Source organism: Leuciscus leuciscus, assembly GCF_965113295.1.
Source record: "Leuciscus leuciscus genome assembly, chromosome: 2".
In the NCBI taxonomy this organism is placed as follows: domain Eukaryota; kingdom Metazoa; phylum Chordata; class Actinopteri; order Cypriniformes; family Leuciscidae; genus Leuciscus; species Leuciscus leuciscus.
Genome location: NC_138726.1, coordinates 15,602,958 through 15,675,046, shown reverse-complemented (window position 1 = coordinate 15,675,046; position 72,089 = coordinate 15,602,958).

Here is a 72,089-nt window from a genome sequence, read left to right as displayed (position 1 = left end):
TGTGTGTGTGTGTGTGTGTGTGTGTGTGTGTGTGTGTGTGTGTGTGTGTGTGCGTGCGTTGGAATGTCATGAGGCTGTAAAGTCACAGGGAGTCCATGCTGAAATGGGGGTTTTAGAGGGGATTCTCCAAAACAGGGTTCCCTATGTGACTCAAATGTCCCTCTGGGGAGCCACAAAGAGGCCATTTTGACCGTTCAAGCAGACTTAGAGGCGCCATGAACAAACTCGTTGTCTAAGGAGACAACGAAGGATATGTTTGGAGATCAGGATTTACTAATTTGAACAGCATGTCACCGCATGTCATAGTCATTGTCGTTACATTATTATTATTATTTAGCTAACCATATTCCTTACCCATAACCTTCTAAAACAAAATTGTTTTTAGATCATTTGAAATGACTTAAAAAAAAATATTTCATAATTCCATGTAATTCCAGTAAACATGTTTACAAGCACATTTCTTATCTAAATGGGGAATTTTTAAACTAAATTTTTAGATGCAGCTAGATATAAATACAGAAACAGAAAACCTTCTGCATTTTTACAATTTAAAAATAACTGAATTTTACTTTATTTTTATGCTGTTTTATAAACGTCCCTAAAATGAGATTTTGGAAATTTTTGTTAGGTTTAGCTCTCTTCTGTGGACAAACTTGTCCCCAAAATATAGCAAGTTACACACACACACACACACACACACACACACACACACACACACACACACACACACACACACACACAAGACACATATTATTCTAAATGCACAGCTCTGGCTCATTGGCTGTGGTATCCACTTATCTGCTGTTTATTTCAGACAGGAATATTGAAGGAAGAGAAATAATGTGTACAGATGATAAATATTGAAAAAGTGGGGTTTTCAGGACAAAAGCACACGTACACCTTTTCACCTGTTCACTGAGCTGGTGCGTGACCTGTAAAACGTTTCTTAACTCTGCTGATAACCAAGAAATGGGCTCCTCACAAACTATAAATACGATGAGAGAGAGAGAGAGAGAGAGAGAGAGAGAGAGAGAGAGAGAGGGGACTTTTACGTGCTTTTCCCTAATCACTGAAGTGACCTCGACGTGCAGGTTAGCAGTAGCATTAGCCATCAGGCAAGTGTTATTTAAATAAACTCCTGATGTACTTACAAACTTTCCAATGCCTCGTTTTATGAGTACAGAACCTATTTGTACTACTGTAGAAGTTTGGTACCATTCCGGGCATTATTAGTGGGGTGATTTACGAGATACAGACTAGGATCCATTAGCGCCTGCACTAAGCCAAACGGCTGATATCTCTAAATAAGCTCTAACTTTAATAATGTTCGACCAAGGGGAAAAAGGCTTCTGGGAGGGTGTTTGGCTCGAGGTCATGGTGAAAAGAGGACCCTAGGTTGATTTTACTCCGAACCATCCCTTTAAGGTGGATGATGACGCAATTTTCTTCTAGAAACAAACTACCTCCTACTTTCAAAACCCCTTCTAGAAGAATTTGATCTAGTTTGTAGATAGAACTACTCTTTTTAACTGGAGCTTTATTGTTTTATAAAGTTGCAATTTCATCTGCATACTTTTCTTTTTGAGTGAAACGAATGAGCTCCATCTCAGCTCTCTCTAATTCATCCACAGTAAGAGTATTACTCCACCATGCTTCTTTGTGTTTTTACATCTTTTGTTTGAGAAGAATGTTGCGTTTATCAGGGTTACTTTCACTTTGTTGTATTGCATCCTTTAATTCCTTTCTCTTTTTTTTGCTTGCATAGCAGTAACTCTTTTAACCGCATAAACCAGGCTACTGAGTAATTGTTGATAAGCACGTTCACAGCATCAACACTCTTATCCACAGCTGTGACATTAACTGAAGTAGGTTTCTTGACCTCAGCATCATCATTAACAACCTTTCCAATGTCATTTGGTCTTTTTGGCCATTCATTTTCATCCTCCAACAAGTAATTTGGTCCTTGTATCCAATTCTCGCATCTGATTAATGCTTCTGTTCTCATGCCCCTGGAAGCATTATCTGCTGGATTCAGTGTTGTGTTGACGTGCCTCCATTGGTTTTCTGTAGTTGATTCTTGAATGACTGCTAGACGATTAGATACAAAGGTCTTAAACCGAGTATTCTGATTCTCAATGTACTTCAACACAGTCATGCTATCTGTCCAAAAGACTGATTCTTCAAGATTCAACCATAACTCGTCTCATCATTTTGTCAACTCTGACGGCAACAACAGCAGCAGTCAATTCCATTCTGGGTATTATGATCTGTTTTAAAGGTGCCACCCTTGATTTGGCCATTAGAAAAGAACAGTGTTTGTCACCCATTTCATTCTTCAGCAACATATAAGTCACAGTTCCTTATCCATTTTCAGTGGCATCAGCAAAGTGATGCATTTGAGCCAGTTTTGTGGATCGAACATTTTCTGATTTGACACATCTGTGCACTGCAAACTTAGAAAGTTGTTTTAAGTCTAAGCACCATTGTTGTTCTTGATCATCTTGTATCTTTTCATCCCAACTTTCATCCTTACATAGGTTCCTCAGTAGTTGTTTAGCTGGTAAGATGACAGGTGCCAGAAACCCAAGAAGGTTGTATATTGAGTTGACCACAGATATAATTCCTTGTCTGGCTGATTGTTTTGCTTGTCTCTTCACTTTAACCCCCTGAGGTCTACGGTATCGCCGGCGATACCAGCTCGCTTTTTTTTTATTAGTGTAAAAGAAACTCATAAATACTCTGTTGACTTTGATTTTCCATAGGAGTTTCATACATCAATCGATTCTGTTAAATGTGTATTATTTTTGTGTATACTCACAATAAAAACAAAGTGTTGTGCTTTTTGCCAAATAAAGAAAAATAAACACGAAGCGAGTTCTGCCTTCTCTCTGCCAGTGTAGTCCATTCTGAAACGCGTCCGAAAATTTACAATAACTCAGCGAATACTCAGTCAAACAGACATACAGACACACAGGCATGAAGATTGAATTCTCTTCTTTTAACCTGTTAACCCTCACCAGTGCGTCGGCGCACTGAAGCGTTTTTTTATTTATTTAGTTCAAAGTTACTATCAGATTAAATGTTATACTTTGACAAACTATACATCATTAAAAAGATATAAGACTCAAGTTTCAGTATTTGACCACTATTGTATACTGAGAAACTTATAGTGACAGTTATGTCTTAATTTGTGTCAGGAGTTATGAAATGAAAAAATGCATCGATTCCTTTAATATGAATTATGAGCGTCAGCTGGTCCATTCAGAAAAAAAAACTCTGTGCTGTTGTCATGACAGTGCTATACAAAACAACGTCCCTCAGGACTTTTAGCTCAAAAATTTGCAGACTTGGAGAAATATTGATATATTCTCATAGATTCACATCATATTTCTATAGACAGGAATAATATTTATTGAATTTATACCCAAATGCGTCGATGTAATCATTATGAGCGCTTCTTACTGAGATGTGCTGTGTTTTCAATTCATACCAATAGCCTGAGGGCGCTATATGCACAAAAATACTCCATATATGGAACATGAAGAAGAGCCATAATCATGTGACCTTCAACTTCAAGGACGTCACTGATAGCAGCTACACACAAAGCTAACACCGAGATCGCTGTAATATGCAGATACAGACGTTTTGAAGACAATAGAAATTATTGCAATGATATTTGATTTGCCTGTGTTCTTCAAGCAATGCCAGGTATTTTTATAATAATAGATTATATTTATAATGTATTGCTAATCGATATAGACTTTATCATTGTACATAATTCTATAAAAATATTTTCTGTCTGATTTTTTTTTATCTGAAGCCAAATTAGATCACAGAAGATTATTTAAAACACTCGAATTGCGTTATAAAGTACGTTTGTAGCACAAACATGGTTTTAATCTCATAAATGGTCGTGTATTGATGGTGTGCTAAGCTAACATGCTAGCTAGGCCCAAAATAAAGTAATTTGACATGATCTTGAAAAACATTTAACTAAATACAGAGTTTTAGACTTATCATTTTCAGATTTTAAATATAACATGGTCACACATATGGCTTTGGCTGCAGTGCATTTCTAGATTGCTACAGTGCCCACTTCAATTTTATTTTCATGAATATGTTTAATAAAAATACATTTCTAATAACTTTACAAAACTTTGAAGCTATTTAAAAAATGTTTTTTCATTATGACAATAATTAATTCTACATTTACAATAAACTACCAGGTGTCAGCTTTCAAATGAGATCATACTTGTGCTTTTAGTGCAAAGGGTTCATGAACTGTATCTGTTTCAGTTTGGGTATGTCATTTCTGGGGATTTTTCAAAAGTGGCGTTGCAGCTTAACAGGTTAAATGAAGTAATTTATATAAAAAAACAATTATTCTCATCTTGTGAAATCTGTATTAAAAGAGAGCGATTCCAGTCGAGCTCATCTCATCTCATTACGTTATAATCGGCCCCGCCCACGGAGAGCGCGCGCTATTCAAACGCAAATGGCTGAGGCAATCCTGTGAACGCCCCCATCAGCTCGAGAAAACACACAAGTTTATTTAGATCATTGTTTACACCGTCTTGCAGCGCTGTGAGGAATAATACTAATGGAAAATGTCCCTCAGAAGTGCGGGTATATCGAGGAGCGAGCTGAGGAATACAAGTAGGCCTAAGTTTTTTTCCTTCTCACGTGAATTTCTTCACGTGGGTTTCTGTTTATGAATGAATAAACGGCATGAATGCGCGCTGTTTACCACAGCTGGCAAAGACAGTTTAAATTTAAATCGCGTGTGTGAATGAATGATGATGTTTTAGCAAACTGTATTGCTATACTGAGATAAGTAAACATCGACTGAATGTTGAAATAAAATGTAGGCTATTTGTATAAGCAACGTATTAAACTGCAAATTAACAATATGCCCTAATATTTCATGAAAACAACGTTACAGTCAGACGAAATATGAAAGACAACATTTTGTTGACCAGATTTGGGTACAGTTTTTACTGTAGAATATACTGCCACATCAAATAAGCTTTTGTTTAGCCATTTCTATATATAAAATACAATTTTTGTCAAAAATAAAGTCATCAACTAAGATGTTAGCTGTTCCAATGTTGGTTATATTCAAACTAATGAATACATAGATAAAATGTAGGGCCTATAATCATTTTTTTTTACAAAGAAAGAGTACACTTGAAATATTGTTGAAATTGTAATTATTGTTGTAATTGTAACCGTTTTAATAAAATAGCAAAACATATTTACAAGATAGATGTAAGCAAAATCTTAAATGGTCAATATAAGTCTTCTTCTAAATATATCTTTTGTCCTTGCATTGTGGCTCAGTCAGTGTCACACCTGAGTGAATGGCTAATTATGCAGAGTGGGTGTATTCTAAGGTGTAAACCACTCCTCGTTCACGCCCCCTCGCATATTGGCTTTCCAAGCAAAACCTGTTTTACATCAATTTAAATCAATGTATGGTTTTATGTGAACGATAAAGCAAGACTATTTTCACATAATTTTGAAGAAAAAACTATAGGCGACGACATCCATAAGTCAAAAGTCTTATTGCCACATATTTAGTATGTGTTTTGTGGCCTTATTTCAAAAATTTTAATTTTTAGTTTTTTCGATAACCACGCATAAACATTATTCTCTCAAAAATGAAAACATGTACATACATGTGGCTCACATATTATTGTAGTCCTGTTTGTGCTATATAGAGTGAATTTACACCTTTGCCATTAATATGTTTATAAGCAACTGAAAAAAGCACAAATGTCAGAGCATGTCAGAACACCCCCAGGGCCCAAAAAAACGCTCAGACTCCAGAGGGTTAAATGTGAACATGTCCTTTTCAGTGGACCACTGGACTCCTAGAGCTCTTTCCATAGGTAAGACACTTTCATCCTTACATAGGTTCCTCAGTAGTTGTTTAGCTGGTAAGATGACAGGTGCCAGAAACCCAAGAGGGTCGTATATTGAGTTGACCACAGATAGAATTCCTCGTCTGGTTGATTGTTTTGCTTGTCTCTGCACTTTAAATGTGAACATGTCCTTTTCAGTGGACCACTGGACTCCTAGAGCTCTTTCCATAGGTAAGACATTGTGACTCAAGTCTAGGTCTTTGACTTCTTTAGCTCTGTCTTCTAAGGGAATGGAAGACAAGACTGCTCTGCTGTTACTAATCCACTTGGTCAAGCGGAATCCACCTTTGCTAAGACAATAGCATGGCTCTCTGTTGACACAGAATTCAGATAATCATCAACATTAAAGTTCTACAATACTGTGTCCACTACTTCCTGAGGTACTTTATTTCTAGCATATTCCGCCGTTCTCTTAAGAGCATAGGACGCACAACTTGGGGAAGATGTGGCCCCGAACAAATGCACCACCATTCTGTATTCCCAAGGGGTTTGTGTCAAATCACCCTCTGGCCACCATAAGAAACGTAGCAGATCTGCGTCTTTGTCTGAAACTTTTACTCTATAAAACATAGACTCTATGTCTTCCATTAGGGCCACTGGTTCTTGTCTGAACCTAATCAAAACTCCTACCAGAGAGTTAGTGAGATCAGGTCCCTGGAGCAGTTGTTTGTTTAATGAGGTTCCTTGAAAAGCTGCATTGCAATCAAAGACTACATGAATCTTGTGTTTTTTTAGGATGGTATACTCCATGGTGGGGAATATACCACACTCTGCCATCTTCTCGGTTTAGTTGCTCTTTTGGAACTTGGACTGCATAACCTTTTGTTATGATATAATTCATGAAGGTCTTGTAATCCTCATGCAAGTCTGGGTTCACACTCAGCCTTCTTTTCAAACTGTTAGCACGTTGTTCTGCAACACTGTGTTTATTTGGCATTTTCACAGTTTCATTTTTCATTGGTAAGCCAACGCAGTAGCGTCCCTCTACTAATTGTTTTGACTTCAACCTCATGAACTGCTGGTCCTCCTGTGACATCTCAGGCTTGTCTTCACTGCAGCGTTCTGCAAACTCTGTATTGTACTGCTGTACTAACAGATGTTCAATAATCTCTACAGAAATTCGGTTGACAGCAATAACTGGCTGCATTTCCTTTTCTACACAACAGCTATCAGTTTCTTCGCTGAGTCCATTTACTACCCAACCCAAGGCAGTGTTTAATGCATAGGGACCATTTCCTTTGCCATTAATGACCTGCCAAAGTTCCAGTGCTTTAGAAATGTTGGTTCCTATCAACAAGCCAATTTCTGCATTAATAGTGGGAAGGCACACTTTACTCAAGTAAGGCCACTTCTCTATGTGTCATTGTGAGGAAATGTTTTCTCTTCTTACTGGAATAATTTTCTCTGTGTAAACTCTTGGAAGATCTATATACTCTTTCTCCCAGTCTACATACTTCCAGATCAGACACAATATAACTATCCACTGGCCTTTCTTGTCCCATCTTTCGAAGCAGTATTTTTGTTTTCCTTCCTTTAACATTCAACTGTTTCATCAATGTCTCAGTGCAAAACGTAGCTGAGCTACCTGGATCCATAAAGGCATACATCTCCAAAGTTTTCTCACTCTTTATGGACTTGACTTTTACTGCCACAATTGCAAGTTTGGACTCACCTTCTCCGGCCCCAGTATCAGCGCATTATTCTTTTTCAAGTGCGACCAGAGCTGAGGATACACTTTTTTCCTCTGTGCTGACTTCTTTCTTTTGCTTGTGTAATTGATCATCCTTCTTATCACTGTGAAGTATGCTAGGATGTCTCTGTGAACATTGTTGACATATCATTCTTTTTCTATAGTCCTTACTAAGATGACCCAATGTCAGACATCCGAAGCATTTTGACTTCAAAAAGTCAATTATTTCTTTGGAAGAGCACTCTATAAATTTACCACAAGTCTCCAGTGTGTGGTTCTTCTGACAGAACAAACAGGGTTTCTCAAATGCACTGGCAGTTACTACTGAGGTTCTTTTTGCAGTAGAGTCAGATGCTTCCTTTTCAAAAGGATTAATGGCTGTGACAAAGCTGCTACCTTTTTGTGGAATTTTCTTTGGAACTTTAATATTGACAGATGTGGCCTTTCCTTTTCCTTCACTGCGTACAGAAAAGCTTTGAATTTCCCCATAAAATGGATCAGTGACTACCTTAGCTTCTCTGTCTATAAAGCCCACAAGGTCTGCAAATCTTGCTCTCCTTCCACATTGTTCTTGAATTTCAAAGGCACTACCTCTCCATTTCTCTTTCAATTTGAATGGAAGCTTTGAGATGACAATTCTGATATTTGTGGGATTGTCCATTTCATCCATATACTCAAGATCTTCCATTACATTTCGACATCCAATGAGAAAAAGTTCATAAGTTTTCAATGCCTTTCCAGCTCGTCGCCAAACCCCTTGTGCAAAAGGTCCCACATTTTTTTGTAGCCTTTGTCAGGTTCCATATGAACACAACTACGGACAAGATATTTGGCTTCTCCCCCAGTGTACTGTTCCAAATAGTACAATTTGTCTCTTGCACTCTCTGTTTTGGTGTCGATGGCATGTTCAAAAACTCTGACAAAGGTTCTGTATTCCATCAAATTTCCTGTGAATATTGGAATGTCTCTTTGTGGCAAATGAGACAAAATTTGCTGTTTAACAAACATCTCAGTGATCTCATTCTGTCATTGCATCACTTTATATAAATTACCTTAAAGTTCTCCAGAACTGCTATCTTTAACAAGTTATTTTCTAAATCTTGTACTGTGGGTTCTCTGAGAAGGTGGTAGTGTCACGTCTCTTTTACTATACTGTTCCACAAGGAAAGAGTTTTTCAGTTCCTTTTTACAATGTATATCTGCATGTTTTGATTGACATTAACTCTTATCGTCAAACAGGAGGTCATTGTCTTTAAATACTTTGAGTTTGGCAAAGGAAGCTGTAATTTCTGTGTCAAACTCCAACTGCTCTTGTTCTGCCTTCAATTTCGCCATCTCTTGCTCAATGGATTGCTTCTTTTTCAAAGATGCAGAACACACTAATAATGCTGTATGTTCTGCTTCTTGTTTAAGCGGAGCTGCAGAAATGAAAGCTTTAGCATAAGTTCTGCTGGGAAGACTCAATTATTACGTCACTTATTGCTTCACTTCTATCCAATCATATTATTATGCTTATTGTATAAAAGCACGGTACTTACACATGTTTGAGTTTGCAGATACTGAAGCGACGATTACCCCCATCCTCCCCACCACCACCAGGATGGTCCCGTCCATACCTCCCAGGAGGGGGGTCGGCTGCGCCCCTGCCTTCATCTTTAGGCAGGAATTGCAGATCCGATACTCTCGGACTATGCACTACGGACGGGGCCTACGCCAAATGACTTTGTAGATTATCAGCTTGCTGAGCTGTCAATAAATGTATGGTTTATTGAAATAACTCTCCCGAGTCTTTCTGGTAGAACTTGAACTGCGACTGGATACATTTGACATTCGTCCAGCAACGGACCCATTATTCTTTTTGTGTCTTTGTGATGAAGCAACGGAAATACTGTCTTCAGGTCCAATGTGAGCTTCTATCTTATCTCTGGTTGTAAGAATCCAAGTTTGAGTCTGTTTTACAAACTCCTCAATATATGCAGCTTTATGCTGTAACCAGTTCTCATGATCTGCCTTTCTTTCTTCCTCAGACAGAAGCACTCCTAATTCAGTATTGAGGCAATTGAAATCTTTATTCAACCCTGAAAAGTCATTTTGAAGCTTTTCCACAATATTTTTTAGATTCCTCTCATCATCTTTAAGACTATAAATTTTGTTAATTAACTTGGTAATTTTGCCATGTTTTGATCTTCTGTCCTTTATGAGATTGTGCAGCTTTAATTCTAATGCCTTTTCAGTTAAATGAAGTGTCCTTTTTGATCTGACGTCGGAAGCTTATTCCATTTGTAATGCAGTTGCTGCCACCTCATGGCAAAAATCAGTATTGCAATGTGTTGAAGTACGATGTGCAATCGTAATCCATTTTGCAGAATCAGTGCAAAAACAACTATATGAAACAGTCATCAAGCCTCTTAAAAATTAATAAGCACCGCAAATTGTTCAAATAGTACCTGTTCATGAACAATGTCCCTCAAACAGGATATCCCAACAGACTGAACCATGCGCATAAACTTTTAAATGTCTTGTGTGCTCCACACGCGTAGTTCCATAATGGACGTGCATCCACCAAGCGCATCCATACGATCACTTAATCCTTTGATGTTGACGATCATCAAGTAGTCCTTGTTAGTAAAAACAGTAGTCCCAAAAGTCTATAATCCGTTAAGCGATCGTCCTTCAAAAGCAAAGTTTTAGCGATCGTCCTTTGAGAGCTAGGTTTTTGACTAGATGTAACGCCACTCCTTCTAGAATATGTACCATTCGTCTGATGCGACAAACTCATCCAGGTCATTATATATTCCTTTTTCATTCTTGTTTATTTTGTACTTAAAAGCAAGAACAACCTTTTAACTTTATATAACAACACAATATGGAACGATGGTCAAAAACTGTATCGCTCCGTCACTTGCTACTGCCCACCACACGGATATGACGTCTTAATCTCCTCATCAGTTAGCAAGGACATAACAAAATCATAAATAATTATAGTATAAACATTATTAATCTTTATAAAAAATACAAGTACAATAAGTCATAATCTAACAACACTTCAATTTTATCAAATTTGCACAACGTATATAATGGCTTTAACAAACAGTCTACTAATACTCAAAGGTCCGGTTTCACAGATAGGGTTTAGTGAAAACAAGGCAGGTGTGAATACACCCTTAAGTAGCTTTCATAAACGTACCTTAGAAAAAAAAAAAAAAAAAAAAAAACCGTCTCGGTTACATATGGTAACCCTCGTTCCCTGAGGGAGGGAACGGAGACGTACGTCGTGGTGAACGACGAATAGGAATCTCGCTAGAGAGGCCAATCTACTTCGAGTGAAACTAAAACAAGCCAATACACATTGGCGTGCAATCATTTGCATCAGCTGCGCAGCCTCGCAGCGCGGGTATTTAACGAGCAGCTGGTGTGATTGCACTTCAGTTTTTTGCTGAGGAGCCCAGCCTGAAAAGCTGGTCGCCCCGGCGGGTAGCAGCAGATGTGGCGACGGGACGTACGTCTCCGTTCCCTCCCTCAGGGAACGAGGGTTACCATATGTAACCGAGACGTTCCCTATCGTCCGGTCACTACGACGTACGTCGTGGTGAACGACGAATAGGAATCCCTACCAAAGCGCCACAGCTGCTGCACCCCATCCAGCGCCCTGTGTAAGCCTCCACACCTTCTTGCCCGGAAGGACGATAGGAGAGGGCTTACACCGAGAGTATCCGTCACTGTTGTTCCGTGATAACCCATACAGTGAGATATTGGATAACACTGGGAAAGCGTGCCCGAACTGAGGGAGTGGAACGCTGCGGGAGCCACATTCTTAAGGAGATTTATGTGGGAATGGACATATGGACTAACCCGAGGGTTGTACTGCATATGAGTAATGGGTGACTTAGCCCAAGGGAAAGACACGGGCTTCCATTTAGGAGCAGCCGTGGAGAATATACACATATGGGATCCCCGTAGGGTCACACACATGGGACCCAGCCTAGACCCGGTTCTCAAGGATTCAGCGGACAAGGCCTGGCACCGGACACTCCGCCATGTCCGGGCCGAGGGTGTTTGGAGGACTCAACAGGTTTTGACTCTGGAGTAACGAGGGGGATTTAATCGTCTCGCCCCCCTAAGGAACCTGACGACCAGGTCGTGCTTTCCTACTGTTTTGCCATCTATGTGGTCATGATATGCTGAAATAGCAGCAGCATGTACTTTAAGGGTGGAGGGAGACAGCCTTCGCTCCAACCCTTGCTGCAAGAAGGAAAGCACTGACCCTATCGAACATCTTCGGGGGTCCTCTCTACGGGAGGAACACCAATCGACGAACAGGTTCCACTTCAAGGCGTACACACGTCTCGTAGACGGCGCTCGCGCAGAAGCGATGGTGTTAAGTACCTCTGGGGGTAAGTCACCTAGAACCTCCGCGTCCCGTCCAGGGACCAGACATGGAGTTTCCAGAGGTCCGGACGCGGGTGCCATAGGGTGCCCCGTCTCTGAGTCAGAAGATCCTTCCTCAGAGGAATGGGCCAGGGAGGGACTGTAACGAGGAGCATGAGTTCTGGGAACCAAGTCCGGGTGGGCCAATAGGGAGCCACCAGAAGGACCTGCTCCTCGTCCTCCCTGACTTTGCACAGGGTCTGTGCAAGTAGGCTCACTGGGGGAAATGCATATTTGCGGAGGCCCCGGGGCCAGCTGTGTGCCAGTGCATCCGTGCCGAGTGTTCCCTCGGTCAGGGAGTAAAACAACTGGCAGAGGGAGGTCTCTGAGGAGGAAAACAGGTCTACCTGAGCCTCTCCGAACTCTCTCCAGATCAGCTGAACCGCCTGGGGGTGGAGTCGCCATTCTCCCGGGAGCACAGCTCGTGATAGCTCGTCGGCCACACGGTTGAGCACACCGGGGACATACATGGCTCGAAGCGACCTCAGATGCTTCTGACTCCAAAGGAGGAGATGGCGGGCGAGTTGCGACATGCGACGGGAGCGCAGACCACCTTGACGGTTGATGTATGCAACGGTCACAGTGTTGTCTGTACGGACCAGCACGTCTCTGCCCTGAAACGGCCTTTTTAAGCAGCTCAGAGCGAGACGTACTGCAAGCAACTCGAGGCAGTTGATGTGCCAATGCAGTTGGGGGCCGGTCCACACCCCTGATACTGCATGCCCGTTGTACGTGGCACCCCAGCCGGTGGCAGAGGCATCTGTGAACACCACAGCATGCCTGGACACCTGTTCCAAGGGGACTCCTGCCCGAAGGAACGAGGGGTCTGACCACGGACTGAAGGTCTGGCGGCACTCCGGTGTGATCGCCACCCGGTGAGTGCCGTGATGCCACGCCCATCTCGGGACTCGGCCGTGAAGCCAGTGCTGAAGCGGTCTCATATGAAGCAGCCCGAGCGGAGTTACCGCTGCTGCCGCTGCCATATGCCCCAGGAGCCTCTGAAAGAATTTCAGTGGGACCGCCGTCCTGCCTTTGAACGTGTTCAAGCAGTTCAGCACCGACTGAGCGCGTTGCTCTGTGAGGCGCGCTGTCTGTGCGACCGAATCCAACTCCATACCGAGAAAAGAGATCCTCTGCACGGGGGCGAGTTTGCTCTTTTCCCAGTTGACCTGGAGGCCCAGCTGGCTGAGGTGCCTGAGCACGAGGTCCCTGTGTTCGCATAACTGATCTCGAGAGTGTGCTAGTATGAGCCAGTCGTCGAGATAGTTGAGAATGCGAACGCCCTGTTCTCTCATGGGAACAAGGGCCCCCTCCGTGACTTTCGTGAAGACACGGGGAGACAGGGCCAGCCCGAAGGGCAGGACCTTGTACTGATATGCTCGACCCTCGAACGCAAAGCGCAGAAACGGCCTGAGTCGAGGAAGAATCGAGATATGAAAGTACGCGTCCTTCAGGTCGATCGCTGCAAACCAATCTTGGGGACGGATGCATTCGAAAATGCGTTTCTGCGTGAACATTTTGAACGGTAGCTTGTGAAGGCTCTGATTCAAAACTCGCAGGTCCAAGATCGGTCGTAACCCACCACCTTTCTTGGGTACAATGAAGTAGGGACTGTAGTGCCCTGATCTCATATCGGCTGGAGGGACCGGCTCTATCGCGTCCTTCGCCAGTAGGACTGCGATCTCCGCGCGCAAGACATGGGCATCGGCTGCTCTCACTGTAGTGGAGTGGATGGCCCGAAACTTGGGGGGACGCCGGGCGAACTGAATCGCATAGCCGAGCCTGATGGTCCGAATGAGCCAGCGAGACGGACTGGGGAGCGCTAGCCAGGCTCGCAGAGACCGTACAAGCGGGACCAAAGGGACCGTAGGCGTACCCGGAGTGGGGCAGCGAGGTGGAACACAGGGGCTCGGCTCGGGAGGCTCTCTCTGGGAGGCGGCCCGTAGCGGAGTCTGCGTGTGCTGTGCAACACTTACCTGGTTCCACGAGGCCGGAGGTGCAGGAGGCGGCTTGGTTGCGTTCTCGAACTGCACACTGCTGCCTGCTGGCGATAGAAGAGGCGGATGAGAGTGGTGAGGATTCTCTCCCCCCACTGCTCTCCGGGCCCTCTTCGGACCCAGAGACGGAAGAAACTGCTCTTTTATTGAAAATTTGGGTACCGCTGGTTTTGAGGCCAGCGGCGGAACAAAAACAAGAGGAAACCAAGGATTTTCCACCCGGCCCTCTTCCGGGGGATGGAGCGATGCGGTCATCGTCTCCTGGAGAGCAGTCCCTGCCATCTCTGGGTCGCCCGTCCTAGGGCCGCTTGCTCCTGGCTTTGCCGCCCTTCTTAGCGGGGTCCTGGACGGGCGGGGCGGCCCGCCTGCGACTGGCTCCACGGCGCCGTTTAGATGGAGGCCGCTGCGGCGGCGCGGGAGCAGGGGCAGACGCAGGAGGCCGCCCTCGGCGACGAGCAGACTGAGGGGCCGCAGGCGGTGGGGTGGGGGCAGCAGCTGGCCGCCACGGCAGGATGTGCTTGATGGCCTCAGTCTGCTTTTGTACAGCCGAGAACTGCTGGGCGAAGTTCTCGACCGCGTCGCCGAAGAGGCCGGTCTGGGACACGGGGGAGTTAAGGAACCGGAGCTTGTCGGTCTCCCTCATGTCGGCCAGACACAGCCAGAGATGGCGTTCCTGGACCACCAAGGTGGACATCGCACGAGCCACCGACCGCGCGGTCACCTTCGTCGCACGAAGCGCGAGGTCCGTCGCGATGCGAAGTTCCTGAAGAACTTGGGGATCGTGACCACCCTCGTGCAGGTCCTTCAGTGCCTTGGCCTGATGGATCTGCAGCAACGCCATAGCGTGCATGGCAGAGGCAGCTTCCCCACAGGCCTTGTAAGCCTTGCCGGTTAACCCTCTGGAGTCTGAGCGGTTTTTTGGGCCCTGGGGGTGTTCTGACATGCTCTGACATTTGTGCTTTTTTCAGTTGCTTATAAACATATTAATGGCAAAGGTGTAAATTCACTCTATATAGTACAAACAGAACTACAATAATATGTGAGCCACATGTATGTACATGTTTTCATTTTTGAGAGAATAATGTTTATGCGTGGTTATCGAAAAAACTAAAAATTTAAGTTTTTGAAATAAGGCCACAAAACACATACTAAATATGTGGCAATAAGACTTTTGACTAATGGATGTCGTCGCCTATAGTTTTTTCTTCAAAATTATGTGAAAATAGTCTTGCTTTATCGTTCACATAAAACCATACATTGATTTAAATTGATGTAAAACAGGTTTTGCTTGGAAAGCCAATATGCGAGGGGGGCGTGAACGAGGAGTGGTTTACACCTTAGAATACAATGTCCCACCCACTCTGCATAATGATGAGCCATTCACTCAGGTGTGACACAGTGACTGAGCCACAATGCAAGGACAAAATATATATTTAGAAGAAGACTTATATTGACCATTTAAGATTTTGCTTACATCTATCTTGTAAATATGTTTTGCTATTTTATTAAAACGGTTACAATTACAACAATAATTACAATTTCAACAATATTTCAAGTGTACTCTTTCTATGTAAAAAAAATTATTATAGGCCTACATTTTATCTATGTATACATTAGTTTGAATATAGCCAACATTGGAACAGCTAACATCTTAGTTGATGACTTTATTTTTGACAAAAATAGTATTTTATATATAGAAATTGCTAAACAAAAGCTTATTTGATGTGGCAGTATATTCTACAGTAAAAACTGTACCCAAATCTAGTCAACAAAATGTTGTCTTTCATATTTCATCTGACTGTAACGTTGTTTTCATGAAATATTAGGGCATATTGTTAATTTGCAGTTTAATACGTTGCTTATACAAATAGCCTACATTTTATTTCAACATTCAGTCGATTTTTTACTCATCTCAGTATAGCAATACAGTTTGCTAAAACATCATCATTAATTCACACACGCGATTTAAATTTAAACTCTCTTTGCCAGCTGTGGTAAACAGCGCGCATCTCTGCCGTTTATTCATTCATAGACAGAAACCCACGTGAAGAAATTCACGTGAGAAGGAAAAAACTTAGTAGTATTCCTCAGCTCGCTCCTCGATATACCCGCACTTCTGAGGGACATTTTCCATTAGTATTATTCCTCACAGCGCTGCAAGACGGTGTAAACAAGTAGCCTAATGATCTAAATAAACTTGTGTGTTTTCTCGAGCTGATGGGGGCGTTCACAGGATTGCCTCAGCCATTTGCGTTTGAATAGCGCGCGCTCTCCGTGGGCGGAGTCACATTACATCTGAATGAGCTGTAATGAGGTCGACTGGAATCGCTCTCTTTTAATACAGATTTCACAAGATGAGAATATTTGTTTTTTATATAAATTACTTCATTTAAAAGAAGAGAATTCAAGCTTCATGCCTGTGTGTCTGTATGCCTGTTTGACTGAGTATTCGCCGAGTTATTGTTAATTTTCGGACGCGTCAGAATGGACTTCACTGGCAGAGAGAAGGCAGATCTCGCTTCATGTTTATTTTTCTTTATTTGGCAAAAAGCACAACACTTTGTTTTTATTGTGAGTATACACAAAAATAATACACATTTAACAGAATAGATTGATGTATGAAACTCCTATGGAAAATCAAAGTCAACAGAGTATTTATGAGTTTCTTTTACACTAATAAAAAAAAAGCGAGCTGGTATCGCCGGCGATACCGTAGACCTCAGGGGGTTAAATCCGACGAGTACTTACTGGCCCGGGAAGGAAGACACGGTTCTCCACGCCAAGTGGAGTTAGGGCACAGTTGCATCGCAACGGCCCGTTCCACTGGCGGGATACGCGTGTATCCCTTAGCCGCCCCGCCATCAAGGGTGGTGAGGGAGGAGGAGCCACCGGGACGGTTTCTGGCAGTGAAAGGTGCCGTCCATGTCCCCGTAAGCTCCTCATGCACTTCCGGGTAGAAAGGCACTGGGGTGGGTTGCTGAGAACCAGCACGCGCCACCCCGAGATACCAATCGTCCAACCTCGAGGGTTCGGGACACGGTGGAGGATTCCACACGAGCCCGACCCCTTTGGCGGCCCGGGAAAGCATGGTCATCATCTCCGGGTCCGTCTCAGGCACCACTGGCACACCCGAAGGAGGCAGCGGTGCCGAGTCGTCGTCCGCAGAGACGTCTGACCCACCCTCCGATGCAGCGATCGACATCTGGTCTTCAGGGGGAGCCCCAAAGGAGACAACCGGTACACACCGCGAGGATGGTCCAGCTCTCTCCAGTGGGGGCTCAGCTGGCTGCGGAGCGTGAGAGGGTTGAGGGTTCCTAGGGGGTTGGTTCCCCGAAGGAGACGCGCTCACCGTAATCCTCAGGTCACCCGTGTCACTGCCCGAAGCAACCCTCTGAGGAGGATTGGATCGAGGCAGAGGCACGGGGACTCCGCCCCTTTGCAGGAACATGAGTCTCGACCGCAGCTCCGCGATGGTCATCTTCCCACAATGGGTACATGACTCATCCACCAACGCTGCCTCAGCGTGTTTAATGCCCAGACACACGAGGCAGCGTTGGTGACCATCCCGTGAACCCAGGTAACGACCGCATCCAGAAACACACAGATAGAAAGTCATCTTTAAAAAGACGCTGTCTATCTGTGTAAGCTCTTTTAGGGACTGCTCTCACTGGTGCTGAAACACGCAGGGGAACAGTCACTGCGAACACAGACAGGAATGTGCACCTGTCTGTGCGCTGTCTCTCTCTCTCTTGCTGGCAGGTCTTACCAGCTGTAAGAACAGCTCTTTAGCGCTCTAATGGCGCACCTTACCAGCTGTTATAACAGCCTTTTTTGTTTGCTCAGTTTGAAAAACAAAAAAGACAGAGAAAAGAGGAGAGAAAGAAAAAAGACTGCTCGCGCTGCCGTGCTGTCACGCCCGCACCGGGAAGGAGAGGTCCAAAAAGGCTCGTCTTGAAGTCACTCTGTTTTGTAGACTGCATCGAAGTGCTTGGCTCCGAAGCAAAAAGCTGAAGTGCAATCACACCAGCTGCTCGTTAAATACCCGCGCTGCGAGGCTGCGCAGCTGATGCAAATGATTGCACGCCAATGTGTATTGGCTTGTTTTAGTTTCACTCTAAGTAGATTGGCCTCTCTAGCGAGATTCCTATTCGTCGTTCACCACGACGTACGTCGTAGTGACCGGACGATAGGGAACATTACTTGTGTGCATCTTGAGACAAAACAATGGCACTGACATATTTTAAGACACGTCAGTGCAAGTGGTTTTTAATTAAAACAGCTCAAAAATAACACAAAGTAGTTATTACATAGTGTTATAAACCTGCATTAAATGTTATATTTATTTGTATTTATTTGCTAGATTTACAATGTCAATAACTGTGAAACAGTTATTTTCCATTCTTCAACTCATGGGCGTTGTGGAAATGTTGCCAGGATGTGTGGATAATAATGTGATCTGAGAGGCTATGTGGCTGCTATGGTGTTCTGGGTGGTATAGGATGCGAGGACTAAACTTCCAACGAAGTTTATGTTGTCAAAATACTAATCCTACCCATATAATCGATAGAGTGATGCTTTTCTTATCAAGCAGAAGTAATAATGAAATAATAATAATATATAACCTTGACTGAGAACAGGGCAGATTTCAGTACCAAACCTTCTGAAACACCTGCTTTTCCTGCATGACCTGAGCAGAGCAGAGAAGAGAACGACTGATGGAGAGAGGGAGGCAGTCAGTTTGTGGGGGATATAAAGCAGATCGTTATCGGCCAGAGAAAAGATGACAGTTCCATTACCTTTGAGAGGAAAGAAGCCGGTTTGATCCAGCACAAAAGTGACATTTCCCTCTTCCTTCTCACAGGCAGTTCATCAGCTCCACCGAGCGTCAGTTCTTCATAGCGCAGTAGACATGTTGACATCGACCCTTGTCTCCAGGTAATAACAGGTCAGAGACATCCAGATCAACAGTACCCCGTCAACAGAGCATTGTTCAGAAAGAACCAAATTAGATCTGGTTCTTCAGGGTCAGTGTCAGCCACTGCTCGTCTGTATGGGCAACATATGAATCCAAACATAGACCTCTATATGAATTGAATTAATGATAAATTATAAATGTGTTCAGCATTCTGCAACAAATATTTTTTCGGATGTTCTAGAGACTATTTTAAAGGGATAATCCATCGTTTTTTCATATTAAACTACGTTATTCCCTTAACTAAGACGAGTTGATACATACCTCTCTCATCTCAGTGCGTGCACTTAATCGCTCTGGCGTGCGGTGACACTTTGATAGCACTTAGCTTAGCCCAGTATATTCAATGGTCTCTAACAGCAATGAATTTAGAAGTGACCAAACACATCAACGTTTTCCCTATTTAAAAACAGCTACACGAGTAGTTATACGACCAAGTATGGTGACACAAAATAAATCGTGGCGCTTTTCTAAGCAGGTTAAAAAGGATAACTATAATGTATGGCGGAATAGCACTTTTGGGAATACTTCGACTCGGCGCAGTAAAAAGTCACGCCTGAGAGGAAGTGAGAGGAAGAGGATCAGGTGTGACTTTTTACTGCGCCGCGTGCCAGAGCACGCACTGAGATTAAGTGCACGCACTGAGATGAGAGAGGTATGTATCGACTCGTCTTAGTTAAGGGAATAACATAGTTTAATATGAAAAAACGGTGGAGTATCCCTTTAAGTCGTAAAGTAAGCAGGGTATATTAAACATGGATTCGGAAGGCATGTATTTATGATACTAGTGGGGCAACCGGTCTCAGAGCTCTCCCTAGCTCTACAGTGCCCCACAAATTTCCAATGTAAATCTGTGGTGAAAAAATGGAACTGCAGCGCGTTCTCATAGAGTAATTTGGGAAGATTTCTGGCTGTCCCGCTTATTTCCACGCGACCTTATGTAAACCTCGCTACAGAACAAGGTGCTCTCAGTCCTCTTCAGCTATGTGTCTGCATCAGGTCAGTAATGTCTGTTTCTCCCCTTCTGAAAAATCTCCAGTGTTGAAACCCTGGTGTTAAGGACTCTTAGAGTAAAGAGTTCATTTTCTGGTGTTGAATTTCAAGGGATTAACACTGCTAGTGTAAACCGCACCCTCTGGCTGGTGAAAATATGTAGAGTTAAATCTAACAGAGAGTGTGTAATTAGTTACATCCGGGACATTTACGACATTTTATCTAATTTACAATATGTATTTTATAACATATTGATTTATAGCGATATTTAAATGCTCTGCGCGCATAAACAAGCTGAAACTTTTCTCAAAGGCGACATCTTTAACTCGATATGGAGCTGACGACGAGGAGGTTTGCTTTTAACGTTAACAGGGAAAACATAGAAAGTAAGTGTTTTTAACCTAATTTACAACATGTATTTCGTGGAATTCTATTGTTTTGTAATGATATTTATGTGATGTGCACGCCTAAACCTTTCTCACAGACTAGGCCCTACATCTTCTTTGACTTGTGACGTAGTGCAGACATGGAGTTTGCTTTTAACAGTGAAAACACAGAGTAAGTGTTTTAACTCATTTACAATACGTGTTTTATAATGTTATATAGTTTAATGACAATATTTGTGATGTGGAAATATCATAAAGAATGTATCTATCCTCAAACCAACTTTTACTCTCGTTTGCCTGCACACCTGATCTAGCGTATAACTGAAAAACAGAAGAACAACTCCACAAACTGTTGGCCAACAATGCACGTGAAATTGTCACTTTATTTACTTATTTGGAGGACCAATTTTCTTAGAATGGGTAAGTAATTCTTTCAGATTAAATATTTATGCAAAATGTATTTATCAGATTAACTTTTGGTTGATGTTTGGATATGCTTTCATGTTTAAATGTATTGATTTTGCTATTTGTGTTTGCTAGGAGCATTTCTATGATGCACCAATTGGCTAAGGGTACCGGGCTAAAAACAGACTAAAACCTGGTTATGGTAAGATTTAACAGATAGCATATGATAGAACATAAAAAATAATCATAGCTTTGTTGCTATTTGGTATAACTAGATTTTCTGTGTTTCATAACACTCATTTTGAATTTGTCCAGTCAAACTACTTTACAAAAGTAATCCTTCTGTCATTAATTACTCACCCTCATGTCATTCCAAACATGTAAGACTTTCTTCATCTTCACAACACAAAGAAGATATTTTTAATGGAATCTGAGAGGTTCCTGTCCCTCTATTGAAAGTCCATGCAACAACCACTTTCAAGCCCCAGAAAGGTATAAAGGTACATCTTTAAAGGCGGGCATACACTGTGCGATGTCTGTGCGATTTCAGCAAGGTACCTACTCACACTGAACGAGTAGATCGCGTGTGATGTAAAGCCAAAGCTCAGGATTTATGTGCTCACACTAGTGTTGCTTTCGTCAACGAAAATTATGACTAAATATCGTCGTCAACGAACCTTTATCACGTGACGAAAACGAGACGAGACGCAACGTAAATGCTGGTCATGTGACGATAACTATAATTAAATGTATAATGCAATATTGTTGATGAATAAAAATGAGACTAAATGTGGTTTACAAAATAAAAACTATGCTAAAATGTCTCTTCATTTTCGTTGACCAAAACGAGACGAGACGAAATGTTATGACGTTATTTCATCTCGTTTAGTCGCATTATTATTATTTTGCAGTATTTCTGTTTCCTGTTGCTCACTTCATCTGCAATCAGGTCGCTGCATCAGGTCGCACTGCGCAGATGCAGGGGACGTCACTTCCTCAAGCCCCACTCGCGCCATTATTTAGAAGATGCAGCTGCGGTGAGTTAGCGTAAACTACAACAAACAAAGTTAAGTCTGACGCCCGTTTCACACATATTCCGTGTGCGGTGCAGGAGCAGCACACGCTATAGTGCTTTCACATATGCTGCGTTTGCAGTACGTAATTGATCCACGGCTGTACCACAAACACATACTCACTATTTTTATTTCAAATCCAGAAGTTATCAGCTTTTATTTAACAAAAAGTTTTGTCAGCATTGCGATTCTCTTTATACACATATACACTCTTTAATAGACGTAATTCTCTTTTAACCCTCTGAGGTCTGAGCTGTTTTCTGGGCCCTGGAGGTGGTCTGACATGCTCTGACATTTGTGTTTTTTTTCTGTTACTAGTGACATTTTCATGGCTAATGTCTAATTACACTGTATTCAGCACAAACTCTGCTACAATAATATATCAGCAGCATGTATGTAAAAGTTTGTAGTTTTGAGATAATGACATTTATGTGTGGTTTGTGAAAATACAAAAAAAAATTCTCACTGAAATAAGGCCATGAAACCCATACTGATTATTTCTTCACAAGACTTTTGAAAATTGTATGACATAGCCTAGAATATTTGCTCCAAAACTATGTGAAAATCACCCTGACTGCTCATTCAGATAAGACAATATATTGATTAAAAATTTCTAAGACGTGTTTTGTGTGACAAAGCCATATGCGAAGAGGCGTGATCATCTCATGAATATGTAAGCTTTTCACACCTGAGAAAGACAAAAACACTCCCCTAACTGCCCTATTAGGAGCGATCAGGCCCTGTCATTCAGAGCAACCTTGCACAAAGAATGAGGAGATTTAAAAAAGAATGGCTTTTAGATTGTTTGGATTTATTTACAACACAACACAATCCAAAAATACAAATGACAAAAGAGCACATTGAAAACAATGATCCAAAGACAGAGACCTTTGTGCCATTCCTAAAAACATTGTACATACCTTTCATTTCCAAGGTGTTTGATTTTCACTTTACCATGTTCATGTACAGAGACTCATGTGAATGTTGAAGTCAGCAGGACTCAGTTGCATCTGGTCCCTGAAAGAAAAAAAAAAAAGAAAAAAATGTGAACATACTGATATCAAGAGAAACTATAGGGCTGCACGATTTTGGGAATAGATTTTAGATTTTTCTGGTTAAAATTTATTTTTAAAATTCACAGAATACACACACACACACACGTTTCCAACAATTTATAATGAACACCAGGTTTGTTGTGCTTTGTAGGCATAGGCTATACGCAGTGCTGCATAAAATAATAATAACAATAAATTAAATCTTCCAAAAGATTTCAAGAACAACTACGCTAGAGAAAAATATATTGATTATCATATGTTACTTCAAATGTTTCCATTCGTTATGATGATATGAAATGAGATAATAGTAAAAACATAAAGCCTAATGTTTGGTGCATTTTTCCTTTCAAACGCAATCGCGCTCCAAAATATGATACATTAAAACCCACAGCGCGCTCCAAAATATGATACATTCAAACGCCATCGCGCTCCAAAATATTAAACATTATGGTTATACATATCTATGTTTGAGCAGATATCCACAAACAGTATTTAACAGGAAACACGGGTCTAAATAGTATAATATTCACCATATATCTAGCAACAGTTCAACTGCAATGTGACGTTTATGCAACAATACCATAAACTAATAAGTAAGAATTTCTTACCTTACATCTTTCTTGTCTTCAAATCGCGTTCTTCTTCTTCTGGGGGTAAATCCAATGTAAGCTCAGACGTGTCTTCCAAACTCTACGAAAAGCAGAGACTTGTGAAGTGTTTTGGTGTTTTGTGTTTGAGGTAAGGAGGGCGTTCGCGTCCCATGTGGAGATTTGCATGTGAATCTCTTTTGCGCGAGTGGGCGTGTCGAATTAAAAAGTAATTAGCAAGCGTTTGAGATACTGGACATCCTGTTGGTTTTATACAAATTACTTAAACAGAGAATATTTGTTTTCAGTTTGAATCCGATCATTTAAAAGTACACACTTAAATGTGTATAAAGGTATATGGCTCATAAATGTGTGAGAAGTATTCGCTGAGTTATGTTTCAGTTTATAGACGTGCTCAAGAAAAAAAAGTTCACCGCGACGGAGAGGCAGAACGCACACCCTGTTTATTTTCTTTATTTTACAAAAGCACAATGTTTTGATTTGATTGTAAGTGGACACATACAAAAGTAGAAATATCACAGATTATTTTTTTTTATATTTCTTTTTTCTGTATAACCATAAATGAAGTAATTTAAGTTTATGTTGCTGCTATGTGAAAAAAATCCAGCAAAACGCGTCGTTTCTCGACCTCAGAGGGTTAAGCACAATTTAAACAATGTATTATTCAATGCACTACTTCTATCTAGATTTATAAGCAAGTGGTAAAATATTTAGCCATGTAGTTATATTAAAATCGCAAACATTTTAAATTAAAACTTAAAATTTACAAAAACAGCCAACTCTCATGCCTTTTCTTTTGCATTTAAATTTTAATACAATAAATCTTGGATGTCACAAAGAACTTGTTTTTCAACCTCCACGAATGAGACGAGTGTTACTTTTCTGTTCGCTATTTTTCCATAGTGGTACACTATATTGACTGGGTTAAATAGAATTGCATTACTAAAAAGAGACTAAAATACATTTTTCATTGACTAAAACTAGACTAAATGTCATCAGTTTTTGTCGACTAAAACTAGATGAAAATAGTCATGGATAATTCTGACTAAAATAAGACTAAAATGCTCAGACTTTTAGTCGACTGAAACTTGACTAGACTAAAAAGCGTATGAACGTGACTAAAACTAATAAAAACTCAAATGACAGCTTGACACAAAGACTAAAACTAAAATTAAAACAGGCCGCCAAAAACAACACTAGCTCACACTATACGGTCCGAACGTCGAGCTGTGACTTCACTGCTCACACTATACGTGTGAAATATGCACGAATCAGCGTGATAAACCCTCGTGCCGGGGGTTATTATTATTATTATTATTAGGGAAGGCCTAGGCTACTTTTATTATTAAATTGATAGGCTATTATAATTAAATTGCCACGCAATAATTTCATAGCGCATCACCGCATAACCAACGCGCTGTGAGCAGGCGCACTGGAAGTTGTTTCATGCGAGGGGGGCTGGGGGCTGAGGGCTGAGGGCTGGGTTGGAAAATATGTGACGTCATTATGTTGTGGCTGACGACAAGACATTGAATTTCTCTGTACTGTATATGTGTTGTAGCCATTAAAGAAAACATTTAGTTTCATATTAATGTTTAAATATTATAGGCTAATGTTATTTTTTTATTTAATCAATGTTGATTATGAAAGTGAGCATATGCAGCATGAGAAAGATAAAGATACATCATGAGATGCGCAATATGACTGGAGACATGGAGTGGGTAAGACATGATTTTGACCACTTCATTGAGTTTTGTTTTGTAGAAAGACTATTTTTAAAATATTTTCGTTTTGTATAAATTGTATCTTAATTTTAATCAATGTTTTATCAACCAATTGCCTGTATTTAATAAATAAGAAGCAAATATATAGCAGACAATGTAATAAGGTGCCGGCACGCCGCACAATCACTTGCATTGCACGTGAACTGGAGGGCGCCGAAACTCAGCTTGTGCATCACAGATTTGAGAAATATAGGTTATAGAAAGCTTGAAATGTCTACTTTTATACTAAACTATTTAAAACGAAAAGAAATAGGCTACTCTCTGATTATGTAATCCATATGAAATGTGCATTTCACATGCATTTCTCTCTGGCGTTTATTAATAAACAATTAAATGTCTCCTTGCTATTTTTGACACATTCATACTTTTGCCAGTTCTTTGTGGCAATCTTTATGCGTGCGGTCGTGCGCCTGAGTGCGGCTATATTATGTACACGCTCATTATCCTGTATATAGCCTATTTAAGTAATACAATTAATATAAAGGGGCGATTTGTCCACTAATGGCTTAAATGAACAACTACTAGTAGTCGACTAGAAAAAAACTTTAGTCGGAGGCAGGCCTTATTCCACATATTTTCGAACCAGCAGGCCATTCTGGGTTGAGCGAGCGACCCTGAGCGGAATGAGCGAGGGAGCGGAATATTCAGAAATGCGCTCTCCGCTCACGTGCTCTGATCGGAACAAAGCATGACAAATTCAAACTTTATTTCATTTTCTCCGTAGCTTGAACAATCACTACATTAGGCATAAGAGAGTTAGTTAACGCTGTCCATTTATTTATTTTAAATTTCACCTTTTTAAAGTACAATATTATGTTAGTCCACAGCCCCCCACTTGCGGGCCTTCCTGCGCTACTGGCTGTGAGGATAATAAAATATTACATAGAAGCTTACTCCTCCTCATTGAAAATTGTCTAAAACATTTAGGTCGATTACAATGAACTATAGGCATATCATTAATTATTAACAGTCTATAATATGTCCGAACACTGCAATAATTCATAAATGAAAATTAAAAACAGCTTTATTTCAAAAACATTGTTTAACAAATTAATAAAAGAGGCTAAGTGTACATCGCAGGTGGCTTGGAAGATGTGGGTAATGGTTAATCCATTTTGCAACACGAACTGGAGGTAAGCAAAAGTAATTTGTAGCTAGTTTGAACTCTGCAGCTTTTTTGTTGCTGCAGATGAAACTTCTGTTTTCGCGCAGGCGTAGTGAGGGAAAAAACACTGAGTTTAGGGCAATCGGTTCATAGCTCTGCTTCAACTGTGCGATATAGTCACGAGGAGCGACACAAATTTCTAACATGCCAGAAATTCATCCGACCATCCGATTGCCGGTCGGGAGAGGTTAATCGCCTCTCGTTTCCCCTGTACACTGCATGAACACTGAACGACAAACGACGCACGACAAAGCTGAAAATCGGCCTGACCTGAAAAAGAGTCGCAAGAGTCAGAATTTGGCTCAAAATCGGACGAAAATCGCACAGTGTATGCCCGCCTTAAGTTATGTTAACATAGACATCTATATAAATGGTAACCAACAATACATAATAATAATAAAACATATGAATAACAATACATAAGAGGATTTAAATCTATATGACTACATACCTTTGGGGAGATCTTCGATTAGAAACCATTCTATATTATGTCCTTATTTAGAAATCTAAATAGATGTGTGCTAATTTATTTCCAACAGCCTCAGTTTGTATCTTCAGATAATTTTTTAAAATAAAACCTCAACTGCCCAGAACTGCTGCAGTACATCAGCCAATAGGAGACAGTTAGAGAAAGTTAAATGTACAATTTGAATATGACTAATCTACTTTTGGATTTGAGTGAAACAAATTCAGACTGCTATACCATTTAAAACAAACATACACAAGTAGTCACTTGATTATATATATATATATATATATATATATATATATATATATATATATATATATACAGTATAATATAATTATTAATTATATTATAGAATAAACAAGCTTGATAAAAATTATCATTCTAGAGGAAAATTTCAGGTGGCACTTACAGGTTTTTGCATCTGAACTCTTCATATATATATATATAGTGTTCGAATTTGATACCATAGCGAGTCCGACTGGTAACCCAAAGGTTGCTGGTTCGATTCCAGTACCTGAAGGAAATGACTGAGGTGCCCTTAAGCAAGGCACTCCTCGGGCACCACAACATAATAGCTGCCCACTGCTCCTGTGTCACGGTTTGCAGTGTGTGTGTGTTCACTAATCACTACTCTGCTCCTAATGTGTGTGCACTAACTTAGCTGGGTTAAATGCAGAGGACAAATTCCGAGTATGGGTTACCATACTTGGCCTTCACATGTCACTTTCACTTTACTTCATATAGTCATGATTGTTGTTGGTCTGAAAACAACAATTGTCTCACAGTCTGTTTAAAGGGGTCCTATTGAGCGTATACGTGTTTTCTTTTTTCATGTTTTTACAAGTGTCATACAACTTTCTTTAGAGTGTAAAGTTGCTGTTTGAGCATGAAAAAAGTCTGCAAAGATACAAAGCACAAAGTCTCTCCAAAGGGAGCTATTCTCTATATCAGCAAGCACTGTTTCTAAACTCCCTGAAATGTGGGGAGTCTAGAGTAGATTGTAGTCTAGAGCTTTCTTCTGGGAAAATACACATCACAATATTCCTTATTTAAATAATTCCCACTCAGGGCATACGCAAAATAAAGGGGCGGGCCCTGATTGAGTTGAGTTAGAGTGTTGAAACTGGTAGTTATGGTATGGTGTTTTCAAAACACGCTCAAAGCAGTTGACCAATCACAACACACTGGTCCAGCCGACCAATCAGAGCACATTGTGCTTTTCAGAAGGAGGGGCTTCATAGAGGCCCTAAACAGAGTTGACAGACTGGGAAGGGAGGTGCTGCATGTCAAAAATGGGGGAAATAATGTATTTATTGAACAATCAAGCATGAAACCCTATTCTAGTTTTTATTTCAGAATTTCTCAGAATCCTCTATTTCCAACTCATCAATTTCATGTCTTCCTTTTTTATTTTGTCTAAAGTTTATCAAACTCCTCCCAAATTTAGCAACTGCAAGTCAGTCAAGTATTGATGAAATTGATAAATTGATCAAAATCAAGTATATAACAAAAATTATAGTATCTGAATTGCAATGCAACCAAAAAAAAAAATGACTGAAATTTCAAATCACGGACTTCAGAAAATTTGGAATAGTGTGAAGAGCTCATATTTACATTATACAATATACATATGATACATTATGTTGTTTTTTAACTGAACAAATTAATACATAAAGAATAAATATTCATGTTTACACTATTCACCTGATGCTACATAGAAAACAAATATTCTAAAAGGCCATGGTTTCAGTTTCCAAGCACATATATTGATGAAATGTTCATCAGATGCATGTGTTGCGTTATGCTCTGACCCTGCAGCTCCGTCAGCAGTAGCCGTTGTGTGATTATTTTCTTGTATGAAACTATTTGTGCGGTCATTCAGAATCTTAAGGAAAAGCAGCCATCTCAATGTCCAAGACATGCGTCTGAACAAGCAATGCTGAAATTGTACTTTTAACATACTGTATTCAATTACAGTAAACATGAATTGGCTCTCAATTCAACCGTGACAACATTCCTTGAAGGTTTGTGAAATGCAAATCAGTGGCCTGGTTCAAAAATAAAAATTGAATTTGCCCGTAAAGATGCTAACATTGCACTTTGTCAGTAAGTGTGTCTGTAAAGAAAAGAAAGAGGAAGTATATTTGTAAAAAAAAAAGAAAAAAAAAAGTATATCATTTAAATTACAGCATTGCTGGTACGTCTGTGTAAAATTGACATGTTACACCCTGCTGTCACACCCAGATAAATGCTTTTCCTCAGCAAAGGCAAGGGAGACCAATTAATATCACACAAACATTTTTTTTCCAATAAACCTATTACGGTGAAACTATGTTCATAATTAAACTAAAATTAATCATTTGCATTTATGCATTTGTTAGACGCTTTTATCAAAAGCAACATGCATTTCATTTGATCAGTTCATGCATTTCCTGGGAATCAAACCAGTATTGCTAGTTGCTCTATACATGCTCTAAAAAAATACTGACTAAGAAAGTGTTTTCTGTCCTGAGAGTTCAAGCTTTGATTCGAGCATCAGGAGTGAATGGTGCAACTCATGAGGGCATGATTACAGACGTGGCAGAGATAGACAGAATGAATGAACACAGAAGATAGATGGAAAGTGTATTTTGTGTGTCAGATGTCAGACTCCGCTCAGATCACAGGTGTGTGTGGGGGGAATAATTGGTTATTAGACACTCAGTGTATGAGCACACATGAAGACCCATCAACCCATACCACTCACATCGTACAAACAAGGTAGACAATAAATGTGTCTGTTACCATCATATAGATTCAGTATCTGAACACAATTTTATTCTATTAAACCGTGCACACTTACTCGACCAGCAAAAACCAACACAATTATATCATGCATAGGTGCTATATGTCAATGTTATTGTTACAAAGTGGGGGACGCAGTAAGATCCATTTGCAGCTTTATTAGAATAATCAACAGGCAGGGTAAATCAGGGGCAGTCAGAACAATGAAGATAATCTCAAAGCAGAAACAGATAACAGGCAAGGGTCGAGGCAGGCGGCAGGAATCACAGTCCAAAGAACAATCCGGGTCGAGACAGGCAGCAGAAGAATCAGAAGTCAGTATAAACAATCCAAGGTCAGTAACAGTTCAGCAAACACAGGGAAAACGCTCAGAGATTGTACACCGGGGCAATGCAATACTTCGCAGTGAACTGAAGAGTGACAGGTTTATATGGGTGTATGTGAATGAGCTGCAGGTGTATGAGATGAGTGTGGATGAGCTGCAGGTGTATGTGCAATCAGTCCCAGGTAAGCAGCATGATGGGAAGTTGAGTTTGTGATGTGATCAGTCTGGTGTGGAGTGCCCTCTGGAGACTCTCAGATGCACTCCAGCTGGTGATCGTTACATAGCCCCTCCCCAAAGAGCGGCTTCCAGACGCTCCAAAAACAGTCCAGGAGGGAGGTGGAGCGGAGGCGGATCCGGGGGCGGGATGGAGGGCCAGGTCCGTGGGGCAGAAAAGGACCTGTAGATTGCAGCAGAACGGATGTCCAGGGCGGATCAGGCTGTGCAGGCGACCAGGGCGGAGCAGTTCGTTCAGGAGGCCAGGGAGGAGATGACCCTTCGAACGGCCACGGCGGAGACGACCCCTCGAACGGCCACGGCGGAGACGACCCCTCGGGCGGCCAGGGCGGAGACGACCCCTCGGGCGGCCACGGCGGAGACGACCCCTCGGGCGGCCACGGCGGAGACGACCCCTCGGGCGGCCACGGCGGAGACGACCCCTCGGGCGGCCACGGCGGAGACGACCCCCTCGGGCGGCCGCGGCACAGGAACAGACACCGGCTCAGGAACTGGAACCGGCTCAGCGGCGGCCATCTTGTCCGAAGACACTGGCTCGGCGGAGACCATCTTGTCCTGAGACACCGGCTCAGCGGTGACCATCTTGTCCTGAGACACTGGCTCGGCGGAGACGATCTTGTCCTGAGACACTGGCTCAGCGGTGACCATCTTGTCCTGAGACACTGGCTCGGCGGAGACCATCTTGTCCTGAGACACTGGCTCGGCAGTGGCCATCTTGTCCTGAGACACTGGCTCGGCGGTGGCCATCTTGTCCGTAGACACAGGCGTGGTTTCGGCCATCTTGTCCGGAGACACTGGCGTGGAGTCGGCCATCTTGTCCGAAGACACAGGCGTGGAGTCGGCCATCTTGTCCGAAGACACAGGCGTGGAGTCGGCCATCTTGTCCGAAGACACAGGCGTGGAGTCGGCCATCTTGTCCGAAGACACAGGCGTGGAGTCGGCCATCTTGTCCGAAGACACAGGCGTGGAGTCGGCCATCTTGTCCGAAGACACAGGCGCAGAAAGAGGAAGAGGAACAGATACAGGCTCAGTATCAGGATCAGATTCAGTCTCGGCGGGACGAGACTCTTGACGGGCGGACGTAACGTGAGGCTTAGTCTCTGGATCGGCTGACGTGACGTGAAGCTCAGTCTCTGGATCGGCAGAAGTGACGTGAAGCTCAGTCTCTGGATCAGGATCAGCGCGCTCTGAGCTTGACGGGACCAGCGGCGGCAAGGGCTTTGAGCTGGGCAGGACCAGCGGCGAAGAAGGCTGAGCGCTGGGCAGGACCAGCGGTGAGGAGGACTCTGAGCTGGCTAGGACCAGCGGCGAAGACGACTCTGAACTGGACGGAACCAGCGGTGAAGGCTCTGTGCTGGACGGAACCAGTGGCGAAGAAGACTGAGCGCTGGACGGGACCAGCGGTGAAGAGGGCTCTGTGCTGGACGGAACTAGCGGTGAAGACTGAGCGCTGGACGGGACCAGCGGTGAAGAGGGCTCTGTGCTGGACGGGACCAGCGGTGAAGAGGGCTCTAGCTTGGCGGGCATGTTGCTTGCTGTCTCAGGCGCAGCGGGCATGACGCTCTCAGTCTCAGGGGCGGCGGGCATGACGCATACTGCCTTGGCTTCGGCAGATCTGGCGTGAAGTGCGGGCTCGGCTGGACTGGCGTGAAGTGCGGGCTCGGCTGGACTGGCGTGAAGTGCAGGCTCGGTTGGACTGGCGTGAAGTGCAGGCTCGGCTGGACTGGCGTGAAGTGCAGGCTCGGCTGGACTGGCGTGAAGTGCAGGCGGTGACATGGCGTGCCACGGAAGGAAGCTCTCCAGACATCTGGAGAGTGCCTCTCTCCAATCCAGGCCGGAGAGATCGGGGAGCTCCCTCGGGTCGACCTCCTTAGCCCCCAGCCGGTAACACAACTTAATTGCCTCGTCACCCAGAGAGCAAGAGGCAGCGAGAGGAACAAACCCCCAGGTGTACTGCAACAGATCGAGGCTATCCAGGGCCAAGGCCGCGATCTGTCCAGCGAACTCCCGGCTCATGCTGGGAAGATCAGGCGAGATCCGTACTGCTGGATTCCTGGAGGTCATAGCTGCTGGATCTGGGTGTGGCGAAGTATTCTGTTACAAAGTGGGGGACGCAGTAAGATCCATTTGCAGCTTTATTAGAATAATCAACAGGCAGGGTAAATCAGGGGCAGTCAGAACAATGAAGATAATCTCAAAGCAGAAACAGATAACAATCAAGGGTCGAGGCAGGTGGCAGGAATCACAGTCCAAAGAACAATCCGGGTCGAGACAGGCAGCAGAAGAATCAGAAGTCAGTATAAACAATCCAAGGTCAGTAACAGTTCGGGAAACCGCTCAGAGATTGTACACCGGGGCAATGCAATACTTCGCAGTGAACTGAAGAGTGACAGAGGTTTGTATGGGTGTATGTGAATGAGCTGCAGGTGTATGAGATGAGTGTGGATGAGCTGCAGGTGTATGTGCAATCAGTCCCAGGTAAGCGGCATGATGGGAAGTTGAGTTTGTGATGTGATCAGTCTGGTGTGGAGTGCCCTCTGGAGACTCTCAGAGGCACTCCAGCTGGTGATCGTTACAGTTATGGCCGCAAGTGTTTGCCAATTGTGATTAACATCAAATATGAGAGTTCAGTGCTCTATTATTTAAATATGTGTGTAACCTAAATGTTGAATGACATTACTCTCATATGTTTCACAACTTTTCTTACACAACAACGGCAATTTAAAAATATTGAGCTGATTTAATTTGACTCTGCATAATCTTGCTTGTACACTTGTAGGTAAAACGTCATCATGAAGATCCATATCGGCACCTAACGGTTGAAAACAGCTGTGTCCCAATTCAGAGGCTGCATATTTCAAAGGATGCGGACTTCAAAGTCCAAGCCATGAAGGCTGAATTGAGCGTTATCAAATGGGATGGTCTAGCCTAAGTAAGATTGCTCTTATCGCTTAGAAACTGTGACAGCTGCCGTTGAAGAGCAGCAGTAACGTTTGTACTGGACTATTTTATTATTATATTTAGCTGTAAACAAAACAGGGTTCACAACCTGTCTGAATATTTTCACTTTGATTATTTAGGTACATAATAAAGAGTATAACCTATCTATAAAATCTCATTTTATTAAGATATGTCAACATTTGGACAGCTGTAAAGTTTTTTTTTTTTTTTTTTTTACCTTATAAAATAATACTAAAAATGTAATCCAGTGGTTACTGGCGCGCAATAAATATTGGGATAGGCTAGGCTGTGGAGGATCCAGTCGTTCTATCCTTCGTGTCCCGGAAAACAAAGGACACATTTGCCTTCGTCACACCGCTGTGACGCATTCGATCTTCGAATGCAGCCTTTGAAATAGGGCACAGATAACATCTCTTTCATTTGCAAGATTGAAATAATATTGTCGGAAAGTTTATATCGTCGCTACACATCCTGTCTACTATCCTGTTGCCCAGAAGGGACTGGTATTTTCTTATCAGAAATTGACTGGATGATGAAAAGTTGGTGATGAACACTAGAATGGAAGGAATACAAATGTGAATTTGCCAAACGTCTCAGGTTACGTATGTAACCCTGGTTCCCTGAGAGGGAACGAGACGCTGCGTCGAGACGCGGTGGGAACGCCCTGCGTGATTGCGTCGTGAAGCACGTGTACAGAGCCGATCAGCCCTATACGCACACTACGCAAGGTGCGTAGGGCCCCGCAAATTACTCAAGGCCCCGCCTCCCCTCGTGTCAAAGTGCGTCAATCAATGTTTACAATATCGATGAGAAAATGAAGCGGAACTGTCTTTCTGGTCACGAAAAGAGAGAGAAAAAAACACCATGAGAGTTAATTGCGGCAACAGTTATCATGTAGACTTGTGTGCTCTCCTCTCAAAGTTTGATGTCAGCAAAGAACAGTAGGCTAAAGTTAAAGTCCCTGTAAAGTCAAAATTAAGTATGTGTTCTGAGTTTGTCATACCACCGAAAAATGTGTTATTAGCCACCCAGCCCAATTTGAATGATTAAAAAAGCCGCCAAGTAAATAAAATAAGCTATCAAAATCTCGAAAAAATTAGCAGTAGTCTCAGCTCTCAAACGCTGCTGGCTGCGCTGAAACCACGCCCATTCGCGGGAAATATGACTCATGTCGGTGCATGTCGGCGCCACGGGAGGATGAAGGCCGAGGCGGACAGCGGGAGATAGTCGGTTCGGCCCCATTCACCAGTAACAGCGGATTATCAGTGAATTCCAGTTGTCTCCGACGAAAGTAAACTATCCTTATCTCTACAGAGGCGGGTGTGGTGGTGATCATCAGCTCTCCATCAAGGTAACGTTAGCTCTTCACAAGATTAATCCACCTCTTCTTGATATGATCATTTTTCGGAAATTTAAATAAGGACACCGATCTATTTTCTAAGTGATTGCATCCAGGAAATACGCATTTACATGACGAAGGCATAGCCAGAGCCGTGGGCATAGTAGCTAGCAAACTGTAGGCTGTCTATAGTAACTCGCGATTGAGCGGCGATAGGCTTAGTGACTCCGTGCGTCATCAAGTAGCGGCCCAATCAAGCTCAGGGGGTCGCAGTGCGTCATCAATCCCCCGTTTTAGCCCCGCCCAAAAAATCCGGCTCACAGCAATGGTGAAAAACTGTTTTACGGTCTAACTCCACAATTTAGTACTTCACAGTTCCCAGTCTTTGTAATATGTTTTAGCAATACATTTCTAGCACTTATAATGTGTTTAGAATTATTTTGTAGAATTGCCTTTACAGGGACTTTAAGTTGATGTGAGTTGATTTATTATGTTTAATAAACGACAAAGGACAACGGTGTTTGTTTATAAACTGCAGCTCGGAAAAGATAACCGCGTCGAGCGTTAACATGCGATAATATGCACGTGCATGAAATGAAACGCGCACTTTCCAGCAGAAACATCTGTTGTGAGTTGGGACCAGTACAATATGGGCGTGATGGCACTCCTCATTATAGTTTTAAAACAAGACGATAATTATCTAGTTGCTAAGTCAAGGTCTAGGCTAGTTACAACTCTGCACTAATGCATTATGGAAAGCAATGTATTGACATTGACTATTGATAGGCTCCATTGAATTTAAAATGTTGATTGGCTGGAGATTCTGGTCAATATGGATGCACATCCCTCAGTAAATAATAACCATCAAGAATCAAGAGTATCAAGAGTATCAAGAATTACTTTTATCATTTAAAAACACAGTGACATGCTATGGCGCCATTTTAGCTTTTATTCATTCACAGGATATGCATTTTTGATATCAATAATTCAATTTGTACTATTTAAAATGGGAATTCTTGATATTAAGAATGAACTTTTTACTAGTAACAATGTCTTCTGATATCAGGAATTACATTTTCACTAGAACTAGTTAAAGGAGGGATTGTAGTGGGAACACTGGGGTGTCAGGTGTGACTGTGTGGCAATGGCAAATAGTTCATGGCTCACGGGTCAGGTATGAGGGCCCCTAAACAGAATTTTGCTTAGGGCCCCAGGGAGGTCAGGATCGGCTCTGCACGTGTATAATCAGTCCAATGGAAAGACGAGACGTCATAGGCGAGTGACGTCATCGACCAGGAAACTATAAGGCAAACCCGCTGACACAGATCGCGTTAGCTTCTGAAAAGCCGAAGCAAGTCGATCACAGGCATGCAGGGAGTATGGCAAGGCGACGCAGCGTCTCGTTCCCTCTCAGGGAACCAGGGTTACATACGTAACCTGAGACGTTCCATTTCAAGGGAACTTCGAGCTGCGTCGAGACGCGGTGGGAACCCTATACCCACGACGCCATATGACAAATGCCTGTTCTGTATGAAGACCATGCGCATACTAGGAAACAAGCACCCTAGACCCTGGAGTGGAGCCTAGGTCCAAGTCATAAAAACTAACAAATGTATGCGGTGAGGACCTGCCTGCCGCATTACAGATGTCAGAGTGAAACTCCTGATAATAAAGCCTTAGAGGCAGCCATACTCCTGGTAGAACAGGCCGGGACAGCCAAAGGTGAAGGCTGTCCGGCTGCTTCATAAGCAAGTGAGATAGCCTCAACTACTCACTTGCTCATTATCTGTTTAGATGCAGGGCAACCTATCTTAGGTAACCCGAAGCAGACAAATAACTGCTCTTATATATACGCCACAGGCAGCTCTGTGGACATAAGCATCCAAAGCCCAGACAGGGCATAACAGATTAAGTTTTTCCTGATCTGGAGGTGGAGGACAAAAGGCCTGCAGCACAAATGACCCGCAAATTTAGTAGGGACCTAGGAATACAACCCGGCAAGGGGTGAAGAAAGACTATCACCATACCAGGTGCAAATCCAAGTACGTGCAGGCCTCAGCCTCATGTACCACGGAGAAGACGAAATAAGAATCTCTCCTCAGAGATAACCCAGCAAAGAAACATTCATTGCAGAAATCAAGTACTGTACCATAGGGCAGATAGCAAGATTCAGATATTGAGTCTTCTCGTGGAGGGAGCTCTAGACTGGAGTATGGTCTCCACGACCTCAGTCGAGAGACCTGAATCTATGAGCTGGGCCCCCTCAGAGGCCGAGCCCATAGTATCCATAACTCTAGATGAGAGTAACTCCCAGGAGCAAAGATATCAGGAAATGCGTACAGGTGTAGCCTCAACCACACCTAATACGTTGCATCCAGTTCAAGCAGAGCTGGATGTGTCAGGGAGAACCACATAGGGCAATGCGTTGTATAAAACGATGCGAAACGTAGACTTGAGTTTTGACCGAAGTTCTCCCAAAGGAGCTCCACCACCTTGGGGTGAAGTCTCCATTCCCCGGGCCTCAGCCCCTGCCTCAACAGGATATCTGCTCTGATATACGAGACCATCAGTGTGTTGTCCGGAAGGACAAGCACATGGTGACCTCTCAGGTCTGGCAGGAAGTATTTGAGAGCTCGAAATACCGCCATCATTTCTAGCCGATTTATGTGCCAAGAACGTTGATGGTCCTGCAAAAGACCTTTCGCCGAGCGGCCACTCATGACCGCCCCCCATCCCGTGAGGGAAGCATCCGTCGAAAGCGTTACGCGTCGACAAGAAGCCCCCAGCACTGGGCCCTGGGCGAGGAACCAAGGTTTCTTCCACATAACCAAGGTTTCTTCCACATGACCAAGGCACGAAGGCATCGCCGCGTGACCTTGATCGTGCGAAATGGATTTCCCCTCGGAGAAAACCCCTTGATCCTGAGCCACCACTGCAAAGGTCTCATGTACAAAAGGCCAAAAGTGATTACGTTGGACGCAGCTGCCATGAGCACCAACAGTCTCTGAAACTGTTTCACAGTGAGTGACTGGCCTAGTTTTACCCCCTTTACGGCTGTGAGAATCGCAGAAATACGTGCAGGAGACAGACGTGCTTGCATTATTGTTGAATCCCATAAAACACCCAGAAAAGTGGTCCTCTGAGCTGGGAGGAGCACACTCTTCTTGGCGTTGAGCCACAACCCCAACCTCTTTATGTGAGACAGAACGACATCTCGATGCCGAACTGCCAACTGCTCGGACTGAGCTAAAATCAACCAATCGTCGAGATAATTTAATACGCGAATGCCCTGGAGTCTCAGAGGAGCCAGAGCTGCATCCACGCATTTTGTAAAGATGCGGGGTGATAAACCTAGGCCGAAGGGAAGAACCCAATACTGGTATGCTTCGCCCCCGAAAGCAAACCTCAGGAACCTCCTGTGATGAGGATGGATAGATAAGTAAGCGTCCTTCAAGTCTATTGTGACAAACCAGTCCTCGGACTGAATCTGTGACAATCATTTTAGCGTATAGCATACTTTGAACTTGAGATTCTGAAACCTGCTGTTGAATTGACGCAGGTCTAGAATAGGACGCAACCCCTCATCCTCTTTCGGAACAATGAAGTAACGGCTGTAAAACCCTGACTGTCTGCTGGGAGGAGAAACCCCTTCTATAGCTCCTTTTGCAGAAGTTTCAGTACTTCCTGCTCCATAACCAGAGCCTGCTCGGGGTCCACCACTGTGGGGAGGACCTCTAGAAATCTGTGCGGACGAGAACCGAACTGAATTCTGAAACCCTTTTCTAAAGTGTGCAGGACCCACTGAGAAATATATGGCAGTAGTTTCCACGCTGCCAGAAATTCTACTAGGAGAACCAGTCTCTCGAGACTGGCCTCTGGATTTGGTTGAACAGTCACTTTGGTGCCCTGAAGCGGCGAACCGGCAGGGAACAACCAAACTGACCGTTCTACGCCCCTCCTCGGAGGATCGTATGGGGACGCTGACACCTCGGTGCCCTGAACGGAGAACCGGCAGGGAATAACCGAACTGGCAGCGCTGCGACCCTCCTCAGAGAGTCGCACCCCAGAGGGTGCCGAGGAGAAACGATTTCTCAAAACCGTCCCTGCCCCGGGGGAACCTTCAGAAGCCTGATAGCCTCAGCGTCAGGACTTCTTGTCTAAGTTTTAATAGAGATAACGACAGTCCTCAGATCTTGCATACCTCTAACTAGCTTTGTTCCTACGACCCTCCTCGGAGGATCGCTGGAAAAAAGCAGGCACCTCGGCGCCCTGAAACGGCGAACTGGCAGGGAAACCGAACTGACTGCTCTACGTCCCTCCTCGGAGGATCGTTTGGGGACGCTGACACCTCGGTGTCCTGAAACGGCGAACCGGCAGGAAAACCGAACAGTCAGCGTTGCGACCCTCCTCAGAGAGTCGCACCCCAGAGGGCGCCGAGGAGAAACGATTTCTCAAAACCGTCCCTACCCCGGAGGGGACCACCCTCAGAAGCCTGCAGCCTCGGCGTCAGGGCTTCTTCCATTTTTAGCTATTTTAGAGATAAAACAGTCCTCTTTTCTTATTTCAGATCTTGCATATCTCTAGACTGTGACCGCCACCCAGGTCTCCATCGATTGTGGATGAGCCCGAATGGCGAATCTTTGTTTTGCCGCACTCTATGCTGCGAGGAGCTTAAGTATGCTGAGACTGCTCCCGCCCAGCAGTCTCAGGAACGTTAGATCGGTGAGGAAGAACCTTTGGAACGCCGCTGAAGAGTTTATTTCTTCGTTTTTTTTTTTTTTTTTAAGCGGAGCGTCCAGAAGAAAAGACATATTTTATCTTAATTTTTCTTTACATCAGAAAAACTATATATATATATATATATATATATATATATATATATATATATATATATAAAACACTCCGTGGCCACCAGCAGGAAACAACTGAACTGGCAGCGCTGCGACCCTCCTCAGAGAGTCGAGAAACGATTTCTCGAAACCGTCCCTCCCCGGTATAGTTTATCTGTTGCGCGACGCAATTCTCGAATAGCGTCAGTGCTGTACATCCTCACATTCATCCATGCTTATATATTTTACCTACCAGTGCTGCCTAATAATATTTATCTATTATTTATGGTGGCTGGTGGGTAACGTCGGGGTTATGATGACACCAACACGGGAGAGAGATAGCTCGCAAGCGTCTCTTTAACCCGAGGCACTGTCATACCATGATACTTAATACCCATAACATTACTATAGTAGAAGTTTAGGGATAAAACACAAACAGAAACCGGTTTATTCCACGATCTCGACACCTCAGTGTGGAGATAGGGAAAAAACGGCACTCCCCGACGAGGAGGCTGAGATATAGAGTTTCCTTAAACTTTCACTCTCATATATGTTCGGCTGGCCAGTAATATTTAACTTAGCAACAGCATTATATAAAACCTCCTTTTATAAGCTCCTCTTTATTCAACAGAGTTATGAGCTGACTTATTTATTTATTTATTGAAAACTCATAAACATCTGCCTTATTTTCTTTTATTTATTTATTTTTAAAACAAAAAACACTAACGATACCAATTCCTCGGAACTGGAAATCGCAGCATGAGTGCCTCATCCCGGGGAGGAGAAACCGCAGAGCGTGCTTCTCCCCGAGATAAGGCACGTGGATCGAACAGGTGTTTGTTAGAACCATTTGCGATCCCCAAGATGCGCGTCGACGCCGTGCCTCGGCAGCAGCGGGACCCGCGCCTCGGGGCGCGCGCACCGAACCGTCCTCCTCGAAGAACGGCCGGCGGGAGCGGAGCGTCCTCACGGACAGCTTCTCGCAATGCTCACAGTCAGCCCCCTCGAGAACTGACTGTTGGCATGCTCCACTCCCAAACAAGCAACACAAAGCTGAAGTGTGTGTCCCCACCCGTGATATAACGTGGGGAGGGAACAACACAACGCTTGCTTGCTCTCTTTTGCCATAATAAATATATATATTGCAACTTGACAGACAACAATAAATATGACAAGGACAGAATACACAGATCGCTTGCTGAAGGCACAGAAGCTAACGCGATCTGTGTCAGCGGGGCTGCCTTATAGTTTCCTGGTCGATGACGTCACCCGCCTATGACGTCTCGTCTTTCTATTGGACTGATTATACACGTGCTTCACGACGCAATCACGCAGGGCGTTCCCACCGCGTCTCGACGCAGCTCGAAGTTCCCTTGAAAGGGAATCAATGTTACACTTTGGTCAACTTTCTCTTCATGTTTACTTTCAAGGAAACTGTATGGAGGGATTGATGGTGGATGGATCCTTTACAGATTTGTATATATTGAAATCACCCAGATAGCAAAATTGCTGTGGCCCAGATCCAGCCCACACTTCACACTTTCATCTGGCCCACAGATGAAAATGGAATGATGGAATGGAATAATGGAATGATGCCCTTGAGCGGTCCGCTCCTGCTATCCAGATTTGGGCCACAAGCAAGCCATAGCAATGCCGGATCTCAGCCATGAACAAAACAAATGAAGCAGAACTGGACCACATCTGGGCAACAGTTCGTTTTAATTCTGGCCCAGATCCAATACCTTTCTCTGGCCCACCAACCACATGGAATCCCAGATAGCAAATGACATCTGGCCAAGTTGTGGCCCACATATCCCACATTCTTCTGGCCCACATACCACATGGAATGATGGCGATGACTCAACCTGAGTTTGGCTGGCAATGGCATACATATCCAGGCCATATCTGGGCCACACACAGCAAGCCACAACTCACACTAAAACTGACTTGATGTGTGTTGGCCAGACAACGCCCATATGATATTTGCCGCTGCCAGAACTGAGCCATATGTGCCATAGTTGGCCCAGATGAGGCCTGGATATGTATGCCATCTGGTACATTTGGGTCGTAAATTTGGGTCGTAAAAATGTAGGGCCCTATGATTTCCGTGATATGGAAAACGCGGACGGAATCACGGAATTTACACATGAAAACGGAATTATATTATACGCACGGAATCGCACGGAATTTGCATATATTTTGTTGACATATTAAAGCTGCAGTAGGTAACTTTTGTAAAAATGTATTGTTTACATATTTGTTAAAACTGTCATTATGTCCTGACAGTAGAATATGAGACAGATAATCTGTGAAAAAAATCAAGCTCCTCTGGCTCCTCCCAGTGGTCCTATTGCCATTTGCAACCAATCAGAGCCAGGAGGAATGTCTTAGCAGTGTCAATCAAGCTCATGTACGCGCTGATCACACCCCTCTCTTGCACAGCGCGTACCGTCGTTCAAAATCAAGATTGCCGATGTGCCGCAGCTGTGCTAATGGCGGACAAACATCCAAAATTGCCAATTTCTCGAGTGGCACCTGCTCATACAACAAAGACAGATAAACGGAAAAAGACCGATGACGATAAACAAGCCTGTCGGAGCCCATTGACTCAGTGTCAAAACTAGGGATGTCCCGATCAGGTTTTTTTGCCCTCGAGTCCGAGTCCGAGTCATTTGATTTTGAGTATCTACCGATACCGAGTCCCGATCCGATACTTCTATAATACATAAAAAAAGAATAAAGAAGAGCGAAAAAACAGATCCAGGATGTTCCTTATTTTTTATTTAATTCACCTTATTTTAACATTCAACGGTAGCTTGAACAATCAAGTAATAAATAACATAAATTCTTCACTTTTGGACTTTAGTGCAACAGTAAATATAAAAAAAGTCTAATATATAAACAAATAGCACCTCAACTTAAAATACCCGGCAGGCATGTAAAAAATAAAATATAAAAGTGCCACAGTGTTTGCAAAGCCAGTAATGTGCTTTTAGGAACTGCACTCGTTTCACACTGCACGCGTTAGCAGAGCGTGCAGCGCGTATTTTTTTCGCCGCCCATGTTAACAGATTAGAGCATTCACACCGCATGCAGAGGTGGCGCGGCAGTGCGTAGCAGAGCAGAGCAGCAGTGCCGCGATCGTTTCGGCGCCGAGTCTATTTTTGCTGCGCCGCTTACGCTGAATTAAAGTGACAATGCATTGATCATAGCCAAAATACACCGCAGTTTTATCCAAAAAGTGCATTGATGATATCTATTGTGTTTTAAACAGTCAATCAAATGACCAACAGCAATTTAAAAAGAAAACAAATGTCCAAAAACAAACTTGTTGCCAGAACAATAAAAACAAAGATGAACCAAAAGTTATATAAATGAAATTATTAATAAAATAAGCTTCTTGACAAGTCTTTTCTCTTAAATGTATTTGAAAACGAAATAAAGCAATGCCAACTTATCCATTATAGAGTACTCTGTCTGTACAAAACCCGCGGTTCAGCCAAACGCTGCCAGTGTGAAAGCAAAACGCGCGTGTCCTGCTCCTGCTCACCATACGCACTGCTCCTGCGCTGCTTACGCTCTGCTCGCGTGCAGTGTGAAACCGGCGTAACTCTGTGGCACCGCATAACTATAGATGTGTTAAAAAATAATGAGAATATATATACATATATATCCGAGTCCTGATCGGGAGGTAACGTCCGATTCCGATCGAGTCTGAAAACACGTGATCGGGCCCGATTTCCGATCACGTGATCGGATCGGGACATCCCTAGTCAAAACTCTAACCGCATAACATACAGATAAAATGTCACGCACTGTGCAAAGCAACAATTTAAACCTGCTAATTCACTGGCTTGTCATGTTGCTGAAATAATGTACTAGCAAACCTTATTTAGCATTACAAATCCCTAGAATAATTACTTACATACTGTAACGTTAGTTACCGTTATATTATCTTACTAGCTATTTATAACTTATAGAAAGAGTGCAACATTATAAAGTTACATTACATGTATTGCAAAATACGTAATGATATGAGGACCAAGTTTGTAGTCAAAGTATGGGCAGGTCATAGTCAATGTAAAGCATATTGTTGATGTTTCGTCCCTACCAGTGAATGTGCCATAACTGAAATCCGCCGTCATCGATGGCCCTGCTTACTAGCCTGCGCATTCACGGCAGGCTCCGTTGTGGGGGAGGAGCTGTGGAGGGAGGGCTGTAGCGCAGCAGAGAGCAAGGGGGAGTGACCTGTAGGTTGTGCTTGTTCAAATTTTCAGGCTAAGTCAATGTTTTCTAAAAACTCCCTACTGCAGCTTTAAATAAACGTTTATTTTTTACTTCCTTCTCATTTTTTCAGTTTAAAACAAACGTAGAAAGGTCTCTACCTAAACCGTGGCCAAATGGCATTGTTAAACATGTTGCCTAGTAACCATACGTCCTTACGTTCCCGCGTAAGGAAAAAAAAATTCAAAGCGAGCTCGTCAAGGGGCCGTTCACATGTTGTGTTTTTGCGCGCTCAAGTTCGTTATTTCAAATGTAGGCGCGCGGCAAGCACGCTCATAATTGAAGCGACGCGCTCATTTTTTCCAGGCGCAGCGAGATGAAAACACCTCAACTTTTCAGAATGCCGTAGGGGAGAGTGGGGTGATTTGTGCCAGGGGGGGAAGTAGTTCCACCCTTGTTTCTGGAAAACCATAGAAGAAATTGGTCATGTGACCACATCATTTTGAAAAGCAATCACTTTTACTCGTCCTCCAAAGAAGAGAGACACATGGCATGAGAGTTAAGCATATTTTAGTGCAAAAAACTGTTTTTTCCCTTTCAAAGTAAAATTTCTATGATTAAGGTTTTTTGATTGTAGTTTCTGAACAATTATAGACAAGTTTGAAAACATTTCACACATGATTTAGTGCTTTAGTAGGCTACACAATGAGTCTATACAGTTAGCATGATGTTAGCTCTTAACTGCTGGATCATGCTAGTTTTTCAAACTTGTGGGTCCGGGGTGATTTGTGCCAAAGGGCCTGGGTTAAGTTGTGCCAGATCCAGACCACCTAGACCAACATTCTCAGAGGGGATAATCTTGACAAGTGAGGAGATGGGCATGCCTCATCATTGTTTTACTTGGGCCTGCCTGTTATTTGTTTAATTTAGCTAACACTGATTTCTGTTTTGAGGTTGCACTATGTTATTAAAGAGAAGTTTTATTCCATTTTTAAGTGGCCTATGTCACAATAGGATGTTTAGAAATTAACCTAGTCACTTTATTCTTATGTTACATAATTGACAGACAGCGCTATGTCAACAGGCATCTATTGCCAAAGCCTTTTTGCCTGAAATGATTCACAAATATCATATATTGTGTTGCTATGGTGCTCTAAATGGTTGCTAGGGCGTAGCTTCATAGCTTCACAATGATCCTGAGAGACTTATTGGTCGTCTGAGTTAAATGAGCCCGCCCCCTTGTCTCTATGACACTGTGATCCAGAGTTATGTTCAATACAAAATCCCTATGCAATTGACCATAGTAGGAAAAACGCATGCTATGGTATTTCAGGGTGACAATATCTAAATAAACCTTAAATTAGTAATTTTGTATTGAATTTATCTTGCTTTCATATAGCAGTATGGTTCATAACATTAAAATGTTCTGTTTTACTTCAGAAATCACTGGCACAATTTACCCCCAATGTATTCCCCCAAAGGCACAACTTCCCCCGCACCAGGGGCAAGTTGTGCCATGAGACCACTTTTTTTCCAAGAGCTATATTTCTGAAACAATTTATTTCAGATCCAAAGTTATTGTTCTCAGGGATGCACCACATCCTGAAATATATGTACATCCTTAAGTTGAAGGCATTACTGCCATGGCCTCACTTTAAAGTCACTTTGAGTAAAAACTGGCACAACTCACCCCACTCTCCCCTAAGCGCACCGCAGTTCATGTGACAAGAACCAACATATCAACTTCACCCTTTCCATAACAACATTGAAAGCTCAGTCAACATAAAGGATGGGGGTGCACCACAAACACTACAGGTGTTTTTCTCTTCTCTGTAAATAAATCTTGTAGCAGAGCTACAGCAAGCGTTTTTCGGTGGTGGAAATCTATTAGCTACTAAAAGTTCTTTGTCTTTGTGGAGAGCGCAGTGCATGGTTGCATAGCAACGACAGACGCCACGGGAAAATCGGACCGAATTTTACTATTAATAATAAAAGATAAGCTAATAATAAGATAAGCCAGTCCATAACTTTTTTTGGTTCAAAATTTACAAAATGTATATAATAAGCGAGTACATCATGAAAACATTTTCCAAACAGTGTTATTGTCTTATCCTGAATCACTACATTACACCTGTAATAAGTGTTTATTCTGACTATTTTAGACTGGTACGACCCGAACCACTGCGGAGTAGCCCAGTATCTGCGTGACTCATCATAGACATAAACAGAGAGAAGTAGCTGCAGCTAGAATGTTTTTCTATCCCCCCCCGTGCCATGTGTGCCCGTCCGCTACGCTGCTGAATATGTACAGTACCATGTCATAGCCTATTTCATGAATGCCTCTTATCAGCAGCTGTCTGAATGTTTTGCATCCTTCGTTTTCTTGAGTTGTGTGGTTTGGCCGCTGTTATTTGTAAAGAGGACAGCTTCTGTCCCGCCTGTGCTGCAGCAAATTCATTTTAATTAGATGTTTAGGACGTCACTCCCAGACAACATGCATTTTCATTTAATCTAATTATCTCCCACAGCAGCTCCTCCATTACTGTCGCTCCAGTCATTGGAGAGAGAAGCGTGAATAGAGCTTACTGACGTTCAGCACCTGTAGACTGCAGCTGCCAATATAACGCAGTAGCCTACATGCGTTCTGCTATTATGCATTTATGCAGAAGTTATGTAATTGTGTCGTGTATTTGAGTGCTTATTTTGTCTTTGTATGCATTTCTGAGTTTAAAAAAAAATATACTATATATGTTTATAAAATATTAATGTTAGAAGGAAAAACAAGTAATAAAACTATAATAGAACATTTCAGGGGAACAACAGAATGTGTGGTGGAGCAGCGGCCGGAGACAAACACAAAGCGTCGTGTTTGACTGCAGCATGTTGTGTTTCTGTAATCCTGCGAGAGCAGCGAACGACACACAGCGCTCCCAAAATCTGAAGGCAAATTTTCATTTTACGGCCCGTCAGCTTTCTGATCCACGGCAAATGAATGGCCACAAACAAATCTATCAAATCCAGCATCAAAACACGGTACACTCCCTATCAGAGACAGAGAGAGAGAGAAACAGAGAGAGAGAGAGAGAGAGAGAGAGAGAGAGAGAGAGAGAGAGAGAGAGAGAGAGAGAGAGAGAGAAGGCCTAAATACTCATCCATGATCACACTCAGACACACACATGAGAAGAGGATTACAAGTTAAATTTTTGTGAAAATGAATCTCTGTATGGTTTAAAGGGTGCTTAACATTTGTAGCCTATGTATACAATAGGCACTGTATTATTTTTAAGATCATATTTGAAAATAATATTTAAGCAGTTTCTCATTTTCTCTAAAATAAAAAATCACTTATATTAGGCCTATAGTTTCCTCACTCGTCATTTTTCTGTAAAACACATTTTTGAAAAATCTTTTTGCAGCTCTTTTCATTAAGCTCCATAAAAGAAGTAAAATAACACTAACAAGCACCATAAAAGTACCCCAACGATACTCCCACACTATCTAAACTAAACAAGTATTTTGATGTCATGATGCTTTGCATGAGGAGCAGACCAAATTTACATCGCCATTGAGGCTACTGATAATCTGCGTCCAGCCTATATTTGTCTAAATTAACATAATAATAATAATGGTAATAAATAATTAAATAATTGTGTGTCACATTTTTAATACATGCGCATACATCAATGTGCCATTTTTGATTCTGGTCCATGAACAAGATGTAAGCTACGGAAGCTCTGAACCGCACGGTAAAAAAAAATTTTTTATCATAATTAAAAAAAAATCTTAAAACTGAACTCGTTATTTTGAGATATTAAGTCGTTATTTTGACATAATAACTCGTTATTTCTACATAATATCTCGTTATTTCAACATAAATATCCCGTTATTTCGATATAACTTGTTATTTCGACATATCTCATTATTTCGACATCATAACTTGTTATTTCAACATAATATCTTGTTATTTCGACATAATAAAGGGACATTCATGCATTAAGCCACATTTAGCGTTCTTATAATGGTGTTCTATGGGAGGAAAATGCTTAACGTGAAATTAAACGAGTCGCGTTCATATTTTGGACTCATCTGATTTTTTGTAGTATACTTTATTATGATTTTAGTATCATAGTGATTAATAAATGCACGCACAATTATCCGTGAACTTGATAAATGTTGCAGATATGTTTTACTATCCACGAACAAATTGCTTTCAACTTGTGTGTGCAAAATTCTGAATTCAACGAACGTGCAGCATTTTGTACAAATAGAGACATTTTTGTGAATAAAATGTTTTATTTTGTATTAGTGATCATAATTTGCATGCAACAAAGAAGATGTACAGGTGACTGGCGTGCATTTATTGACATCTTTTCTGAGTCGATCTCATTTGAGTGTATTCGGCAATGCTTAACGTGTAATTAAACGCGAGTTTATATTCTGGGCTCATCAGATTTTTTTGTACATAGTATACTTTATTAGTATGATTTTTACTGTGTTTGGTCTGTTAATAACACTGTCCATCTCTTTATGTTAAGGTTTGCAATAATTTTGATATGCCACTAAGGGGGCAGAATAAGATAGGGAATTAAAGAACGCATTGATTGTAGTTATGTTTTGTTGACCTACTGTTATGCACTTTTACAAGTTGGTGCTCCAAGATCCCAGAGGTTTATCATGAGAATTTACATTCATGCCAGGGATATGCATTCATTCCCTTCCAGGCTAACCTTTATTGAGGTTAAATTTATGTAGCCCATCAATGCTACAGCCTATATTGCCGTAGTATCCCTGTAGACCTACCGTTACGATCATAGACAGTAAAAGAAATGTACACAGCGACCCCATAGACGCATGTTTTAAAGAGAGAAACCCGTATTTTAGAGCGTAAATGGAAACAAACAAATTTAGAAGTCTTTAGAATCGCGTGGAAAGACAGTATGTCACGTTATAAAAAGGCCCTAAAAGCGGCCAGGGCTGAGCACCTCCGCAAACTAATAGAAAACAACCAAAACAATCAAAGGTTTTTATTTAACACCGTGGCTAGACTAACAAATAAACAGACGTCACCCGAACAAAATATCCCGTTACAGTTCAGTAGTAATGATTTCATGAACTTCTTCACTGAGAAAATAGAAAGCATCAGAACCACAATTGTAAACGTTCAATCTTCAATTGCGCCTTATAATTCAGCTTCAATTATCACCCCGCAAGAACAATTACAGTGCTTTACAACTATAGAACAAAGAGAGTTAAATAAACGTATCACTTCATCCAAAACAACAACATGTTTATTAGATCCTATACCAACTAAACTATTGAAAGAAGTGTTACCTGTAGTGGAAGAGCCTCTCCTCAATATTATTAACTCGTCTTTATCTTTAGGTCATGTTCCAAGAACATTTAAACTGGCAGTTATAAAACCTCTCATTAAGAAACCACAATTAGATCATAATAACCTAGCAAATTATAGACCCATTTCAAATCTTCCATTTATGTCTAAAATATTAGAAAAAGTGGTGTCCGCTCAACTGGGCTCTTTCTTGCAACAAAATGATATCTATGAAAAGTTTCAGTCTGGATTCAGACCGCATCATAGCACTGAAACTGTGCTCGTTAAAATCACAAATGATTTACTTTTAGCTTCTGACCAAGGCTGTATCTCAATACTAGTTTTACTTGATCTTAGTGCTGCGTTCAATACTATAGATCACACAATACTCTTAGATTGACTACAAAATTATACTGGTGTTCAAGGACAAGCATTAAGCTGGTTCAAATCATACCTATCTGACCGCTACCATTTTGTCTATTTAAATGGAGAAAAATCATAACTCCAGTAAACTATGGAGTGCCGCAGGGATCTGTGTTAGGCCCTCTGTTATTCTCAATATATATGATGCCACTTGGAAATATTATAAGGAAACATGGAATTAGTTTCCATTGTTATGCTGATGACACTCAAATATATATTTCATCACGGCCGGATGAAAACGCTAAATTTTCCAAATTGACAGAGTGTGTTAAAGATATAAAAGATTGGATGACGTGTAATTTTCTTTTATTAAATCCAGACAAGACAGAGGTAATACTTATCGGTTCAAAAAAACGCCCACAAAACCTCGCACAATACAACTTTAACATCATAGGATGTCCTGTTACTTTATCCTCTACAGTAAAAGACCTGGGTGGTATACTTGATTGCAACCTGTCTTTTGAAAATCATATTTCATATGTTACAAAAACTGCCTTTCTCCAACTTAGAAACATTGCTAAGCTACGTAATATGCTATCAGTTTCTGATGCAGAAAAGTTAGTTCATGCATTCATGACCTCGAGACTAGATTACTGTAATGCTTTATTAGCTGGTTGTCCTGCATCCTCAATAAACAAGCTACAGTTAGTCCAAAATGCCGCCGCTAGAGTTCTTACGAGATCAAGAAAATATGATCATATAACACAGATTTTATCATCATTGCATTGGTTACCTATAAAGTTCCGTATTAATCACAAGGTATTGCTACTGACTTATAAAGCCCTAAACGGCTTAGCTCCAGTCTATTTAACGGATCTTCTATCACCCAATAATCCATTGCGCTCTTTAACCCCCGCCGGCGGGACACACCCCCGCGAAAAAAATTCATAATCAATTTACTAAGCAACCACTGAATGGAACAATAAAAAATAGGTATCATTTTAAAGCTTAGAATCTCAGCTTTTTAATGCATCTAATCACTTTGATCAACTCCTAACGAATGCTGAGTACACCCCGTAGGCGCCACCTAGCTGCGAAATTAATAATCATAATATTTTTCAAAAATATTACCTTGATCAACTTAAAATAGATGTCATTTGAAAGCTTAGAGTCTGAAATTTACAATGAATGTAGCCAATTTGATAAACTCCTAAGTAGTGCAGAGTTATTTGCTGATAAATAGAAAGAAAAAAATCATAATTAAAAAAAAAAAAAAATTGTACTACATACTGCAATATGTCAAAAACATCATACAGCTCAGATAGTCCTGTGTCATATGTTATTTGAAAGGTCTCAATGAGTAGAATACAACAAGCATAATTGTTTCAGGCTTTTTACTAAACTTGAGCAAGGTTTTTGTAAAATAAGCCCCTCAAGAGACCCATGGGTAAACAATATGGATTCTGAATTTTAGACACATTTCTACTTGTAACTTCACGAAACATGCTCCGATTGTGGAAAATGACACATCATTATTTACAGCAGATGCTTACAATTAAAATGAGTCCAAACTCAACATAATCCATCACTCAGAACTAAAGATATTCCTCATTGAGTTCTAATACACAAAAAATCCACAGACTCACGTAGCCTAGCAAGGTAGCTTAGACTTGGCCTTTTTACTCGTATCTTCATGAAACATACATCGATCATGAAAAATGACACATCGTTATTTACAGCAGGAGCTCACGATTAAAAAGAGCCCAAACTCAATATATTCCATCAATCAGATCTAAAGATATTTCCTCATGGCGGTCTAACACAAAAATACCTCAGACGCGCCTATCCTAGTATATACTCATGAAGCATATACTCAGGTTTTCACTTATAACTTCACGAAGCATACACAGATCGTAGAAAAATGCACATCATTATTTTCAGCAGACTCGCACGATTAAAAAGAGCCCAAACTCAGCAAAATCCATCACTCAGATCTAAAGATATCCCTCGTAGAGTTGGAACACACGAACTCCCAAAGGCGCACATAGAACATTTATTATAGATGTAGCACTTGTCGCGTTTTAACTCATAACTCAATGAAGCATGCATCAATTGTGGAAAATGGCACAGCATTATTTACAGCAGATTGTTAAGATTAAAAAGAGCCCAAACTCACCATAATCCATCACTCAGATCTAAAGATATTCCTTATGGCGTTCTAACACAAAAAATGCCAGAGACGCACCTATGATGTAGCAATAGCAGTGATGCTATGTTGTTTTGATGTGACGTTTCAGCTCATAACTCAATGAAACATGCATGGATTGTGAAAAATCGAACATCTTTATTGACAGCAGATTCTCACGATTACAAAGAGCCCAAACACAACATAATCCATCGCTTTGATCACGAGATATTCCTCACGAAGTGATGCATACTTGTCTTAAAAAACAAGTCTCTCATCCTTCCGGGGTGCAAAGTGTTTTCCAGTTTTCCAGGAACCGTCCGTGCTTGTTCTCTTACGAGAGGTTCTCTCGTATTGCGTAAGTTTAGCTTACGCTACGGGTAAAGTCATCTTTTCTCGAGATATGAAGCAAAAAAATTATCCTTAATTTTAATATCTTGTCAACGCAGTGCGGCAGCAAGCTGACCTAGAGCAGGCAATCTAGCGTGCTCATAGGCTGCTCTGCGGCAACTGCAGCAGCCTATCACTGAGCCCTTGGCGTGACGTCACGTCCAATGAGCGCGAGCAGCGCGCCTACGCGTCACGGCCCGAGGCGGGGTGTGGCAGAGGGTATAAATACGGGCTGAGAGGCTGCTTTCACTGATTTTTTGTCTCTTCAGCGAAGCTCTTCGCATCGCTGATCTTTGAGGAAGCCGCCGTTGAAACCAGCGCTTTGCAAGCCGAGGATTCTGCCTGAGGAAGCCGGCCGCCTTCGCCGCCTTCAGCTATCCCTGCCTGCTTCGCTATCCGGCGAAACATATCCTTTCTATTATGCATTGTATCTCATGTAAAGCTCCGCTCAGCGACAGAGACCGCCATGTTATCTGCGCTCTCTGCCTGGGACCGGACCACGCTGCCCTCGCCCTCGCGGCGGGTGGCTGTGAAATGTGCGAAGAACTGCCGATGTCGACCCTGCGGGCTCGACTCGCCTTGTTCGACGCTCCAGCTGTCTCTCCGTCTGCCTCCACCGGGCCGCGCAAGAAGAAGCGCCGCTCTCAGAGGCCACCGGAACCCGCAGCAGCAGCTGAGCGCTCGCCGGAGCCCCTCCCGCGAGCCTCGCTATCTCCATCTCCTCCCCCCCTTCCCGACGCGCAGCGGCCGGCCTTTGCCCGCACTGCCGTCGCCTCGGGGGATGAAGCGGACGACGCTGTTTTAACGGACAGCTGCTCTATCCTGGCCTCGGAAAGCGAGGAGTGGTCTGGCTCCACCTCCTCTGCACAGGAGTCTAGCCGGTCCCGCGCCAGTGTCGACGCGGAACTGCTCCGCCTCCTCACCAAAGCGGTCGAACAATTGGGACTCGACTGGTCCCCACCGAGGGCGCCCGCGCCTAACCGACTTGACGGGTGTTTTCTGCCTAGCCGCCGCCCAGCGCCTGCCTCTAGGTCAGCACCCTTCCTGCCTGAGCTCCACACTGAGCTCTCTAAGTCGTGGAACGCCCCATTCTCCGCTAGACTCCGCTCACCAGTCTCCTCGACCCTCTCCCAAGTGGACGGGGCCGCCGAGAAGGGATATACTCAAATTCCCCCGGTGGAAGATGCTGTGGCAACGCACCTTTGCCCGCCATCCGCCAGATGGCGCTCAAAGTCTGCCCTGCCGTCCAAGGCCTGCAGGACCACATCAGCACTCGTCGGCCGCGCCTTCTCCGCCGCCGGCCAGGCTGCTTCCGCCCTGCATTCAATGGCTGTGCTCCAGATCCTCCAAGCCGATCTCCTCCGAGAGCTGGACGAGAAAGGCCCGGATCGCGCCGTTCTCACGGACCTGCGTAGCGCGACGGACCTCTCCCTTCGCGCCACAAAGTCCGCTGCACAAGCCATCGGGAGAGCTATGGCCTCGCTCACCGTCACCGAAAGGCACCTTTGGTTGACGTTGGCGGATATGAGCGAATCCGAGCGTTCAGTGTTCCTCAACGCACCGCTCTCTCCCACCGGCCTGTTCGGCCCAGCGGTCGCCGGGATCGTCGATCGCTTCTCGGAGTTGCAGAAGGCATCGCAGGCGATGAATCTCTTCCTGCCCCGCCGCTCGAGTTCGTCTGCAGGCCGCTCTCAGCAGCCTCCTGCACGGAACTCCTCTCAGCGCTCTGCCCAGCCTCCGTCTTCGCAGCGACGACAGGGCGGCCGCCCTAGGTCGCGCTCAACCAGCCGTCACAAACCGCCTCCCCCCCGGGGACCCCGGCCCAAGGTGACGCTCAAGCCTGAGCCCGCGAAGTCCTCCTAGCGGCTGCAAGGAGGAAAAGATGGCTGAGTCCCGCTGCGGCCGGACCGCCATCAAAGCGCCCAGCTCTGCCAGTCCCCTTAGAAAAGGCTACTGCAGCAGCTTACATCGCAGCCAACGAGCCAGTAATACAACTCTCTCGCCTGCACACAAACGCCGTTTTCACGGCGACCCAGAGAAATCTCATAAAGAGTATGGTTTCGGGTTTTCCGGCTCACGCCGAAGGTGTCATGAGTGTAGAATTTGTGCCCACGCCCCAGTGCTCACCACTACACACAAACACGATCTCCCCGGTAACGCTCACAGAGCGCACTCTCATAAAGCGGGCACGCGCCGCTCGAGTGCTAAAGGTAGAGAATGTGCCCGCTCTTCCAAGCCCACACCTACCCACTGCCCGCTCTGTCACACAGTTATCCCGGGACGCAGATCCTCTAAAGCTCCCTTACACTGGCCGTGTTGCATATGTAAGCCCTGTGCCCGCTCACGAGCGCGCGCACTTACTATCAAACACGTTAAACCTCATGCCGCTCTCGCGCCACGGGTTTCTAGCATCAAAATGTGCCCCGTCCCCAGTGACCGAGCCGTTATGTGCTGTACAGCCAGTCACCATTGTTCGCGAGCCCCCATATTCGAGCACCGGCAGCGCGCGCGCCGCCCCGTCCTCTCTGATAGAGGTTCCCCATCCCGCCCAGCGCGGCGATCCGAACCCAGAGATCATTCGACCCCTAGCTATGTGTGAGAAAGCATGGCAAGCTATCCAGGGCGTGTCAGAATGGGTGCTGAATACTATAATGCACGGCTATTCGCTTCAATTCGCTCGCCGTCCCCCGCGCTTTCTAGCACGGACAGAGACGAGAGTGAATACAGAAGTAGCGCATCTGCTTCAGGCAGAAATAGCAAAGCTGCTGCACAAAGGGGCTATAGAACAGGTGCATCCTTCTCAGAGCGAGTCGGGCTTTTACAGCCGTTATTTCCTCGTACCCAAGAAGGACGGAGCGCTGAGACCTATTTTAGATCTGAGACATTTGAACAAAGCTCTCATGAGACGGCCGTTCAAAATGATCACAACCAGACAAATCCTCGCGCAAATTCGCCCGGGAGACTGGTTCATCTCTCTCGATCTAAAGGACGCATATTTTCAGATTCAGATAATACCCCGTCACAGGCCATTCTTGAGATTCGCCTTCGACGGTCGGGTATATCAGTACACCGTCCTGCCGTTCGGTCTATCTTTAGCACCCCGTACATTTACGAAGTGCATGGACGCGGCTCTCTCTCCCCTGAGGAGACAAGGAATGCGGATACTGAATTATCTGGACGACTGGCTAGTCCTCGCGCAGTCAGAGGCAGAGCTTTTGTCTCACAGAACAGCGCTTCTCAGCCATCTGGAATGCTTGGGTCTCTCGGTCAACTGGACCAAGAGCTCATTACTGCCCCGCCAGTCGACTTCCTTTCTCGGAATAGAACTGGACTCGGTGGCTATGACGGCCAGATTGTCAGAGCAGCGCGCGCGCCGCATTCGACATCTCGCCGCGTCTTTCCAGACGGGCAGTCAGGTTCCGCTGAGGACATTCCAGCGAGTCCTGGGGCATATGGCCTCAGCTGCAGCAGTGCTCCAGCTGGGCTTACTGCGCATGCGCCCGCTTCAACGCTGGCTGAAAGCGCGAGTGCCTCACCGAGCCTGGACGGCCGGCCGCTTACGAGTCAGAGTGAATCATGGCTGTGTTTCAGCCCTGCAGCCCTGGCTAGCAGCCGAATGGTATCGTACGGGAGTGACGATGGGAGTTGTCTCGCACCGGAAAGTTGTCTCGACAGATGCGTCCAACCTAGGTTGGGGAGCGCTATTAGAGGGCAGACCGGTCTATGGCCCTTGGTCAGACCAGGAGAGTCACCTTCATATAAACTGTCTAGAGATGCTGGCGGTCGAGAAAGCGCTCAAGCACTTCCTCCCATACCTACAGGGCCACCATGTACTAGTCCGCACGGACAACATGTCAGTGGTAGCCTATGTGAACCGTCAGGGCGGTGTCAGATCCAAAACTCTCTGCGCCCTGGCGGAACGCCTCCTTGTATGGGCTCAGCACTCACTGCGCTCGCTGAGAGCCGCGCATGTGCCGGGTCTCCTGAACGAGGGTCCAGACAGACTGTCCAGGGACAATGTTCCCCTGGGGGAGTGGTCTTTGCATCCCCAAACAGTCCAGTCGCTGTGGCGCCGTTTCGGCAGAGCGGAAGTCGACCTCTTTGCGTCAAAAGACAACGCGCACTGCCCACGGTTCTTTTCCAAGAGCGAGGACGCGCTGGCCCAAACCTGGCCCAGCGGCCCGCTTTACGCTTTTCCCCCTGTCTCTCTGCTGCCACAAGTCATCGGGAGAATCAGGGAAGCGCGCCACACGGTGCTCCTCATAGCCCCGTATTGGGAGAATCAGACGTGGTTCCCAGATCTAATACGGCTGGCGGACACACCCCCCTGGCCGATACCGGTGAGAAGAGACCTTCTCTCTCAAGCCCGCGGCTCGATCTGGCATCCTCATCCAGAGCGCTGGTCTCTGCATGTATGGATAGTCAACGGATACCCGTTGACTTGCCAATAGGGGTTGTGAACACGATCACACAGTCTAGAGCTCCCTCTACGAGACGGCTCTACACATCTAAATGGTCTGTGTTTAATAAATGGTGCACCGCCCAAGGGCTGGATCCACAAACATGTGAGGTGTCGCGTGTGCTTTGTTTCCTCCAAGAGCTGTTGGACATGGGCAGGTCCCCCTCCACGCTCAAAGTATATGTTGCGGCCATATCAGCTTTTTCCGACTCGGCGCTGGGCCGCGCATTAGGGAGGAATGAGCTCATTATCCGCTTCCTTAGAGGAGCTAGGAGGATGAACCCCCCGCGACCCCCCTCGGTTCCTATTTGGGATCTTTCCCTGGTCTTAGAGGCCATGAAAGCGCATCCCTTTGAACCCATGGAAACTGTGGATATGAAATACCTCACGCTCAAAACCGTTTTTCTGATAGCCCTGTCTTCAGTCAAACGTGTGGGTGACCTGCATGCGTTATCAGTTAACGCGGCATGTCTCGAGTTCGGACCTAATGACTCTAAAGTTATTCTCAAACCGAGACACGGTTATGTCCCCAAGGTGTTGGGCACACCCTTCAGAGCACAGGTCATTTCTCTCTCAGCTTTGCCGGCTACCGGCAGCGAAGTTGACAGTAATCTCCTTTGCCCTGTCAGAGCGCTGAGAAATTACATTACGCGCTCCGCCGCCATGAGGCGCTCGGAGCAGCTTTTCGTTTCGTTTGGTGGGCGCACCAAGGGTCTCGCCGCCTCGAAACACACTCTGTCCAGATGGATAGTGGACGCTATTGCAGCTGCTTATGCGTCTAAAGACCTGCAATGCCCTTTGGGCATCAGAGCCCACTCTACTAGAGGCATGGCCTCGTCATGGGCTTGGACTAGCGGAATTTCTATTCATGACATTTGTACGGCGGCGGGCTGGGCCTCCCCGTCTACATTTGTTAGATTTTACAATCTAGAAGTTCCCGCCCTGCAGGCTAAACTTTTATCAGTCTAAATCTCGCGTAGGCCGGCCCACTTCTGTGCGCGGGCTACTGCTGTTTGATTTAGCCCTCCTGGTTGAGCTGTACAATATAAGGGTTGGTTAGTCAGACCGGCCGCGCCGTTCTGTTCCCCCTACTATGTGCTTATGTACTTGCGCTAGCCATATCATTGGCCGCCTGGCTCACACTCTCGTGTTCCCCGGGCTTCCCTGGGACTCATTCAGTGGATGCCGGGCGCGCACGGCGTTGACAAGGGAGTTCCCGTAGCGTAAGCTAAACTTACGCAATACGAGAGAACCTCTCGTAAGAGAACGTACTCGGTTACCTAACGTAACCTCTGTTCTCTCTAGAGAGGGAACGAGTATTGCGTAACCCGCCGTGCTCGCGCCACGAGCTCACTCGCTTCTGCGACAAAAACCAGTGAAAGCAGCCTCTCAGCCCGTATTTATACCCTCTGCCACGCCCCGCCTCGGGCCGTGACGCGTAGGCGCGCTGCTCGCGCTCATTGGACGTGACGTCACGCCAAGGGCTCAGTGATAGGCTGCTGCAGTTGCCGCAGAGCAGCCTATGAGCACGCTAGATTGCCTGCTCTAGGTCAGCTTGCTGCCGCACTGCGTTGACAAGATATTAAAATTAAGGATAATTTTTTTGCTTCATATCTCGAGAAAAGATGACTTTACCCGTAGCGTAAGCTAAACTTACGCAATACTCGTTCCCTCTCTAGAGAGAACAGAGGTTACGTTAGGTAACCGAGTACGTTTTCAAACGTGGAATAACACAAAATATGTATCATCTTCAAGCAGCTTATATGTAGAGGGACTTCCCCAAAAAAGAATTTTCCTCCTACCTTATTTCCTTCCTGAGTTATTCCATGTCAAATAAGAAAGATATGCATTATCATTATAAAAATTATATATATTTTTTGTCTTTTATCAGCAGTTTCTCGGCAGGAGAATGTCCAAATGTAATGTAATGTATATTTTCAAAAAAATTTAAAAGTGTTCTTTCAAACGATACCTACCTTTTGACTCTTCTTGCTATAGTTTTGAAGTTATGAGTCTTTAGTTTTGTGTATTTCACTCAGAAAACTATTTTTTTTTTATTGCCTTCCAAATGTGTGAGGACTAAACAAAAAGGCTACCTTTGTTCCAAATGCTGTAACTTTTGAGTACTTTATGCGATCACCACAAAATTTGATCCAGATGCAGCTAACATTTAGGGGTACTTCCCCAAAAAAGAATTTTTCCACCACCGTATTTCCTTCCCGAGTTGTTGCATGTCAAACAAGAGAGATATGCAAAATCATAATAAAAATTATACATATTTTTTTGTATTTATCAGCAGTTTCTCGGCAGGGGACTGTCCAAATGTAATGTAATTTATATTTTCAAAAAATTTGAAAAGAGTTCTATCAAACGATACCTACCTTTTGACGCTCCTTGTTATAGTTTTGGAGTTATGAGTCTTTAGTTTTTTGTGTGTCACTCAGACAAAACAACTCTAAAAATGCCTTCAGGGGTTAAGGGGTTAAGATCACTAAATTCAAGGCTTTTGGTCGTACCTAGGATATCCAGAACCACTAAAGGAGGAAGAGCATTTTCACATTTGGCTCCAAAACTCTGGAATAGTCTTCCTGATACTGTTCGTTGCTCAGACTCGCTCTCCCAGTTTAAAACTAGATTAAAGTCGCACCTCTTCAGCCAGGCATTCATATAATATTTGTAATCTTACAGTTCAAAATACAATCCGGTCTTTAGCTCATAAATGCCAGAGGAGAACTGGCCCCCGACTGAGCCTGGGTTCTCCAAAGTTTTTTTTTCTCCATTAGGTCACCTGATGGAGTTTTAGAACACCATAAGGTCACTTGATGGAGTTTTTCGGTTCCTTGCCACTGTTGCCTTTGGCTTGCTCAGTTGGGGATATTTTGGGGATATTTAATTTAATTTTATCACTCAATAAATTCCACTTGAAACAAACCTTGTTGTATTATTTTAATTTAATACTGTGAAGCTGCTTTGATACAATCTGTATTGTGAAAAGCGCTATACAAATATACTTGACTTGACTTGACTTCGACGGAGACCAGTGAAGTCAATTAGAAGCACTCTCTTCCTGATGGCTGAGCGTACTGCGCAGCCTCAAACTGAGCTTGACGACGTAGATGTGACGTGAGCAACCTGTCTGACAGTTGTAAGTCTTCTAGTAGCTGTGCCAAGATAAATCTGAATCATTCCCTTACGAATCTTGCAGAGACAGAGAGCGTGAGTAGGAGCTGTCTATGAGCTAGGAGCAGGAGCAACTTTTGATAAGTATTCTGATTCATTATTTTGCAATTTTGCCTCCACGTCCCCTCGATTGCCCGCAAGCTTCTCCTCCTGTCTATACAGTAAGTTATCTACTGTGCGACAGTGGGTCGTGTGATTATGCTGCAATCGTCAGCCTATTTTTACAAAAAACGGCTTCTACGGGGCCATAACGTAAGATACAAGGTAATGGAGCTTTTTATACATTGTTGTGTTTCTTTAGAAATAAACACTGGACAAATAGAGTAAAGATGTAAAGTTAAAGCACAGACCTGCCCACTATAGGAATAGGCCCACCCAGTTATTACAGAAATATTTAGGCTAATTTACTTAAGTATTATTATTTAATTGTGTTTAATATAATTACAAACATGATTTTGTCATCTCAAATCTTAAAATAAATGAAATGTGGTTTTGAATGATGCTTGACGAATATGATTAACATCTGTGTTAGGCAATTAACGGTTATCCTGCCTGAGCCAATTCATGCCTGTGAATTTGTGTTTCACACATCCCATTACTTTGCAGTTGTAACGGTCACCAGCTGGAGTGCCCTTGAGAGCCACCAGAGGGCACTCCACATCAGACACTCACATTCACTCTCAGACTACATTTCCCATACTCACTGCCCGGACTCATCATCTCTGATCACTCATCACAGTCACCTGTACCTCATCATCACTGACTGCATTCACCTGTGTCCCATCACCATGTTCATTCATTCACTCACCGCAAAGTCTTGTTTTAGTGTTACACTGCATTTCTGAGCGTTTATCCTGTGTTTTGTTTAGCTGGTTTTTGATCTTGGACTGTTTCCTCATTTGTATGATTGTTATCTGCCTGGCCTGACTTGGACTGTTCTTGGACTTTTGATTATTGCTGCCTGCCCCGAATTCTGCCTGTTATCTGGATTACCCTTGCTGGTTGATCTACATTGCTCTGTCTGCCCTGTTTGACCCCGCCTGTACGACCTTCCTTATTAAAAGCTGCATTTGGATCCTCTACTCTCGTGTCTTGGAGCAGTTTCGTAACAGCAGTTATGTTTACTAGCAGCGATGTCTAAACAAAATTCTATTAAAAATCTTTTTTTTCCGGAAAATATTCTGTTACTGGGGTCTGAGGTGTTTTTGGGGTCCTTGAGATGTTTTGACATGCCCTGACATTTGTGCTTTTTTCAGTTGCTTATAAACATATTAATGGCAAAGGTGTAATTACACTCTATTTAGCACAAACAGGGCTACCATAATATGTGAGCAACATGTATGTACATGTTTGTATTTTTGAGAGAATAATGTTTATGCATGGTTATTGAAAAAACTAAAAATGAAAGTTTCTGAAATAAGGCCACAAAACGTACTCGGTTACTAACGTAACCTCGGTTCTCTCTAGAAGAGGGAACGAGTACTTGCGTAAGTATCTTACGCTAGGGGAAAACCTCTTTTCCCTGAGATATTGAAGCCAAAAATTATCCTTAATTTTGCAATAATGTAAAACGCATTGCAGCAGCATGCAGACATGGGCGAGACAGCTTGCGCACCCATTGGCTGCTCTGCGGCAACTGCACCAGCCTATCGATAGAGGCCCCTCATGACGTCAGAACCAATGAGGGTGCTTCGCGCCCATTACGTCATGTCCCGCCGAAAGCGGGTGGGGCTAGGGCTATAAATACGGCCCAGAGAGGCTGGTTTGGTCAGTTTTTTCATCGCTGCAGCGAATCAGAACGTCACGCATGCACGGCAAGATACGCAAGTACTCGTTCCCTCTTCTAGAGAGAACCGAGGTTACGTTAGTAACCGAGTACGTTCTCTTACGAGAGGTTCTCTCGTACTTGCATAAGTATCTTACGCTAGGGGAACACAGTGTAAAACGCCGTGTGTGCTTGAGACATAACACTAAAGTCCCAAGGGCAGGTGCCCGGGGCTCATACAGTGCCTAATCACAAGGGACTCACAGAGAATCCGGGAAGAGGGGCTAGAATAGCATCATTCCTGTAATATAGAGCTCTGATAAGAGCATATTATATCAAGTGTTCCACACAGCCAGGGCGAACTCGGCCTGGACTGATAAATATGGGGGACTTACGCACTGCCCACAGAAGTATACAGACGATCAGTGATCGACGCTCTAGCAGTTTCAGCATCCTGAGCCGATAGCATCGGGCGGGCAATACTGAAAAATTAAACCGAGAGCAACCTAGCTTGTAAAGCGGGAACCTCGAGGTTATAAAACCTTATAAATGTAGACGGGGAGGCCCAGCCTGCCGCCATACAGATATCTTGCAAGGCAATCCCACTGGACCAAGCCCACGACGAGGCCATGCCTCTTGTGGAGTGCGCTTTGACACCTATCGGGCATTGCAGGCCCTTGGATGTGTAAGCTAGCGCTATAGTATCAACTATCCATCTGGATAGACTCTGTTTTGATGCAGCTAGTCCCTTAGAACATCCGCTGAACAAAACAAAGAGCTGCTCCGTCTGTCTGAAAACAGATGAGCGAGACACATAGGCTCTTAACGCCCTGACCGGGCAAAGGAAGCCTGCGTCCCCTTCCTCTTCAGATACCGGCAGGGCCTACAGGGAGATAACCTGTGCCCTAAACGGTGTATTGAGGGATTTAGGAACATATCCGTGCTTTGGTTTGAGTATGACTCTCGAGTCATTAGGCCCAAACTCCATACACGTCGCGCTCACTGAGAGCGCTTGCAAATCCCCTATGCGCTTCACTGAAGTGAGAGCCAGAAGAAACACTGTTTTGAAAGACAAGAGTTTCAGGTCTATTGACTGTATTGGCTCGAATGGGGCACCTTTCATGGCTTCCAGAACCGTGGAAAGGTCCCAAACGGGAACTGAGGGAGGTCTGGGAGGGTTCAGCCTCTTAGCTCCTCTAAGGAAGCGAATGACCAGATCGTTCCTTCCTAATGACTGGCCAAGCGGTGGTTCAGAGAACGCTGCTATGGCCGCCACATAAACTTTGAGCATGGATGGGGTTCTGCCCTTATCCAGAAGCTCTTGTAAAAAGGAGAGAACCTCCGGCACCCCACAGCGTGAGGGTGAAGTGCCACTCGCTGTACACCAGCTAGTGAACACAGACCATTTTGAGGAATAGAGCCGCCTCGTAGATGGAGCTCTAGCCTGTGTGATCGTGTTTAACACTCCCGCTGGGAGGTTAACGGGTACCCGTTGATGGCCCACACATGTAGGGACCAAAGCTCCGGGTAAGGATGCCAGATCGAGCCGTTTGCCTGCGAGAGGAGATCCCTCCTCACCGGTATCGGCCACGGGGCGGAACTCGTCAGCTGCATCAGGACTGGAAACCAGACTTGGTTTGTCCAAAAATGGGGCGACGAGTAGCACCGGGCATCCGCTCTCCCTGATTCGCTCTAACACCTGGGGTAGGAGCGTGACAGGGGGAAACGCATAGAGCGGGCAGCGGGGCCAGACGTGAGCCAGCGCATCCCTGCTCTTGGAGAAAAATTCCTGACAATGAGCGTTCTCTTGAGACGCAAATAGGTCTATTTTCGCTCTGCCAAATGTCTTCCATAGCAGTTTGACTGTCTGTGGGTGTAAAGACCATTATCCTGCCGGAAGATAGTTTCTGGACAGTCTGTCTGGTCCCACATTCAGATGGCCGGGCACATGCGCTGCCCTGAGCGAGCGCAGATTGTGCTGAGCCCAGACCAGGAGGCGTTCCGTCATCCTGTGAAGGATTCTGGATCTGATACCTCCTTGGTGATTTATATAAGCCACCACTGACATGTTGTCCGAACGGACCAAGACGTGGTGTCTTTTTATCTGGGGACAAAAAGCGCTTCAGCGCGTTGTCGACTGCCATCATTTCCAGGCAGTTTATATGCAGAAGCTTCTCCCGTTCCGACCACTGGCCGAATAACGGTCTGCCCTCGAGCAGCGCTCCCCATCCCGAGGTTGAGGCGTCCGTAGACACCACCTTCACACTCGAGGAAGTCCCCAGGCTTACTCCTGACCGGTACCAGTCGGTCACTGTCCAAGGTTTCAGAGCTGCGACGCATTTCTGATCGACCTTGAGGCGCGCGAGCCTGGAGGTCCAAGCTCTGCGCGGCGCGCGCGCTTTCAACCAATACTGCAGCGGGCGCATGCAAAGCAGACCCAGCTGAAGCACTGAGGATGCTGAAGCCATGAGACCCAGCATCCTTTGAAACTTTTGAGCGGGACTAAAGCGCCGTGGCGAAAAATCTCTGTCATGCGCTGAATACTTAGTCTGCGCTGCGGCGACAGCTGTGCTGTCATAGACAGCGAGTCCAGATCTGTGCCCAGAAAAGATATTTTCTGACTGGGAGACAGCAAACTCTTCGCCCAATTGACTGTGAGACCTAAATTCTCGAGGTGATCGAGTAATATGGTCCTGTGTTCTATGAGCTCCGACTGTGATCGAGCTAGAACCAGCCAATCGTCCAAATAATTCAGCACTCGTATGCCTCGGAGCCTGAGGGGTGCGAGCGCTGCATCCATGCACATCGTGAATACGCGAGGTGCCAGGGATAGGCCAAATGGCAGGACTGTGTACTGATATGCCTGACCCTCGAAGGCGAATCTCAAAAATCGCCTGTGACGTGACGCTATTTGTATTTGAAAATAAGCGTCTTTCAGATCTATCGACATGAACCAGTCCCCTTGGCAAATTTACGAGAGGATTTTCTTGGTCGTGAGCATTCTGAACCGTCGTTTCAGAAGTGCTTTGTTTAGTCGTCTTAGATCTAGAATGGGTCTGAGACCCCCGTCTTTTTTTGGGTACCAGAAAATATCTGCTGTACATGCCCTCTTCGGTCTGAGCTTGTGATAAGGGATCTATAGCCCCTTTGCTCAGTAACTTCGCTATTTCGGCTCGAAGTAGGTGTGCTACTTCCTTTTTCACCGTAGTATCGATTCGCGCCGCTTTGCGTTGCGGGCGTCGACCGAACTGTAGCGAATAGCCTCTTTCTATAATGTCTAGCACCCACTTCGAAACCCCGGGTAGCCTTGCCCATGCGTTTGCACGAATGGCTAGGGGTTGAATGCTCAGCGCGCTCTGGTCGCTCAGCGACAGAGGGGCTTCAGTGTGCTGCAACATAAGCGTCGCGCTTATGACATTTGAGGCAGGGGGCGCGCTGATAACAGCGGGCAGATTGCCCGCGCTCGACTCCTCTGCGGTGGTCAACCGAGAGGGGGAGGGCTGGGCGAGTCCCGTAAGACCTGTCATGTCTATGTGTGAATGTGGGCGTGGGATAGCGGGCACATTTACAACACTGAGAGCACTGTCCGCCTGAGCAGAGCGAATGCATGTTGGTTTCGTTTTACAGAAACCTTGAGACATGCAGAACGTAGTGTTTGTGGGCACTGGGCAGTGGGCACATTTACCACATTTAATGCGCAATCGATCTGGGTCGATTTCATGTGCGCTAGCCCTGTGTGACGGGCTGTGTTTCTGTGTGGGAATGAGCACTAGGCAGTGGGCATTTTGTCTACACTCATAACACCATCGGCCGTGGCCGGAACACCAGAAAATACACTCGTATGGGATTTATCTGGGTAGCCGTAAAAGCGGCGTTTGTGTGCAGGCAAGCGGGCTGTGTCGCCGACTTGTTTACTGCAGAATACACTGGAACAGTCGCATTTACTGGAACTGAACGAGCGAGAAGTTGCCATAGAAACAGAGAGCGTCAACATGCTGGCGTTTGTTTGCAGGCGTGCGTGTATTACAATAGGCTCGTCCACTGCAATATTGACATTTCCAGAGAAATGTGTGAGAATGGAGGTAGGTCCAGCCGCAGCTGGACTAGGAACACTCTCTTTTCTCCTTTCGCCAGTGACGCACGGAAACCATAGAAACGGTGCTTGGGTGCAGGCGAGCGGGTTGTACAATGCGCTCGTTGGCTGCAAAAATACACATCTGCAGTCGCCTTTTCAGGGAACTGACAGAGCGAGCATTGACGGCATAATTTTATCTGCCGGTAGACCCGGGATCGAACACGGGTCTCTCGCACGAAAGCCTGAGAATCTGCCACTGGGCCACAGGGGAAGACACATAGGCATTTAGTTAGCGCGAGTATTATCAGAGAGCGTCAACATGCTGGCGTTTGTTTGCAGGCGTGCGTGCATTACAACAGGCTCGCTCACTGCAGTATTGACATTTCCAGTCGCCTGAACTTCAGAGGGGAATGAGAAATGTGTGAGAAATAGAATTCGGCCCGGCCCGGCCGCAGCGGGACATAAACACTCTTTTCTCCTTTCGCCAGTGACACACGGGAACCATAGAAACGGTGTTTGGGTGCAGGCGAGCGGGTTGTACAACGCGCTCGTTGGCTGCAAAATGCACATCTGCAGTCGCCTTTCAGGGAACTGACAGAGCGAAGCATTGGAGGCATAATTTATCTGCCGTTAGACCGGGATTCGAACACCGGTCTCTCGTGCGAAAAACCAAAGATTCCGCCACTGAGCCACAGGGGGGGACACAAAGGCTTTCAGATGCACAAGCATATAAGTGCGTCAACATGTTTTCTTCGGCGTTTGCTTGCAGGCGCTGCAATATTTATATTTCCAGTCGCCTGATCAGGGAACTGAGAAATGTGTGAGAAAATTCAGGTCAGTCCAGCTTCGGCGGGACTATAAACACTCTTTTCTCCTTTCGCCGGTGAGTGACGTGTGAATGGGGCGCAGGGGCAGGGTAGCTTTCTTGTACGTAAAGAAAAACTAACCCCGACCGTCCGCTTCCAGCCTCCCCTGTGAACGGCGCAGTTTGCGCGGCTCGAACAGAGGGAGAGAGAAAGCTAGCCCCGTGACCGTCCGCTCCTGACATCCCCTGTGAACGGCGTGGTTTGCGCGGCTCAAACAGAGGGAGAGCAGGTATCATCCTCCAAGCAGGCAAGGCAAGCGGGCGCACCGGCGAGCTTTGCGGGTTGGGGGGGGCGGAGGAGCAGTCTCGGAGAAGGATGCCAGGTGAGTCCGCAGAGTCACCATAGGCAGTAACTAGCTCACAGTGAGGGCAGTCGCCGTCAGCGAGCGCGAGAGCGAGAGCTGCGCGTCCTCAGGAAAGGGGCGTCTTGAAAAAGACGCCCGGCTCTTTTAGTGCAATGAGAGTGTGTGTCGCGGCGGCGAACACACACATACACAAAACACAGTAGCAGAGAAAAGGATATGTACGCCGGAAAGCGTGAGCAGGAACGGCGACTGAAGGCGGCGAGTTGTCGACCGGCAGCTTCAGATGCAGAACTAATCCCGCTGAGTGCTTGAATCAGACGGCGCGGCTTCCTCTCAGGATCCAGCGATGCGTAGGCTCGCTGAAGAGATGAAAAACTGACCAAACCAGCCTCTCTGGGCCGTATTTATAGCCCTAGCCCCACCCGCTTTCGGCGGGACATGACGTAATGGGCGTGAAGCACCCTCATTGGTTCTATTGATAGGCTGGTGCAGTTGCCGCAGAGCAGCCAATGGGCGCGCGAGCTGTCTCGCCCATGTCTGCATGCTGCTGCAATGCGTTTTACATTATTGCAAAATTAAGGATAATTTTTGGCTTCAATATCTCGAGGAAAAGAGGTTTTCCCCTAGCGTAAGATACTTACGCAAGTACGAGAGAACCTCTCGTAAGAGAACACATACTAAATATGTGTCCACAAGACTTTTGAATAATGCATTTTGTCGCTTAGAGTTTTTTCTTCAAAATGATGTGAAAATCATCCTGCCTAATCATTCACATAAAACAATACATTGATTTAAATTTTGTAAGACTTTTTGGAAAGGCAACATGCGTAGGGACGTGATTCACACCTGAGAAGACAACGACCCGCATAATGAGCTTGCAGCGTTTATACGCCCACGTATAAATCTAATTAATTATTATTCATAACGAATTATGATCAATAATTAATAATTCAATTATTTTTAATTATCTTCAGAATTTACCGTAGCAGAATCAATAGTATGATCATTTTTTCAGTTCATCCAATGAACAGAAAGCATAAACAAGTATTAACTCTAGGAAATATAATATCTTACTGGCCAAGAAAGAATCAATCCCCAGCTAACAATAAATTAAGAAATAATCACGGGTAAAAGCATCGGTAGCTTAGATCGAAGTTTAAGACAATAAGATGTATAAGCAGATTAACACAAGTAATCTCTCTGTTAAAATACGAACAATACTTTATTGATTATATACTAACACATAAAAACAAATATCTAACACAAACACACACACACATTCATACGAGTTGCAGAAGGAAAAAGAGTAAAGAAAGATTAAGTTTCAAGAGTGAGTTTAAGAGTGAGATGATGAAATCTCAAGTTTATGCACTTATAAGACATGACCTGGACGTACGAACCATCAATCATTAAGGCGAGACACTACAGGTGAATAGGGTAAAATTGTTAACTAGCAGATATCACCATGAAACTTTCCCAGTTGATTACCTACATTAAGATGAGAAAAAAATGTATTACAAGTTTTCTATAATTTAATGTTTAAATTAGGCAATATGTAATTAAATATGTGCTATTTTGCATATATTTTAAAAAAACGAAATCTGAGTATTGGATAAAGCCAGGTTAAAAATAATTTTTTCATTGTGTTCACATATTAGATGGAAAAAAAATTACAGAGGGATTTATGGATATATACTTTAGTTATCCTGTAAATCAGAATATACTGTCAATAGCCTTAAAAAAAAAGATTTTCGCCATGTTTTTTGGAATAAAATGTTATATAAATCAGGCTAGGAATAATATATTTACAAATCCCTCTGTAAATGTCTTCATAATATAACTAGGTACAAGACTGGAAAGTTTGGTGTATATAGGTGCTACTGAAGTGGAGATTTCGTACTTGGAGTATGAGAGAAAGGTCATTATGAGAAAACGGGCTTTAAAGATTTATCATCAGCCAATGAGATTGCGCATTCAGCCCTATTACTTTCACGATTGGTTGCTGATAAAAAGGAAATGACCATATTTGGATCTGACAGCGTTGTAAAGGAGAGAGAGAGCTATCCAGCCGTGCGTGTGATGAAAGAGAGCAGACAGAGATCGCGGAGCAACGGGAGGATTAAGAACGCCAACTTTTGTTGAATTTATGAGAAATCTACTGACGCGAACAGACAAAGTGTAGTAAAATAAAGACCTTAATGTGTATTTCGGACTTTTTTTCACCACAAGTCTGAAAGAAGACATGTTATTGAAAACAAATATCCAAAAATCTCAAAATTGACCAGTAAAAAAAAAACGATGTTTTTGCCTGCCGTGTCTCGCCTTAATTTAACCCTTCTATCGTTTCTTAGACAGGTTATTAACTGTATATTAATACACCAGTTCAGCTCTTAGTCTGGAGGTAGCCTACTTGCTTGTCTTTGCTTTTGGGGATTCCCTTTTGTTGCGAAAAGGGGTTTTCCCGGTCCGTTGGTTGGCTGGTGTCCTCGTGCCTGATGTCTGGGGCGGCCAGTCACGTGGTGTGCTGGTGGAATGAAAGTCTTTGTTTGAAGCTGGCTTTGCAGGAGAAACGTGGCTCGAAATCTTGTCGCAAAACTTAACTTAGAACCGAGACTCACAACGGAAAATAAAGGAAAACTTAGAAAAGAAAAGACAACTTAGACGAGAGTAGTAAGATGGCTTGAATAAAGCTGTTGAACCCGTTCTTCTGATCTTAATTTGGGTTCTTTGTCTCTGCGTTTACATGGTTACTCGTCTGATTGAGATCTTCATCCTTCTTCTGCCCATCTCTCTTGAGAGTGGTTGCAGAGCGTTTCTTGGGGGTGAACCCAGAGAGCTAGAGTTAGAGAGCCGAGAGAGTTAAGAGAGTTAAGAGAGTGTTTTGTTTTTTGGTCTAAGATTTTAAACTCAAAGTTTGTCCCCCCCTCCTGAAGAGAGCGGACCAATTAGACACTGGCTTTGTTTGCCAAGTCATAAATCATGTCTTCCCTGGGGGTTCTCTATTTAAAACCAGACGCAACAGTTTAGACATGATCAGTATTATAAGAATACAAAACATTTTACACAGATTTCAATCAAGCCATCTTTTGAATCAAGAGCATAGGATCATACTGATATGAAACACAACACACTTTCATTCAAACATCTAACAGTTATAACATTACATGAGTTATATGGTATCTAAGCATATTAAACACACATATAAGTTGCAGACACAAAATAGAGTTATGTAGTTGCATGATGTTTGATGGTAAGTCCATTGAAAATTGTTCTTGAATGAGTTTTATGTATACTGCAGGAAAAATCTCAAGTTTTCTGGTTTGGAGAGAAACGGACTCTGTTCGTTCAGAGGTCTTAAGGGGGAAGGGGTCAGGAATGTTGTGGGGGAAAACAACATCTGCTGGTATCGATCCGTCTTGCAAACTATCTAAGTTGACCAGTTCTGCCTTCAGTTAACCAATAAAAGTCTTTGGTTACAGACTCTCTGGAGCCTGGGTGAGTTATGGCCCTGGGATGTGCGTGATGCCTTGGTCTCTGTCTTTCTCTTAACCAATAAGTAATTTGGCAACAAAGCTAGTCATTGACCAGTTATGTGTTAGTGCTGGGGGCTCTTTTAAATAGCCCGACTGGTTGGCGCCTGGATCCTGTGACAAGATGGATGAGGATGCAAAAGTCCTGACCAAATCTTCCTCTTTGTTCGGCAGTAAGTGGAAAGTTTGAATGAATCTTCTGGAAGAAGATTAGTCTGCGTTTGGTTCATACCCATTTTCGCTACATATCCCCCCTTCGGTCAACGATGTGTAGAGTAGAAGACATCGGTGAACGCTGGAGAAATGGGTAGAGGAAGCAAACACACACAGCAAACAACAAGACAACACCTCCATGACTGGTCACTTTACTGGTGCAGGGCATTAGATTACCTAGGCATAGACAGGTTCACTCTCTCAATATAGTTAATCACGTTGAATAAAGTTTAGTTCAATTTTAGGACCGTTATCCTAATTTGTTTTGGGACGGTGATTAATCAATGTTGTGACTAAATTTGATTTGTTTGTTTTATTCTCTTCTAAATTGTTCTAGGTTTAGACCAATTTACCTTTCAATTTGTGATACGAATGATGCAGGGAGTTCTCTGGCTCACATTCGTTTTGAGGTGACTTACAAATATTAGGCGTGGTGTGTCAATCCTATTATTGTGACCTATGACCCTTATGGGGCGGACAGGCATTTTACCTAACAAAAGAAGGAAAGGAAGGAAGGAAAAGGTAAAACAAAACAAAGCAGTTGAGTGTTCCTCCGGATATGACTTGTAACTACTGTTGCACAGCTAAGGTGTCAGGGATCATGATGTAATGAGAGGTGTTCTCAGGTGTACTTGTTGGATGGGTAGTTAGTTACCATGTTTCCTATGGTAAGTGTAGCTAAGTTGTTAAGCTAGTTTCTGAAGTTAGTTTCTACCTGTGGGGGAAAACATGTTGAATGTTTTGCACAGTAGGGGCGGTTAACTTCTGTATGTTAGTGAGTATGTTAGGGGTGTTGTGTAGTGCATGTATGCATGTATGTATGGTCAGATCTGTTTCAGTCTGTTTTGCAAAACTTGGTCTCCGTTGTTGCATTCCTTCGATGATGCCTTCTGGTTGTGACAGACTTTCTGACCTTCTGTGCTTACTGTTGTTGCTGTAGCACACATATGGTCCTTGAGTTTGGAGCTCGTTTGGTGGTTTCTTTATGAGTGACGGGTAGCCAGGATGGTGTTTCCTGGTACCTCTGGGTGTTTGTCAGTGATTGACTGTGAGAGACCACTTTGTTCTGTGTTGTTGTAGAACGAGTGGTCGTCATCTTCCTTATGAAGGTGTATCAGATGAATCAGTGGTCTTCCGTGTTCAGCCTGTTTTCTAGGAACACTTCCAGTCGCCTCATTAGTTGCTCCATGTCTTTTGAGGGTAAACTGTCTTGTTCTTGGGCATACTCAGTGCTGTGCTTAACTGAGTGGTGCCGAGGCGGGTTACTTGAGAAGCGTGGCTGGTCCCATGTCTTTTCCATGTGGTTGGTGTGGTATCTGTCATCAGCATGGGAATCACGTTCTCTGTGCTTCTTACGAAGGACTGTGGTGTTGTCATGCCACTGGTTGTCTTCCAGTGCAAGGCTTGTGTCTTGGCTGAAGGAGTTTGAAACTGTGGATGTTTTCAAACCTTTCTTTGAGGACATCTTCTGTTTGATGTGGGCCTTGTGTGTCAGGTCACGTAGCTGTTGGATTGTCATTGTGTCTGGACAGGCCATGAAATTAAGATGATGACCCAATCCGGGATGCAGGTTTCTCAGAAAGAGGGTTTTGAAGTTCACATCCTCTTCTTGTTCAGGTGAGTTATGTGCACCAAAGAAGGCTTGTCGAAAACGGTGGTAGTAGGCTTGGGGAGTCTCTTGTCGACCTTGTTTGGTTTCCAAGGCGATTAACACACCGTGTTCTGACTCTGGGCCTGTGAATTCTTTTATCAGTGTTTCACATAGCAGCTGGTAGTTTGACTTGA